The 70,984-nt window shown below is 47.2% G+C and overlaps 2 protein-coding genes across 3 annotated transcripts; one reads left to right on the top strand and one right to left on the bottom strand.

The window, feature by feature from the left end:
* Positions 1-6,175: 6,175 nt before the first annotated feature.
* LOC108930003 (ras-related protein M-Ras-like) lies at positions 6,176-15,687 on the bottom strand. Its single transcript, XM_018744985.2, has 6 exons — positions 15,266-15,687; positions 11,680-11,886; positions 9,834-9,987; positions 9,654-9,753; positions 8,919-8,998; positions 6,176-7,349 (listed from the first exon to the last, which is right to left on the bottom strand). Exons 2-6 carry the CDS (start codon positions 11,870-11,872, stop codon positions 7,247-7,249), a joined length of 630 nt encoding a protein of 209 aa, XP_018600501.1. The 5' UTR covers positions 11,873-11,886; positions 15,266-15,687; the 3' UTR covers positions 6,176-7,246.
* Positions 15,688-30,980: 15,293 nt separating this feature from the next.
* On the top strand, positions 30,981-68,414 carry LOC108930250 (tyrosine-protein phosphatase non-receptor type 4-like). 2 transcript variants are annotated; one of them, XM_029256770.1, is made up of 27 exons: positions 30,981-31,015; positions 45,433-45,587; positions 48,907-49,014; positions 49,680-49,722; positions 49,815-49,893; positions 50,700-50,744; positions 50,842-50,894; positions 52,564-52,684; positions 53,114-53,201; positions 53,605-53,693; positions 54,475-54,538; positions 55,728-55,900; positions 56,727-56,795; positions 58,097-58,231; positions 58,747-58,902; positions 61,821-61,980; positions 62,282-62,365; positions 62,566-62,622; positions 63,075-63,231; positions 63,484-63,650; positions 64,516-64,606; positions 64,692-64,753; positions 64,929-65,075; positions 65,341-65,469; positions 65,784-65,932; positions 66,567-66,702; positions 67,262-68,414. In XM_029256770.1, the coding sequence occupies exons 2-27, from the start codon at positions 45,450-45,452 to the stop codon at positions 67,346-67,348; spliced, it is 2,787 nt and encodes a 928-aa protein (XP_029112603.1). In that variant the 5' UTR covers positions 30,981-31,015; positions 45,433-45,449; the 3' UTR covers positions 67,349-68,414. The 2 variants fall into 2 exon arrangements, with proteins under 2 accessions (XP_029112603.1, XP_029112602.1); XM_029256769.1 differs by having other exon boundaries at positions 58,744-58,902.
* The last annotated feature ends 2,570 nt before the right edge of the window (positions 68,415-70,984 follow it).

Genomic DNA, 70,984 nt, shown 5'->3' with positions numbered 1-70,984 from the left:
TATGCTGCCACGCTCCCCCTGCACCCCCCACCCCACCCCAGAGTGCATTACTGCAAGAAGAGAGAACTGCAGCACAAGTTTCACTGTGTTCAATCAATACAGTGACTCAAACCCACAACCTTCAGTCCTTGTGCTTAATTATTAGGTAGCTGGGAGAAAGATCATTAGACAGACCATTAGGAGACACATCATTACATCGATTGATCACTAGACACCTAGGAGTGCAGGGACACATCTGGAGTTAAGTGGCACATTGTTGCCACCTCGTGGTCGTACTTTAAATTACACTTTTCTCCACTTGTATTTTCGGTGATTTGTGTAGTACACTCAAGCTACCAAAAGGTGGCAGTAAAGAGCACCGGGGAGTGTGGAGCCGCCTTCATTCACTGCCTTCCACTGTGTTTACAGCTCAGCTCAGTAACATGATGACTCTTGCACATGGTGGGATAAATCTGTCAGCAAGTATTTTCAAGTGTCATTTTAAATTGGGGCAGCTGGAAGCGCAGTAGTTACAGCCGCTGCCTTTAGATTCAAAGGTCATAGGTTTGAATCCCACCTCCAGCTGTAGTACCCTTCAGTAAGCCGCTTCCTTAAATTGCTCCTGTAAAATTACCCAGCTGTATAAATGGGTAAATAACTGTAAGTAGCTTAACAGTGTAAGTTGCTTTGCAGAGAAGCGTCAGATAAATGAATAAATCTAAATCTAATCTTAATGTAGCTTCAAGTTAATGGAATGATAAAAATGAGAAATCAAAATAAAGGTTGGGGTCACGGGGGACCAGAGCCTATTCCTGAATCACTGGGTAGAGGCTGAGGGGGTAAACCCTGGGCCGGATGCAAGGGCAGCCACACATATACACACACATATACATATATATGTATATTTATTAAACATTGCACATATGGGGGTGCGGTGGTGCAGCAGGTTTGGCTGGGTCCCGTTGTCTGGTGGGTCTGGGGTTCGAGTCCCGCCTGGGGTGCCTTGCTACGGACTGGCGTCCCGTCCTGGGTGTCTCCCCTCCCTCTCCAGCTTTGCGCCCTGTGTTGCCGGGTTAGGCGCCAGCTTGCCGCAGCCCCGCTTGGGTTAAGTGGTTTTGCACACTGTGTGTGTATTATATATATATCAGTTTAACTGGGTGATTTACATTTATGCAGGTTTTTCACAGTGCATTTTTAAAAGTAACCACCAGGGATCCTCCTAGGATAAGCAGAGTCGTTTTTTGCTTGGGCTGCACCTTTAGCAGGAGTCTTGCATTCAGCCAGCGGTGATAAGCGTTAGGTGTGGCTATACAGTGAGTTACGCGATGCCTTTAATCCATTGATTTGACAAAATTGTCATAATTATGGCTCTCCAGGTGTGACTGGAAAGGCCAAAGTGGACGGCAGGCGCAGCGGAGAGGACACTTGTTCGGAGGAGCAAGGGTTAAGAAACCAGCCTAAACTTGCATGTAGGCTGTGGAAGAAAAATGAATAAAAATAAGAATGTGCGTGGAAAGAAATGGAGAGGCTTGCGTACCTCCTGCTGCGCACCCTTGTGTGTGTCTAATGTCTCTGTGTGTGTAATGGAATGAGCCTGGCTGCAGCCTGGGAGACAAGGCATGATGTCCAAAGTGTCCTGAGAATTGGACACTCTGCTCGGCACAGGCTCAAGAGGACAGGGAACGTGGGGACAAGTCTCTCCAATCAAAGTTAATGCCCCCCCCACCCCCCACCAGTACCTGCTGTAATTGTTCTGAGACCGACCTAGAATTGTTTGGCTGCTTTGCTCCCGCCACCGAAAGTCGGTCCGAAAGCACTGCAGGCGTTGTCCATTCCTGTGTGTCTCCTTCTGTTGGACCCACATTCCAGGGCCGGATCCTTAGCTCTCGACTCGAGCGGCGCTGAAGAAAACTTCACAGCCTCCGTCATCCTTCCTAGTGATTTTTTTATATATATATAAATATATACACATATATAGTTTAACGGGCATGAGCTCATAGTTATAGTGCATGAACACTGACATGTTGCATGAACTTAGTAGATTATGGGCGAAGTGAGTCCGAGATGATTAATTCACGTGTCGTGGGGGGGACGCGCTTGATCCCCCTGCGTGACGCTCGACCGAAGCAGAGGGGCGAGACAAAGAAGTCGCACTGTTAACTACGGGAAGCGCCGAACACAATGGAGAACTGGGGGGGGGGGGGGTGTGACACCCGGCCTCAGGTGACGGTTTGTCAAAGAGGACGTCCAATAAGACCGGATCGCAAGAGTTCACAGCGTACAAATTCGACAGATCCCCTCGGCAACCGGCTGACAGGAGAAAGAAGGGTCACGTCCCTTCTTCCTGTTTGCGGGCCACGTCACGCAACACCTCCCATAATCCATCGCTCTGATGGATCTCATTCTGCGTCGTGGACGATGTCCTCCTGGGGCGGACGGCTCCAGATGCCAGATGGATTGTGGGAAATTTCCATTGTGACTCAGGCTCCATGCAGAGTCACACTCCCCCTTCCCCCCCCCGTAGCTCCCGTTCGCGCAAAATGCTGGAACCCGGATCAGCCGCCGGAGAACAGGACCATGCCGGCAAGATTCACAAAGCAGAATCGTTTCCTTCCCCAAAGTACAGCTGAAAGAAACGCGTGTTCGCTGAACCGTGGAAGCCGTATTAACCGTTTAACGGGTCCCTGCCGGCCGGCCGAGTCACTTCTAACTGCCAGGTTGGCTCCGCCCTTCGGGGGTCTCCGCGTACCGCGGTGGAAGGGTCGTGCGGTTATGCAATGCGGGCAAGCAGCCAGAGGAGCGCCGCGTACGGCTTTTCTCCTTCTTTTGCTGACTTTCCGAGAGCTGAACAGCAGCGGGTCACCGTGACACGGAGAGGGAAGCCGAAAAGCACACGGACGCATTCCGCAGGGCGCCCCATACCGCTTCCTGGGAAGTTCCAAAAAAGTGACCGAATGAGCCAGAATTCAGTAGAACGACGGTGTTGCTCACATGTTAACGTTTCTAGTTTCCTGGGAAAATTACACTCTGCCTGGACCACGGCAAGGAGATATAAGACAAGATATAGGCACATATCATCTTGCCAAACGCACACACGTTGTCTGAAACCGCATGCCCCAAGTGGGGTCGCGGCGAACTGGAGCCTAACTCGGCAACGCAGGGCGCGTGGCTGCGGGGGGAGGGGACGGGGACACACCCGGGACGGGACGCCAGCCCGTCGCAAGGGACCCCAAGCGGGACTCGAACCCCAGACCGACCAGAGAGCAGGACCTGGCCAAACCTGCGGCGCCGCCACGCCCCCCACTTGCCAAACAGTCAACATGTATTCCAAATACTCAAAATCCAAAATCTGTATTGTGATCTAAGTATGTAGAAGGGCACCTCTGACACATTGTCATTTTCTTGCTCTTTCTTGCACCCTTATGTGTGGGCATTTGTAACAAATTTATTCGAGTTTTGGCCCTTTATGCAGGGCTCATCCCAGGACACAAACCTCTCCTCCTCTCCACCGTTCGACACGACTCTAAGGTTCCGTCCGCGTCCGTCTCCCACGGCGACCTGCCGCTGAACCCTCTTCTTGCCGTACGTCACGCAACGCGCCGGGCTGCATTCCGGCCCTCCGGCCCCCGCACGAGTGGGGCGTCAGCGCTGCGCTCCTCCGCCGCTCCATAAGGCTCTTCGAAAGGACGGAGCCACGAGCCAGAAGAGGAAACCAAAAACAACCCTCCCTTGCGCGGGCTCGTTGTCCACTTCAGGTGCCCTACGAGGGTTCGAGCACCCGGGACATGCAGGCCACGGGTTCGACTCCCTGTGCTCCGAAGCCCCTTCTGGCGGGTGACAGTAATGGTGCGAAACCTCGGCGTAGAGCAAGAGTAACCCTGAATAATGGAGTCTCCTGCATGGGTAAATAGCACTTGAACCATGCGATACCGTAGCGGCCGCTCCCCGAGAGCCGGATTCCGATCTCCGAAGTCTAAGTGGAAACATAGAAGGAACCGATCATGTTATTGTTATAGAACAAACACCTTTGTCCGACCGCTTTTCTGCCTCGGCGACTTTCACCCGGGGCACGACGTCAGGCCGACCGCCAATCCCGAAACGGCTGTTGATGTTACGTCTGGCAGCTTTCCCAGCGCGGGGCGTGACACGAGGTCGGGTCGCTCGGTCGCACGATAAGCGTGGGCGTCGGGCGCGGTTAGTCAGGTGGCGGTAGCTGGAGGAGCAATCTGGAGCCCGGGCTGCAGGAGCAGAGGGTGGCCTGCGTTCGCTCAGCCAGACACGCGGTGACGGTAGCGATAAATTCATTAAATAGCGTTCGTTCGTTCGTTCGTTCAATCACTCGTTCATTCATTATTGACACAATGTAACAAAAATTACATTGCGTCCATTTTTTTCATTTTCCATTCAGTTTCACTACATTAAACATTCTTTTGGTGTTTGTTTGTTCTATATATCAGTTTTTCGAGAAATATTTCACATTCTTGAAATGAGCAAATTTTGGCATGGGTTCCAAGCACGGGGGGGGTGCAATGGCGCAGTGGATTGGACCGGGCACTGCTCTCCGGTGGGTCTGGGGTTCAAGCCCCTACATGGGGTGCCTTGTGATGGACTAGCGTCCCATCCTGGGTGTGTTCCCTCCCCCTCCAGCCTTATGCCGTGTGCTGCCGGGTTAGGCTCCGGCTCCGGCTCCCCGCGACCCCATATGGGATAAGCAGTTTCAGACGCTGTGTGTGTGTTCCAAGCACCAAATATTCCAGTACCAAGAAGCTGATGCCTTCTAGAACCTTCCAATGGCTGTAAAGTACCAAAGTGACACTCTAGAAGGACTAGTGGTATTTCTATAATCAAGGAACTTTAATCATAATCGATGCAAAAATCGACACAACTAAGACCTTTTGTTGCGCTATGTCATCAGTGACCACTTGTCCAGTTCAGGGTCACAGGAGTCTGGAGTGAATCCTGGAAGTATAAGGGCCGGGACACCAGACCATCACAGGGCAGTTGTATATATACATTTCATAATAATAATAATAATAATAATAACAACAACGAAGAGATGAATAGCCACAGTGCATGTCTGGGAGGGGAGGTCCTGTCCCTCAGAAGCCCTCGTGAGGGTTATATGTGGGCCTGTAGAACCTTCCAGAAGCATTAGAATGTCCCTGATTCAGTTCCCCTGAATCTTCTGCCGTAAAAACAAATTCATGTGACTTCGCAAAGGTCAAAAGAGACACAAATCCGCCCGCAGACACGAGGAACCCAGGGAGGGAATGCTCTGGAAAATCCTATGAGGCGTGAAGTCAGCACTGGGGGATCCCAGCGATTCGGAGCCCGAGAGCGGAGAGCAGCTGGGACTTACGACGCCCTGACGTATCCCAGGGTGACGCGGGAGCGACCGCTGACTGATGTCACAGCCGGGCGAGCCGCACGCTTCTGCGCGGGGGCGTCTCGGTCCAGCACGATTGCGTTGGATAACATCTCGGCTCGCATGCCTGTTAGGGCTACGGATGATCACCAGCGAAGGAACGAGGGAGGCTTGTCAGCGGGAATGGGGGGGGGGGGTTCAGTTCAGCACAACGCAGTTTCTCCACTTTTTGTTTTTGCGGTTCGTTCTTTGGCCGAAGAGACTTTGCTACGTGCGAAATCCAGTGTCTAGCGGAGGGAGGGTGACACTTACTGACACCTTCCGCCGTGTTTCTCCGCCACATGGCGCTGGCTGCGTATCAAGCTTCATGTCAGTTACAAAACGCCTGCTTATCACACAAAAAGGCTCTTCATGGGGCCTTTAATCACACAGCACTGGGCGGCAAAAGGACACTCGCTTTTCATTCCCCCCCCCCCCCCCGCCGTTTTCATCCATTTCAAAAGCAGGGCGATGGTGGTCTGGACCCTGTCCTGGAAGCGTAACGTGTATGGTGAAGTCCCCCATGTGCGGAAACCAATCGGTCGCAGGGCAATTTCACACACTACGGGTTTTTTTTGAGTCACCAGGACACCTGAAACCATGTTTCTGTGGGAGGAAACCAGAGCACCCAGTGGAATCCCTCACAAACACAGGGAGGACATGTAAACTCCACACAGAGGCTACCTGCTGTGCCACTACGCTGGCTTTGCTACAACATGTGCCCCCATCTTCGGAGGCACCTCAGCCTTTAATCGCTGTCCACGCGTTTCGACAAAACTCTCCACAACCACGTTTCTTCCAAAGCGGCTTTTATTATTTTTCTCCGGAAAGTTCGCGCCAGCGGGTCCGACAGCCGAATCGGCTCCACGACCCGCGGCGGGTTAAACCGTCGGCCAGAACAAACGTCAAAGAACAGCAATAAGTTACTGAGGTTTAAAAGAAACAAAAAAGAAAAAACATCCACAGATGAGCGAGAAAAGTGAAATCTCTCCCTGCAGATATGAACGCTATTACACATTTTTCACGTGACATTTTCAATAACTCCGCTATAAAAGTGAATTCACGTCTACGCTTCGTTCACAGGAGACACTTTTTACACACTTATTCCTCTCGAAAGCCTCAAGCGGAGGCACGAGGGCGAAAGGAGCACCGCAAATATGAGCGGACGGCTCGGCTTCGACGGGAGGCGCTTCGCCGCGGTTGGGCCGCCCTTAAAACGCACATCAATACAAGAAAACGCTCAACTCTATCAAAAGTGCAACGGATCTTCCTTCATCGGAGTCATTTATTGGGCTTCTTCCGCTATTCTTTGTGCTTGATGTAAAAAAGGTTACTGAGCATTCTTCTGGAACACTGAAATATATGGTACGAAAAGGCTGAAGGCTTCCTCTCCACCGCGGTAACTCGTGGTATTTGCTCCGAGTTCGGTCCTGGAAGGCGGCCGGCGACCGGATCCCCCCCCTCCGCACCGGCTGGAAGTCATCCGGGCCCCCGAAGCGGCGCCGACGGCGACCCCTCCGGTCCCGGCTGTCCCGGCACCTTCCGTTCACGAGACGTCCACGCCATGAACGCCGCTCGACGAGCACCGGTGAACACAAAGACACGCCCTCTCTAACCCCGCCCCTCCCCCCAAGGCCACGCCCCCCAACATGGCTTAGAAACGCCAACCTGGAAACATGTTACGGTCGGTTCCTCCGACCTCTGACCCCCGTGAGAGATACCGCCCCAGCGCTGCGGTTTGAGTTCTTTCCACCTCCCAGGTGAGCGGTGGCCGCCGGGATTGAGTCCACGGTCCAGAATTTGTCGCCTTTTTCCCCCGGTAAGGGGCAGGTCCAGCGGAGCCGGTGTCCCCGGAGGACCCCGTCACAGGATGACGCAGTGCAGCCGGTGGGAGCCGGCAGACCTGTCCCCGCGCCACTTGGTCTTCTTCTTCCTCTTCTTCTGGCTCTTCTCTGGGACTTCCTGCCTGCGGAGGGAGGAAATGACTCAGGGAGCAAGGAATGGCGGAGAGGAGGGGGTCCGGGGGGCGTTCCGATAACCCGGTGGTGTCGGAAGCTCTCGGCGACACCGCTTCCAAACAGAGGGAAGACACCTCGAGCAGTAAATAAACACACGCCAGATCCCCGAGGAACGACCACGTTGGGTCAGGAGGGCGTTGACGCGGACTCTCCCGTACGGGATGCTACTTAGAGCAATCCGGCCAGCGGGTGGCACAGCGGCGAAAGCCACGACCGTGCAATCAAAGGACCTGGGACTGAAATCCTACCTCCTGCTGTAGTACCCGTGATCAAGGTACTTATCTGCACCGCCACAGTAAAACTTACTCAGCTCTGTAAACGGGTAAATCGCTAAGCAGCTTAGTGTACAAGCCTCACATTGTAAGTGACCGAATGAAAAACGACACATTTTCGCAGCCCCACGACGACGCGTCTCCTTTACGTCTCGCAGCTCCTCGTGCGTCCCGAGCGCTCCGTGTAAGCACTTCGCGAGAAATTAACAAATGGAAACCGGTCCAAAAGTGCAGGATTCCCACCGGCAAGTTCCGCGAGGCTTTTCCGTCGAGGGTGCGAAATACAAAGCGAAACGTGTTCGGGGGGGTATAAAAAGCTCTTTGTAAGGAGCTCTGGCTCCCAAACAAGTTTCCTTTATAATTGTGTTCTGATCCGGCTTCCCACCTACTGACACTCTCTCACACACACAAAGTGGGCTGAAGCTCTGCTGAGCCCAGGAGGAGGACAGGGAGGGGACGTGTCTGCAGTGGCCAGTAGATGTTCCAGCAGCAGCTAGTAGGGTAGGGTATAGTATAAAGAGGCAGAGAATGTTCTAGAGAATCACGATGTGCTATGAGCATAAATTAATACAATTAAATTCATTCCCCTAGATGCTCGGGGGGGCACGGCGGCACGGCGGGTTTGGCCGGGTCCCGCTCTCCGGTGGGTCTGGGGTTCGAGTCCTGCTTGGGGTGCCTTGTGATGGACTGGCGTCCCGTCCTGGGTGTCTCCCTCCCCTCTAGCCCCGCGGCCTATATTGCTGGGTTAAGTTCTGGCTCGCCGCGACCCCACTCGGGACATGTGGTTTCAGACTGCGTGTGTGTGTGTGTGTGTGTGTGTGTGTGTGTGTGTGTGTGTGTGTGTGTAGATGCTCCGCTTTTAGAGCTGCTGGTTCAAATGCCACCTCTCGCTGTAGTACCCTTGAGCAAGGTACTTACCCTAAATGGCTCCAGTACAATTACCCAGATGTATAAATGGGTAAATAACTGTAACCTTAAGTCGCTTTAGAGAAAAGTGTCAGCTAAATGAATAAGTGTAAATTACTCCAGTAAAATTACCCAGCTCCATAAATCACTGTAAGTGGCTTAACGATGTCGGCCGAAAAGCAGGAAATACACGGAAAAATGGAAATGTCCAATATGGTGGAGAAAATCATATCTTGCCCTTAGACTGACTTTCAGCCTCTAGACTGCAGTACATGCACCTGAGCAGATGGAACCGCGGGTTAACAAGAGTTTACCTCGCTCACCTTCGGGCTGACCTACCTGATCACGCGGACGAGCTCGTGAAACGCTTTGTCCACGTTCATGGGGGGGTCTTTTGCGCTTGTTTCGATGTAAGTAATCTGCAAGACAGTGACTGGCACAATTAACAAAAAAGGAGAAGACCCCGGAGGTCATAAATGCAAACAATAGCATAATATAACCAGCAGGTGGTGCAGTGATTAGAGCAAATCCCTGCGCGGTCAAAGAAGCAGTGTTCACCCGCAACTCCTCCTGCACCACCCTGGAGCAAGGTACTTAAGAGTAAAAATTACACGGCTACGTAAATGGGAAAACCACAAGTATCTCAGTGCGCGAACCGAACTTTCTAAAGCACCTTGGAGAAAAACTTCAGATAAATGTATAAATAATAATATAAAACACGGGATGTATAACATGTTTGAATACAATTACTTTCACATCTGTTACAAAAAACTGCCCTTCTAATCATTCTCTCTGGAGGTGTGGCTCCTTGACCAACATTTCGAACAGTAACACAGCTCATTTTTAATGAGCGCTGGCAGCAACCCTTTACTACGGTATTTCTTTGACAGAGCTGGCCAGAGCCCTGGCTTCCACTTGAGCCGTTTTTCTCGTCATTTCACGGGGGAACTTTGCCGTCATCAGTTACTTATGAGCATTGCCTCTTGCCAGGCAGGGGTAACGTGAGCGAGCAGGCAGTCGAACCCAGGCTGCGGCAGCAGGTGGCCCAATATTGCGCCCACCGGCTATACTCACGCTGTGCTTGGCCGCCATTTCCCTGCCCTGCTCGCTCGTGACCTTCCGCAGGTGCACCAGGTCCACCTTGTTGGCCACCAGGATCATGGGGAAGGACTCCCTGCGAAGAGCAGAGACAGAGATGCTCACACTAATCCCCCGATGCTCAGACTCACCCCCCAACGGGACGAGCGCGCCCACCTGTCCTTCACTCGCAGGATGAGCTGGTGGAAGCGATCCACGTGCTCGAAGCTGGCCTTGTCCGTCACGGAGAAGACGATGAGGAAGCCGTCACCTGTGCGCATGTACTGCTCTCTCATGGCGCTGAATTCCTCCTGGCCCGCTGTGTCCAGGACTGCGGAAGAGTCACACACACACACACATCGATCCATCAGTTTTCAGGAAGCGCTTTTAAATTCATGGAAAAGCAGGCTACGAGAAGCAGGGTACACCCAGGGCAGGACACCAGTCCATCTCAGGGCAATCACACGCTCACTCACTCTCACACACAGAGAAAATTTAAAACTAAAAAAAAAGTGTCATAATGTATTTTTTTTTATTTATCATAGCTGTATCCAGGACTTTTACAGAACCTACCCGGCAAATGATTCAAGGTATGCCTGTTATTACATTTTATTCACTGTATAAATAATAAGTCAAACAAATTGGGCAGATGCAACATTGCATGTTTGCATGATAAATCTGCCCACACTTAGCATTTAATAGGATATCGTTTTATTCAATATCTTTAAGGAAAATTCATCTAATGTTGTTTGAAGTTATTGAAAGATCACAAAATAAAGAACTTAGGGTGAACTCTGCCTTGTGTACTACCTTTCTGGGATAGATTCTAGACCCGATGTCCATTGGACAAGCAATTGGTGAAAATAAAATAAGGTCTTAGGGGGACTTGTTTTTATCCACTACAGCTTTAGCCGAGTTTTATCCTAACAGAACCGAACCCTCGAGTAAATCAAGGGAAGTCTTTATTACTAAGCTTTGATTTATCGTGATATGATGGCAAAAGCAACTTTGGATTTACAAACAAAGCAAATGATGGCACGGTGGGTGGCCTGAGAGGACGTGGGTTCGAGCCCCCCTCAGTCTGGGTGGAGTTTGTATGTTCTTGCCGTGTCTGCATGGGTTTCCTCCGGGTGCTCTGGTTTCCTCCCACACTCCAAAGAGATGCTGTTCAGGTTCACCCAGAGTGCGTGAATGAGAAAGAGAGAGCATGTGTGTTCCACTGATGTATGGATGAGTGACCCAGTGTAAGTAGTGTATGCGGGTGCTCTGGTTTCCTCCCACACTCCAAAGACATGCTGTTTGCGTTCCCTCATAGTATGTGAGTGACAGAGAGTGTGTGTGTGTGTGTGTTCAACTGATGTATGGATGAATGTAAGTAGTGTATCTAGCAGTGTAAGTCACCTTGGTAAATAAGGTGCGTGGGCTGATAACACTACATAGAGTTTGTTGGAAGTTGCTTTGGAGAAAAGCGTCTGCTAAATAAATAGATGTAAATGACAAACCAGGTTGTGTTCATATTTTGCGGACCGGTCTACACACAAAAACCTACACGTTCACACAAAGATGTCGTTTAGCTCAGAGCGACACCCAAGCCCTTCCACCCATTACACTCTCCGCTCTCACCCAGGAAGACATTTTCACCGACAAAGACACGTGTCTCTTGCTATCAGCCTATGTGGCAGTTATTGCGGACTAGTCAAGGCATTTTTCAAAACCTGATATGCTGAGCTGATGGCCAGAATTTTTTTTTTTTTTTTTAAATATTTCAAACTGTAGCCCAAGGTAGCACTTCCTGAACATGAGTCATGGATTTAGGGCGATGATTCACCTCTCTCTATAAAGCGTGACAGTGGGAGCTCAAAGCAGGAAGGGCTGGCTGGTGTTGTGCAGCAGGAGGGGGGGGAACAGCCCGTTTGTTTCTGTTCCGGAGGAGAGTCACCACACCGGACACAGAGGCTGCGATGGAAAACAACTCTGCGGGAGGGGGGGGCCTTTGGTGCTTGTGAAACTTCTACTTTCTCACCATCCAGAATGGCCCACTGGCCATCAATCTCCGTGTGCTTCAGGTACGAGTCCTCGATGGTGGGGTCGTAGTCGGGCACGAAGATCTTCTGGAAGAACTGGATGGTGAGCGCGCTCTTCCCCACGCCGCCATCTCCCACCACCACCAGCTTGTACGTGGGGAGGTTGTCGCTGGGAACTGCGCTGGTTGCCATGGCGATGCCTACACCTGGAACACAGAAGAGCGCATTGGATTAGACGACGGGGGCGGCGGGCGTGACGTCCCCTCGTAGCGAACGCTCAAGGGCCACGTGACAAAGCGGCTGCGGAGAGCGACCGTCCTGCCGCCAGCGTTCGAGCGGATGATCCCTATGTGTCGGAGGGAGGAAGATCGGGAGGTTTTGCAATAGGAGGGATGAAAAGATGTGGCATTCTGAGCCAACCCAGCCCACACCTTTAAGGAACAGCACCGATCCAAGCCAGTCCCGGGTTCCCAACACGACCGCACACAGCTGGCAGTCTAGACAAGGGGATTTCTCTGCTTTGCACTTGTGGTTTCCCCATAAGATCTCGCTCTGCCTCAACCATACAGCTCGTGGTGCATTGTGGTTTTTTTTTTTTTTTTCCTCTCCTCTTCACCCCCCCAAGTGAGGAGAGTCGTGCGTCTCTCCATCCAAACCCACGTTCCGCTTTTAGATGTCCTTTTTCAGTCGAGTTACATCACCCCCTGAGCACCGGTGGGAACACAGTGGTCACGCTCCCGGCGGGAGAGATGGCTCAGAGCATCGAGGGGAACGCGGCGTCGCGGTAAAAGCTGTTAACGAAAACATGTCGTCCCCCTTCCCTTCCCCTGCTGATCCAGACCTGCTGGTTCTGCGTCTATTTCGGGGGCTTTTCTGACTGACAGGCGCTATCCCACTCCTCCCTCCCCCGCAAGCCGTTCAACAGATTAACGGCAATTTGTGGAGAAGAAAAGAAGAGCGGACGTCTCCTGACAGCAAAATTACTAAGCAAGGAGCAAGAAAATTAAACGCAAAAAAAAGCTTTTATAGCAGAATTCTACATCAGAAGCAACCCAGAAAAACAACAAACAATGTTTCCATGACTATAATTCAGAGAACATATTTTTTGTGGGATATCATAAATGCGTTTCCCCCCCTGCCCCAAAAAAAAAAAAAAAAAAAAAAATTCATTCCTTGTGCTCGGAATTTTTTTTGTCACATTCCTTGGTACTGATGAACCATGAAATTCTCTTAAAACCACGAATGCACTGATACAGTACAACCAAGTGCTCGATATTTATAATTAATTTTAACAGATAAATATGGCTCTATTCAGCTTCAATATGTGCCTAGCAGAGAACTAGGGGTAGAATGTTTGACCTTTGACCTTTTGTGCCTAGCCAGGACGGTGTGGGTTACAGTAGGGGACACGGTGGCCCGGGGCCACACCCCAGCTCCTATCGGAAACACTTATCCAACGACAGCTTTGCTTCCTGTGTCCAACAAAGGGCGGAAGGGGAGCGCTTCCTGTCTCGGCACGGTCAGCCTCGCCGTCAGGCCAGCGGCCGGGATCTCCGCGGCACGTTGGCCGGCTTCGCCGCCCTGGGGAGAAAGGATGAAAGCACCCCTCCGCGCGGAGCCCCCCCCCCCGTCGTCATCCCGGACTGACATCCGAGACGTTTCTCGGGTCGGCCGCCCACCGGTAAAAAGCGCGGCGTCCGTTTCAGGAAGAGATTCTGCAGGACAGTCGTCGCGGAAACAAAACGCTTGACACGCGCAGTGATGCGATGGGTCTCGGTTCGAAATTCTGCAGTTTATCAGTGCATCTGCTGGGAGACATGTCCTCCGTCACTCAGATTAGCATCGGAAGAGTCTGCGCTTGGTTTGGCCAGCCATTCGTGGAAACGACTAAGGATCCCCGCCCTGAAAACAAACCGTGGCTCAAGACACGGTCCTCCGTGGGAAGCGTATGACTGACGCTAAGCATTCCAGTTAAAATAAAGTAGCCCGCTGACAAAACGTGTCGACAACCTGGTGAAAGTTGTTCGGACTATAAAAGCGGCATCAAAAGCAGTTTGACCGGGGCATCGCTGGGGCTTCCTGCAGGTAACCAGTCTGACAGGAAACAGGAACATCACTTGGTCCAGGTAGTTAAAGTACTGCTTTGTCTGAAATTACACACTCGCCGATTCCAGTCGACCGGGGGGGTGCGGTGGCGCAGCGGGTTTGGCCAGGTCCCGCTCTCCGGCGAGTCCGGGTTCGAGTCCCGCTCGGGGTGCCTCGCGTCGGACCGGCGCCCCATCCCGGGTGCGTCCCCTCCCCCGCGCAGCCTCGCGCCCTGCCATGCCGGGTTAGGCTCCGGTTCGCTGCGATCCCGCTCGGTACAAGTGGTCGCGGACAGCGTGTGTGCGATTCCAGTCAGGAAAGCAAACTCTGGAAGAAGTGCATTTTTAAAGACAGGCAAGGAGCATCTCTTGTCCACCTTTAAAGTTCAGATCATAACACGTACAACATATTTTCGTAGTATACATCGGTACACCCACGTGTCGGGGCTGATAGCTTACATTTCTTCATTTAGCTGATGCTTTTCTCCCAAGTAACTTAGAGTTAAGTTACCTACAGTTATTCATCCCTAGAGGTAATTTTACTGGAGCAAGGCAGGGTAGGTACCTTGTTCAAGGGTAATACAACTGGAGGTGGGATTAGAACCTGTGATGGGGGGTCTGGAGGGAGCAGCTCTAACCGCTACACTCCCAGCAGTTCCTGGACTGGGGGTCTTTTGAGTGGGGACACTGATGCGGACACTTTAAGGACATTTACGTGCACAAGGACGACTTTGACCACATTCAGCACATGATTTTTCCATTAGGACCAAAACGAGGATGATCAAAGTGTCACGAACCCATTGATTCAAATAAACCGTTTGTTCCCTTTTTTATTTTTAAAACCGAAACTGAGCCTTTTTTTTCTGAAAGCACCTGCAGTCTTAGACCGTAAACAATACGTTTTTTTTTTCCCAGAAGCTGAAAAAAAAGTTGAAAACGTCCAGGTTCACACGGACACGTGTGATGATGCGGAGCCCACAACCTACAGACACTGACTGTCACCGTGATTGTTCTAAACACAAAGCGACACTATCAAACCGCCCGACTGCCCTTGTTCTGAACCCAGAACCTACTGTAACAAACTGGATCACCGTGGTGGTATGGAACGCACAACCTACTGTACCAGACCGCGTTACTGCGGTTGTCTCAAACTCACAACCTGCTCCTGTGCTGTAACACAGACTTAACTGCGACCGCTGAACACACAACCTACACTAATCTAATAAATAATAGTACTGCGACCGTTAAGCCCACAACAACCTACTGTAAGAGCGGCGACGGTCCTGAACCCACAATGTGCTGTAACACAGACAGAGTTACCGTGATGTGGGCTGTCAAACAACGCGGTAACAGACCGTGGGCGTGTAACTACTAGCTGTCGTTGACGTTCGCTGTTCAGAACACACATGATCATCATGATCCCTAGTGTAAGTGTTACGATGATTTTCCCTGAACACACAACCTTCTGTAGCACATGCATTGTTGTCACGGGGGAACTTACACTCAGAGCCAATTTCACCTGGACGGGGAGATCGGAGCCGTGTCCAGGCACGACGATGTCCTCATCACTGACTCGTCCCGCCGCCCGTCCCGTGTCCCCCGCACAGCGCCGTGCCGTGCGTGCCCGCCTGCCTGCCTGCGGTCACTCGCGGGACAGGAAGAAGGAAGACACGACGACGGACGGACGGACGGGCGGACGGACGGACACACCGCGCTCCGACTTACGAAGAGCGGGCAGCGCCGAATTTCGAGGCGTTTCCGATTTACGAAGGAGGGGCAGAGAAAATGACACTCTTCTTCCTACTGGCGAAGAACGGACAGCGCCATCCGCAGTCTCGAAAGCCACACTGCGTCCGATTTATGACGGACGGAGGGACAGAACCATCCGCAGCGAAAGTTGCACCGTAGCAATTCTTTATATCGCAACAGCTGATACTATAAATAGATGTTCCCCGGGGGGGTGCGCCGTTTCCACATTTCCCGAATCCGGGGCTCCTGCTCTTTGTGCGCCCGGAGTGCGCTCATACTGGTGATATAATTACTGTGGTAAATCCGTTTGCTAACGGCGACACAAATCTGCCTGTGGCTGCGGGCGCGAATTCTTTACTTTCTCTGTCTGACCCCCCCCCCGCGTCGTGTACGAATGGATTGTCCCTCCGTAGCGTAGCCTGAGGTCCGCTCTCCTCGCCAACCTGCGCATCGTACACACGCGCACGTTTTCGGACGGCTCTTGCGTTAGCGTATCACTAAGGCTTTTTTTAAACACAACGTTAAATAGAATAAAAAACAGATGAATACAAGAGAGTGCTTATTCTGCTACATAAATTATGTAATTAATAATTTTTTATAAAAGAAGTATGGTTATGGAATATGAAACATTACGGTTATCACTAGTATGTGATCCCTTTCTCCAGCAGATGTCAAGAAATCAACTTTACAATGATTTACCCACTTATAGAGCTACATCAGTTGAGGGCATGTACCTTGATGACAACAGCAGGAGTGGGATTGGAACCTGCGATGTTTCAACACCACCACTGCCCCAGTACTTTACTCTTACAAAAGATGTTTAACAGGTGCAATTGGATAGATATTACACTGGCTAATCATTTAAGTGAAAATAGTATCACTTTCATGAAATACGATTAACAAAGTGGTGTCGGGTGACACTGGAGTGACAGAACTGAAGGGAACTGAGTTCAAATCACATCTAAGAAAGTTTCATTTTCCTGCCGTTCAGCAAAACGCTTAATCTGAATTAATTCTTTAGTATGAAATATGAAGCAGTTTAAATCAGAGGAGTAACAATGTGTCATGTATGGGGGGGGGACAATATTAACAAAAGAACTCCGTGGAGTTAAATACACATATTGGGGGAACAACTAGGGGGTTAAAATCTCCTCGCTGCTGCACCCATCACACCTATGGTGTAAATGGGTAAAAAAAAAAAAACAAACATTATTTGTTCATCATTCTCTTAAAAATTAAAGTAGTCTGTGACAAATGAATAATGGTTTCATGAATGGTCGTCTTGCTTAATTTTTTTCCCCCAAGATCCCACAGTGAGACAATACTTCCACACCCGCGTTCGGGCCTCTAGTCCCGCCAGCCGCTGCTACACCCCATCCCAGCAATGCGCAGGAAGCTGCCAGGACAAGACTCGGGCCAAGCAGCCTTTCTCATGAAACACATTTATTTCAATCCTTTGTGTGTTTGGAAGTGTTTCCGCTACTTCTTACTTCTCATGTAAACAGCGAGTTCCCCGCCTTTCTCCACCTGCTATGAACATCTGGGCTGAAGTTGTTTGCCAGATGAACGGATTAAAAAAAGCAGGAAAGTTGAAAACGCCACTGTTGCAGCGCAGCGCCGAATAGCAAACGCATAAACATGGGGAAACCCAGAGCCGTGCTGCGGCCAGGGGCGCGGCGAGGGCGGCGAGCGCTGGATCACGCTCACATCTGGACAGAGCATGACATCTGTCCTCAGTGAAGACATGCGAAGAAGGCACCCTTCTTTTAAAGTGACCTCTTAATGCGGGTAAAAAAAGCATGCAACTGCTGCAGATGAAACCCTCCCTCTCGTTACACTCGTGTTTTCTCGCCCGAATATCTTACAGAATCTTAATAACCGGACGGACGACTGCAATGTTTCCTCCGCTCTTGCATTGACACTTCAGAGGAAGCACACAGCCTGCGTCAGGAATTAATGTGCTCTAGTTCTTGTGTGTGTGTGTGTGTGCGCGCGCGCGCGTGTGTGCCACTGTCCATATTTCTATTCATATTTTCATGTTAGTCACAGACAATCTCTATCACCTTGTCTAACCCCATCTTGAACCGCCCCCTCGCTCACAAAGACACAAGTACGACCTCTGAGAGATCTTGGCATTTACTGTTTTCCACTCTTAGTGACCTGAATTCAACCATGAAAGGGGGGGGTCATTTTTTGACGGAATATAATCTGAGAGCACAAGATGTTTTCAGTCGGCCTGCACTACAAAGTCGAGCCCAGGAGAACGGATTATAGTGTAGCCATGAACAGACACTGAGCTAATTTTGTTAGAATAAAGAACAAGCATGTATTATTTGAATGACATTCCCTTATTTTCCAGTTGGAAATGTTGCAAACAAATGTCGCAGTGCCTTTGTTATGCTTGGGCGGGTTTTTTTCCCTGGCTAAATTTACACGAGTAACTGCTAATACAACCCGTTAATCAGTTCAGACGAAGCGTAATTCAGCTTTAAAAATATGTAACAAAAGTATTAATATGATTCACTTTTAGTTTTAGGGTAATCTGGGATCATTCCTGCATGTCAGCCAAGTCATCCCCAGCATGACATGTTTGCAGAATCAATGGCAATAATATGCCTCTGAAGCTCAAGAAAAGATTAGACTTAACGCTTGAGGTTCACACTTAAAATTGTTGCTTTTTCCTGAGTTGGGGGGGAGGTGTTGCCTAGCAACAAGCAGGCTTCTCTCAGAGTCCTCCCCATCCTTCTGGAGCTGGAAGGCAGCAGCTCTCGGAAGGAACCAGGGAGCTTTTCCTAGAACATCATGTCACCTTAACAACAGAGTGCACCCAAAATTAGCCTTGACAGAACACGGCGTCTGAATGGTACCGAGAGCACAGGCACGCTTCAAGAACCTTCTCATGGAAGGGCCTTAGAAAGGAAATCTTTTTCTCTCACAATACAAATGCGATGACTCAAAAACGTTGCTTCTTTGAAAGCAAAAGGTTTACTTAAAGCAGTCATTCTTGCCTTAATATGATCAATAGCCAACAAGAGCTCTCGGTTTTCCCTCTGGAAACGGCCACGAATTCGCGACCCCGCATCCTGCCGGTCCACATCCTGCGTTAGATTGCGAGAAGGGACCGAGAGCCACAATGGCACTCGACGCAGAGCGCGTTTCCCAGCTAAAATGCGCCTGTGGGCTCTTGCATCTTTTAAAGCAACAGAGAGCGCAATGTGCTGAAAATGAAGAGCCTCGTTCGCGCTCCTGCCCACGTTTCCCGTGGCAACAGTCACCACAGGCCAAGAACCCAGAAGGTCCAGACCTTCAAGCGTCTGTAGCTGCCATGTCTGTGACCTACATTGTTGACTAAAGGCTGCCCTTATTCCGTTGCGGCGCATTCTTCTGCCTAATGAGAGGCAGCTACCTGAGGGATCTGTCTCTCAGCAAAATTCGAAAGTCCAGACATCTTTCCCACATTTGGTCTGGGGTACAGTACAGTCCCGTACCATACATGTTATATCTTTTTATGTCCATCCTTTGTTAATAATCACTTCTTCAATGCACGGTTCTGGTGGTCCGTGGCCTTCTCCCAGAAGCAGAGGGTGCGAAGCAGGATACACCTTAGACGGGATGCCGGTCCATGATAAGGCAATCGAACACGCGCTCATTTACTCACACACACAAAAGGTCATTTACAGTGACCAGATAACCTGAGGTCTTGGGTTGTGGGAGGAAACCAGAGCACCTGAAAGAGAGCCATGTGAATGCACGGCGATGCAAATAGCGTGCAGGCAGAGCTGTGCTCAAACCCACGTCCGAACCCACAGCCCAGGAGATTTAAGGCACCAGCATTTCCCATTGCACCACTTTGTATTTATATATGCATTGTATAAACTGAGCCCTGCTTTGTAATATGAAGTTTTTTTGTTCAAATTCCACTCCTGCAACCCTCTTTCAAGGTATTTAACCTGAACTCCGTTCAAATAAAATTACCCTGCTGTACAAATGGAAAAATCTGCGTAATCTCTCTTGGACAAAGGTACCAGCTAAAGAATTACATGGTTTAGAGTATTTCCGCACCATCCTAAGAAAGCCTGTTTCATGAATCTGGTGGGTTTTTTCAAAAAGATCAATACGTTTAATTTTCACTGGCTGTATTTACTTACCTTCTTGCAAATGCAGCCCCCTGTCGGTTAGAAGATTTTTAATTTCTTGATATCCTGGTCAGAATACCATCCTCCGAAGAGCAGGCGACGCTCAACACAGTGCGGACACACAAGGGACCATCTGGAGACCAGCAGGAGACCGGCTGAAGACCAAGGTTCCCAAAGAGAATGTGAATCAGGGCTCTGCTCCAGTATGGAACATTGCCTTTAATCGGTTTTCTCTAAAATCTGAAATAAATTGTAATCTTAGAAAAAAATTAATGAAAAACTTGGGTTATAACAAAGAAACAGCTTCATTAGAAAACTGAAAATCTGCTGCCTTATATATTATGTCAGCATCAACATGGCGCATGGCCGCCTCGTGTCTTTGAAACGTTTTCACTTTGCAGGTAATATTTTCAATGAAACGAACTGTCGCTCTACGCAGTAAATGGTTTATATCCATTTTTTCCCTTAATGAGCTTCAGTCTTGAAAACAAGCTTATTTTCCATCCATTTTTAGTCACACACACACACACACATTTTCAGAACCGCTTGTCCCATACGGGGTCACGGGGAACCGGAGCCTACCCGGAAACACAGGGCGTAAGGCCGAAAGGGGAGAGGGACACACCCAGGACAGGACGCCAGTCCGCCACAAGGCACCCCAAGCGGGACTCGAACCCCAGACCCACCGGAGAGCAGGACTGTGGTCCAACCCACTGCGCCACCGCGCCCCCCATTTTTAGTCATTAAAGTATAAATTTGTGTCCTGTGCATCTATAATGTTCATACGCATCATGAATAATTACATTTTAAAAAACTCATTTATAAATTCAGATTTTATCTTCCCTTCTTCATGATCACAATGTGTCTACATCTAAAATAAGAATATTTTTTGTCTATATTTTGTCCATATCTATATTTATATGGGGGGAACGGTGGCACAGTGGGTTTGACCAGGTCTTGCTCTCCGGTGGGTCTGGGGTTCGAATCCCTCTTGGGGTGCCCTGCGACGGACTGGCATCCTATCCTGGGTCTGTCCCCTCCCCCTCTGGCCTCGTGCCTTGCGTTGCCGGGTTAGGCTCCGGTTTGCCGTGACCCCCCTTGGGATGAGAGGTTTCAGACTCTGTGTGTGTAAATATTTGTATGTATTTTTATTAATTTAGAGGTGGGTGTTTCAGGAACGTCGGACTGATTCTTATCCAAGGGTCAGAGTTTCAGCACCGGCCCTGAGTCATTTACCCATGGAAGTATTGACTTCCGCCAAGAATAATGCTTAGTAAGTTCCTAGATGCTCCTCTAGTAAACCGCTGTTCAGCATTTTGTCCCCAGGATGTATGTGGGACATTTTATTCAGCATGATGTTGGTTTGACTTCTCTGGAGCGAAGTCTCCTGCAGTGAGCCCATGGCTGGAGTTGAGTTGATACATTCAGGTCATCGGATCTGTTTCGCTACACACAACTAGTGAAGGACCAAAAATGAGCGGATGGGCAAGACTGTTCTTCACGTGGTCGGGCTGCGTAGACAGAACACACACAACACCCGTGTCCCAGCGCGCCGTCCACATTTTCGGTGTCCGAGCGCAGATGTTCAGGCGATGCTGTCGAACTGGCTGGTGCTAAGACGTGTTGACTCCGCATGGAACTTCTCCCTTCCGTTTGCCCACAATTTATCCTTCTTAGCGGGGCTCTCTGACGTGATTCCCTACCAGTGACGTCATCTCCCATCCGGTGCACGAAGGCTCGGCAATCAGCTTTTTCTTCGGCCCTGCGAACGAACCAGGCCTCCACGCTATAATCCTTGATTACTCATTGACCCCGGGGCAAAATGTCCATTGTAAGATGTCATTAGGACAGGTCCCGCCTGGCTCCCTCTCTCCCATCCACCACCCCCCCCTTCCCTTGACGACTGAGTTCAGCCCTGGGTGGTAAGCCTTATGCAAGGATCTTATCAGCCGCGGATGAAATGACTCTCCTGCACCGACGTCAGGACCGCGCCATCAATGACGTCGATGAGCCCTTACTAAAGAGGAAGAGAGATAAAACAGCCTCAGCGCTGAGTTGCATTTCACCCAGATTATCGTGTCGCCCCATACGCGGCAAGTGTTCAATTTCCCTGTCGTCTTCAACACCCCCCTCCCCCGTTCAGTCACGCACACATCTGAGAAGCAAATGTAAAGATGCTGAGAAATGGGCCATCCCAAGCTGGAGCGGGGAAAGCGACAGATCCTTCGTTTTCAGTGTGTGTTTTTAGTCCTGCAACTGCCAAAGCAGAATCGTACCAATGATACGTATCAGTATCCGCACCGTGGGACAGGTAGCTTGCAGGAGGCATATGAAGAGATGTTTGCGCCTGCCAGCTGAGCACTTTACTTACAAGAATGGGAGTGCCTTCAAACTGCTCACTTGTAACCATGGAAACCTGAAATCGTGTGATACTTTGGGGGGGTATTTTTAATTTTTTTATTAATTAATAGCAGAACTGGGTAACAACAACATATATGCAGAAACAGTATCATGAGGAAACAGAAATACATGCGAGTGCATAATATAGTACAAGTACAATATATTACTATATATATATAGTATATAATATGTATGTATACATTGTATATATATATGTGTGTGCTGTATATACACTGTAATATATATTACAATGTAGTACAATATTGTATTATACTGTATCATCTATGTGGGGGGGCACGGTGGAGCAGTGGGTTGGACCGGGTCCTCCTCTCTGGTTGGTCTGGGGTTCGAGTCCTGCTTAGGGTGCCTTGCGGCGGACTGGCGTCCCGTCCTGGGTGTGCCCCCTCCCCCTCCAGCCTTATGCCCTGTGTTGCCGGGTTAGGCTCTGGTTCCCCGCGACCCCGTATGGGACAAGCGGTTCCAGATGACGTGTGTGTGTGTATCATCTATTTATTTACTGTATTAGGTGTTTAAACTGTTTAATTTTCTATTTTTGTACTTAAGTGTTTGTGTTTTATATTGTTGTCTGAAGAACTCAGGGAGTACCACTATAATTTCGCTGTATTGCACAGCAGTACAATGACAATAAAGACTTCAGCTCAATTCAATTCACCAACGCTGTCAAACAATTGATCGAAAAAGTGATCGGAAATTCTAGAATGATTCAAAATATCATGCAATTCAAACGCTAGCTTTCCTAGCCAAGGAAGGTTAGACACTTGAATGGTCTCGACAGTTTGACACATACAAGGGACCTAGTGTGGACTATGGGGATAAAATACATTTCTTTGCCAAATGTGACGGGGTCGTCTTATTTTGTGTTTTATCAATGCTTCTTATGAATGTATATTATGAAAGAAATTGAGTAATTGTGTAAACCACCAGATCTGTTCATAGAATTTTTAACAAATGTAAATTTACTACATACATGAACTTTAACTTCATGCATTTCTGTTCTGTTGACGGCTGCATTTCGAGTGCTGCTAACATCAGCAAAATGAAACCAAGCCTTTCTATATGTCTTTAAAATAAACTATGAACAATTAGCAACATAAGATTATTTATTTTTGTAGGAGTCCAGAATAATAGTGCAGCGCTGGGTGAATACATTATCTCGCAGACTGAGTGGTTTCATTTACAGCGTCTGCAGGTTTGATAGGAGTTTCATTCACATGGACAAGAGTGTGGTGACTGAGCTCATCTTCATCATCTCTGCTGACTGAGGGAGGACCAGGACATTTCTGTGTTTCTGTGTGTTCAGGCTGGGCACCAGATGGTTGGAACGAATCATTTATGAGCATCGGGTCTGTTTTCTCTAAATTACATTGTCCTGCACCGTGTTCTGTCTGCTGTAATATGACAGCAGTTTTGATCTTGATTTCAGCGCTAAACGCACCCAAAAATGTGGCTAAAAACAGTGCAGTGAACATGCCTGCAGCACACAGCAGTGGGTCCTTTAACAAATTGTGCCAAGGAGCGCCAAATAATTCCCATCACATTTGTACTCAGGTTCATCTATAATAAAAGACATGCTGTCAAAGCAGGGGTGCGGTGGTGCAGTGGTGCGGTGGGTTGGACCGGGTCCTCCTCTCTGATGGGTCTGGGGTTCAAGTCCTGCTTGGGGTGCCTTGTGGCATCCCATCCTGGGTGTGTCTCCTCTTTGTGTTGCCGGGTTAGGCTCTGGCTCCCTGCAACCCTGTATGGGAGACAAGTGGTTCAGATGGTGTGTGTGTGTGTGTGTGTGTGTGTGTGTGTGTGTGTGTGTGTGTGTGTGTGTGAGTGTGAGAGAGAGATGCTGTCAAAGCAGGCTGGCAAAAACAAAAGTCCAAAGACATGCTGTTCAGGTTCCCCCATGGTGTGTGAGTGACAGAGAGAGAGAGTGGGTGTTCCACTGATGTATGGATGAGTGACCCAGTGTAAATAGTGTATCTGGGTGCTCTGGTTTCCTCCCACCATCCAAAGACACCCTGTTCAGGTTCACCCATAGTGTGTGAGTGACACAGAGTGTGTTTGTGTGTGTTCCACTGATGTATGGATGAGGGACCCAGTGTAAGTAGTGTATCTAGCAGTGTAAGTCATTGTGGTGAATAAGGTGTGTGGGCTGATAACACTACATAGACTTTGTTCAGAAGTCACTTTGGAGAAAAGTGTCTGCTAAAGAAAGGTAAATGTAAATAATATTACTTGTCAGGGGGCGCAGTGGTGCGGTGGGTTGGACCGGGTCCTGCTCTCCGGTGGGTCTGGGGTTCGAGTCCCGCTTGGGGTGCCTTGCAACGGACTGGCGTCCCGTCCCGGGTGTGTCCCCTCCCCCTCCGGCCTTACGCCCTGTGTTACCGGGTAGGCTCCGGTTCCCCGTGACCCCGTATGGGACAAGCGGTTCTGAAAATGTGTGTGTATTACTTGTCATTTTCTTCAAAGCAACTAACAGTTTTAAGCTGCTTGCAATAATTTTACCCATTTTTACATCTGGCTAATTTCTACTGGATTAAAGGTACTACGGTAGGAACCGGGATTTGAGTTTGGACCCTCCAAATGCATGACGATGGCTCTAACCACTACGCCACCTAGTGTCCCATATTAGATGCACATGTTTTCAATGACAAAGTTCCACCAAGAGTTTAGAGTAAGACTGCAGTTTATATGGAGATGCTGCAGTGGTTTGACATCAGTACCACTAACAGAACCTCGTGAGCCTTCGGTGAGATGAAGTGAAAGAGCACCAGCCCTCATCAGAGGAGAAGGTACGCGTCAAAGACCCTTTCTGAGCGCTGGATGATGGGCGCAGATAACTGCTTGCGCAGCTTTTTAAGGTTCCCTTCTATTCTGCACAGCTCTTGGATGGCGTGCCTGCAGTTGCTTGGAGACCCGCGTTGGATCCGACCCACAGGTGGTCAAGGGTCTGCGCTCTTCACAGTATGATTTTATTTATGTCGCCTCCGGCGCACACCCTCACAACTTCGGGACGCGGAGCGGAACGTTCTGTTCCGAGCAGAATTGCATAACGCGGCGCCACGGATGCCTCCGTCTCTCAGCTCCGTTTCAGCGGCGCCGCGCCGTTCAGCTGGACGACGGAGCCGGAGGCGCTGCGGTATCTGTGCTTCCGTGTCGTCCCGCAGCTTCAGCCTGTTCTTCGCAGCCCAAAACTTCTGCGTCCCACACAGGGCCGATGCTGGTCAGAGGCTGCGCTGAAAATACGGCGCGAACGAAGAAGAGCAGATTGAAGGTGTCCCAGCAGGCCTTCATCCCGTTCTCCTAAACATGGCACAATGAGCACTAAGCGCTTCATAATTGTGATTGTATCATTAACACACATTAAGAGGGATGATGTAGCACTTCCACTTTTTTCTTGTTTTGTTCTAATTATTGTTATGAGCAATGCTACTCGTTGACTCTGTGAGTTTTGCATTGTAGGCATCTAATATTTTTGCATTTTAAATTTTATAAGATTGTTTTTAAATCTAATGTATTCTGTTGGACAGATATCTGACGAGTTGAAATGAGTTGAACTGAGCTGAGCAGATAGTTATACACACTTCATGTACACCCTGTAACGCCCTTTTAAATCCCTCTCATAAACACTTCTCTATACAGTTTTTTACCCCCCTGAGACTCAGCAAGAAAAAAAAAAAGGTTTTTGGATGTACTTTATATACATATTTATCAGACACTTTTCTCCGAAGTGACTTCCAATGAACTCTGTGTAGTGTTACCAGCCCACACACCTGATTCACCGCAGTGACTTACACTGCTAGATACACTACTTACACTGGGTTGCTCATCCATACATCAGTGGAACGCACGCACTCTCTCTCTCACTCACACACTATGGGTGAACCTGAACAGCATGTCTTTGGAGTATGGGAGGAAACCAGAGCACCCACAAGAAACCCACGCAGACACGGGGAGAACATGCAAACTCCACACAGACTGAGTGGGGATCAAACCCACATCCTCTCGCACCACTCAGGTGCTGTGAGACAGCAGTGTTGCTCACTGTGCTGAAAAATTAAAATATTTTCAGAAATCGGTGACATTTTGAATTAACAGAATTATTAATACCCTCCTTTTGTCTTTCTCCAGCGTTTTCCCACTAATGTTACGGGTTCAGTTCACTCCCACCAGAAGCGATACTCTGACCCCTTGTGGATCATGAGGTAATTATATGATAGAAACCCAGACTGTGATATCAACATAAATGCAGTGGCACAGCGGGTAGCACTAGTGCCTCACACTTGCTGGGCTGTGGGTTTGGACGTGTTTTCGTATCCGGCTTAGTCTGTATAGCGTTTGCACGTTTTCTTCATGCTGGTGTGGATTTCCCTCAAATGCTCTGGTTTCATCCCACAGTCTCAAGATGTGTTTCAGGTCAGCTGGTGACGCTAAAGTGTGTGTGCGTGGATGAGTGTGTGAGACTGCCTTGCAAAGGAACGGTGTCCCGTCCAGGGTGTATCCTGTATCCACCGTGACCCTGCACTGGAGAAGCGGTTATTGACAATGGATGGATCCTGACATAAAAACACCAGTCACAAGTCAGAGGTATTTATTTCCTGAAAGCCCAGCACCACATGTCAAGACAACATATTACATCTAAGCTCTTTTATAATGTCATCACAACGATCGGTCCCAAAATATCTTTTGTTGCCATCTACAGCTGCTATGACTTTTTCTTACACTAAATACACACACATTTTCAGAACTGCTTGTCCCATACGGGGTCGCGGGGAACCGGAGCCTACCCGGCAACACAGGGCGTAAAGCCGGAGGGGGAGGGGACACACCCAGGACGGGACGCCAGTCCGCCGCAAGGCACCCCAAGCGGGACTCGAACCCCAGACCCACTGGAGAGCAGGACCCAGTCCAACCCACTGCGCCACCGCGCCCCCACACTAAATACATTATTTGCAATATAATCTTTCCCTTGTCAAAGGTACCCTTGTTCTGAGTTCGTAGTACCGTAGTACCTGGTCACAGTGTCCTGGCGCACTGGGCCAGCTGGTAGTGGAAGGGTCAGAACAGCTGGTTGTAGGTTTGATTCCTCACCTCCTGCTATAGTACCCTTGAGCAAGGAACTTACCCTAAATTGCTCCAGTAAAATTACGCCACTGTACAAATGGGTAAATAACTGTAAGGAGCTTAACACTGTAAGAAAATAATCTGATACGTGAATAACTGTAAATGTACCCAGCAAAGCCACGCAGGTGCTGTACAGACTCATTCCTCCATTCAAGACGCACACAGCAGCCTGAGGCAGGAGATGCTCGCGTTGTTTGTGCTGACGAGTGGAGGCGTGTTCTTCGCTAACATGTTCCACTGCATCTTAAGCAGAACAGCTATGAAAAGCTTTCCTTTGTCTGCACATCCTGAGGAAGCGGAGGTACCATTCCGAGGTGTGCTTGAGGCACTCGGGTGGACGGCGGGTCCTTTCAGAATTACCGCACATCCGTAGCTTTCATACAGCACAGCATTAGTCGAATTGTGGGGTCCGAACCAGAACTTCAGGCACAACTCCTGACTATTTCTAGATGCACTAAAAGCTTGGAAATGGAGTGAGCAACTGGATCTGGCCTGGAGGGAACGTGGCTGTTCCCCCAACCTCCCCTGGGATACTGAGCGGAGATGGAGTTTCTTTCAATTCCAGTTGAATTAAGCAGATACTGTATACGTGTAGGGGGTTCAGCCTGTGCCTGCTCTCTGGTAGGTCTGGGGTTTGAGTCCTGCCTGGGGTGCCCTGCGGCGGACTGGCGTCCCATCCTGGGTGTGTCCCCTCCGGCCTTGAGCCCTGTGTTGCCAGGTTAGGCTCTGGCTTGCCGCGACCCCGCTTGGGATAAGCCGTTTCAGACAATGTGTGTGTGTGTTTGTGTGCAAGTAAAGACTTGACTGTTGCCTGTTCAAGCAACTTTAAACAGCCTGAATTATTCATATAAAATGCCCACCTTTATAAAGATGTAAGGCATTTTTGGGCAGAGGTATCAGCAAACCAGCATACCGATGATGTTATTTGATCACTGCGTCCACATTATTCTGGCATCACACAAAAACAGACCGTGGACCAAAACATCTTCACAGGAATCCGGTTCTTTCTGCGGTGAAGAAAATGTTATGTTAGTTCAACGGTATATGGATCAATACATTCAGGAGATGCCAAATGATATATTTGTAACAAAGTGAGAGATTGTCACACAGCATCAAGAACGTTTCACATGCCATCTGCCAAAGCTTTATAGTTGATACCAAGTGCAAAAAGGACAACACACACACACACACACACAGTATATCTGTTTTGAAAGGAGACAGAAAGAGAAGATTATTATTATTATTATACGAACCCCGCAGTGTATCGTTTATACAGTCTGTTAACACTGTTTGTAAGACTGGCGTTACTGGTAACATTCTGTTTAGCCACACATACAGTACGTGCTTTTTTACATTGACGTTTATTCATTTTGCAGATGCTTTTCTCCAAAGCGATGCTCATCTCACAGAACAATACAATGAGTGCATCACATAAACAGGAGTACATAAAGTATGAACTTTTTCACTTATCCACTGTTCACATGGAGACACAATACAAATCTTGACATTTTAGTTTTCCTAAAGTTAGAATTTCTGTCCTGTTTTCCTGATAGTACTCGTCACGACAGTCTAATTTCAACGTTGTTATTGTGAAAGTGCTGTGTTACACTGATCATTTTCAAATTTTCAAACAGAAGCTCATATTTCATCTTTCAGCGACATGGTCAGGATGATGGGGAGCATGTAGTGCAGGGGTTACAGCTGCTTGCTGTGGATTCAAAGGTCAGAGGTTCAAATATCTCTTGGTAGTGTAAATGAGTAATATTGTAAGTTGCTTTGGAGAAAAGTGTCAGCAAAATGAATAAATGTAAATCACTGGTGTTAGAAGGAGGGGGTGTGGTGGCATGGTGGGCTTGGCTGGTGCCTGCGGTGTGAGGAGTCTGGGGTTTGGGTGGCACAGCGTGTAGCGCTGCTGTCTCACAGTACCTTGGTGATGGGAGAGGACATGGGTTTGATCCCTGCTCAGTCTGTGTGGAGTTTGCATGTTCTCCCTGTGTCTGTGTGAGTTTCCTCTGGGTGCTCTGGTTTCTTCCCACACTCTGAAGACATGCTATTCAGGTTCACCCATAGTGTGTTCCACTGATGCATGGATGAGTGACCCAGTGTAAGTCACCATGGTCAATAAGGTGTATGGGCTCATAACACTACATAGAGTTCATTGGAAGTTGCAGTGGAGAAAAGTGTCTGTAAAATAAATAAATGTAAATGTTTGAGCTGTGCTTGGGGTGCCTAGCAACGGACTGGTGTCCCATCCTGGGTGTATCCCCTTTCCCTTTGACCTTGTGTCCTGTGTTGCCAGGTTAGGCTCTGACTCGCCCGACCTTGCTTGGGACAGGTTATTGATAACAATGGAAGGTGTTAGAAGTGGGATACATTCCCAAAAGGGCAATAGGCTCAATGGACATGTTAGGTGTATACACTTGTGGTAAATAGTAGTAGTGTATTTAGGGGCCTCTTCTTTCGTGTGGAATTCAATGAGTAATGAACCTGTATACATTTAACAGAAAAACATTTACCCAGGTGTGTGTCCCCTCCTCCTCCAGCCTTACGCCCTGAGTTGCCGGGTTAGGCTCCGGTTCTCCGCGACCCCGTATGGGACAAGCGGTTCAGAAAATGTGTGTGTGTGTGTCTGTGTGTGTGTTCTGAAACCAGTTTTTGCACTAAATTGTCACTCGTCCACAAGGGGTCGCTGTCCGTACACAAGATTTCTCACATTGGCAAAGTCAATACAGGAGTTTCAGTTTCAGAACAGCTTCTCTCCAGACCTTAGTCACAAGAAATATAAGATTTTACCTATGGCTATTTTTTAATTAGTAATTTAATATAATACTCTAGTGCTTTGTTTTCTGTGAACCAAGATGTTGCCATACTAATTGTTAAGGAGCAGAGAAGAGTGTTAGCGGTGTCATGATGTGGGGGGGAGGGGGGCACTCTGACTGACGAGAGCTGGTGGCCGTCCGAGCTCTTAGACGCAAAACGGCTGGACTTCACACTGTCTCCGCCCCCACCTGACTGCATGTGTGGGCACTTCTCATAAGAGCGAGGAATAACTTTGCCAAATAATCCTGGGATCACTCTGTTTCTGTGTGTTTGTGTGTGTCTGCGTGTGTGCGCCGATAAGAACTCCTGCCTTTCTTTGATATCGACCCGCACCTCCGACGCCACGCCCCCCGACCGCTGGCCCTGCCCACGTTGCGTTGTGCTGCGTTGCGCCGCGCCGCGCAGCGCTGCGCTCCTTGCGCCATAATACGCCGCGCCGCTCTGAGCTTCCAATCGCAGCTGTAGTCGCAGTCGCTGTTGCGCGCGCCACCACCACAGCAGCGAGGACAGCGCGGGGACGCGGCGGAGGGGCTCGCCAGCACTGTTCCGCGACCGCGACGAGCGCGTCACCGCCACGCAGGACCGGACTCCCACTCGGCTTGCTGACCTGCGCTGCGGGAGGACTGGTGGTGGACTGACGCCGCGCGGGATCGCGGACAGGGGTCTCGCCGTAGGCGTAGCTGCGTGTTCTGCTGCACACCGCACCGTCACCCCCACCCCACTCCTCCAACCCGTGCGGGGAGTCGCGAGCGGAGTCGGTCGCGCGCCTGGAGGCCCCGCGGACCGCCGTGTGCGCAGGCTGAGGCTCGAGACACCGCCGCCGCTGCCACTGCTGATGATGACAACGACGACGATGAAGATGAAGATGGCGTTGAGGGTTCGGTGGACCTGCAGCGGATGAACTGAATCGCAACGGGATTATTTTTTAATCCCCCTTTTGTTTTACCTTTCTTAACCCCCCCCCCCCCCTCAAAAAAAAAAAAAAAAAAAAAGGGATCCGCCTCGGTTTGTAGGTAAGGCACGCGCTCTGAGGTAAATAATTCTCTGGCACGTTTACCCTGTTCGCTGTGTGTTTAGTCGAGTTTAACCACACACACACCACACGGTGTCAAAAAAAGCACCACGCTACAAACACCGCGTAACTAGTGTCACGGACACGAACAGAGATAACACTGTTGCAGCGGAAACACTCGCGTACCTCCGGCACCCCGACGCGACACAGGTACAGTGAGTAGTGTTACAGCCTGCCACACACACAGCCACACTCTGTTACACACACTGACTGGTGTTGCGCACACACACTTCCAGCAGCTTGCTGGCTGTCCAAAAACTCAACTGTGAGGCCGCACAGGTTTACGAACGTGATGAGGACCTGGCTGTGTGTTTGCTTTATATTTCGTAATCATGTGTTGTTTTTTTAGTATTGCATGATTGTCAGAGTAACCACTGACTTGTCTCCCTGCGCATTTTCATTTTGTGCAGTTAGTGCAAACACACACGGATAGTCAGTGCAGCACTCAACCAGCGTGCGTTTGCACACACACGCGCGCACACACAGTGTATGTAACCCAGTCCCAGGGCTTCATTGATTGTTCCACTTAATTTCACTTATTCGCAACTCACTGGCTTCTGTCTTCCTCCTCGTTTTGCTAAATAAGTGAGTGCGCAGGGCTTAGGGTCTCATAGAAATGTACTGGCCTTTCCCTCTTCCACCATGCCATGGTAAGTAATTTAGGGCGGCCCTCAGTCTAAATAGGTTATCTTTGAAAAGTGTGCCGGACGATTGAAACCCTCCAGGTTGGTTTGGCACCACCTTCAATCTCCTGTTTGTGGCATGCAGCATCATTGCCCTATGACTATGTGTGTCATTTTTCTAGCAGTAGCTACATTGGGGAGGGGGTGTTAAAATACTCTTAAGGCTTTATTTTTTTAATATGAACAGTAAGACTAGTAGTAGCTGAGTAATTTGTTGAAATGTGCATCTACTTTGCTCTCATTAGGTTTTATTGCTTTGTTATTCGGGTGACAGATGAATCATTCGCAACTAGAAATCTCGGCGGGTCATTTATTTGCTTATTGAGGTCACTCCAGTGCAGAAAGATGAATACAGTGTAGTGTAAGTGATGTCTCCTAAACTTGTAAATTAATGCCACCTCTTCTTTCCTCAGCGTTCCATGTCACTCTTTTTCTTTTTAACTGAGTCTTCCAGTTCGAGGCAGTTTTTCTGTTTTCTAAGACAGAGTGATTGGTGATGCTGGACTTGTCTCTCTCACAGATACCTGACCCCCACCATTGATTTGAAGACTTGGCTCTTGGCAAACATGTCTGGATGGTGGACTTTATAGCCAGACTAGCAGGACAGGGTCCCTGAGGGATGAGTGAGAAAGAGCGAGAAATACTGATTTGAGGGAAGTGCTGGGATACTGCTGTTGGGCCTGCTGGGTAAGGGTTTGGAAGGAGGGGTCAGCAGGCTGAGCATCTGTGCTTTTGGAGGGAAGCCTCGATCCAGGGTCCCATTGCACCTGAGCCATGTCCCAGTGGCAGGAGCAGGTGTGGGAACGTGTGGTAGGCAGGGGGTGGGCCGCGCCTCTCCAAGTCATGCTGCGAAGGGGCTTTGCGGTGGGGGTCTGTGGGGCATGTCCCTTTCCAAGGGACGACGTGGCACTGAAACAGGAGAGGTTAACGAGGTGCTCCTGGTTGGGACTCATTTCGAGAACCCAGGCTGGCACGTTCGACCATTTACGAGACCGCATGTTCCCTGCTGGCGCTAGGAAGGAGGCCAGCGCCTTGCATTCTAGCGGATCTAGTGGGCCGCTGCCAAAAATCCACTGGGGTGGGAGGGGTGGTTTGTCTCCGTCACCCAGGTCCTACTGCATTAGGGTAAGAGACTAAATGTTGCAACTTCTCCTCCTGGCCATTTGTATGATGCTTTTATGCAAACGCCACCGTTCTAGTTGTCACGTGAGCCCTTTCCAGCACCGCTAGTAATTTGCGAGAGATTATGTGGTGGGACTCTGTCAACACCAACACATTTAGAACAAACGCTCATGAGGCAGGATGGATGTCACTTACGTTTTATTAAATAATTATCCCTCCCAAACAGCACAACACAGCTGCATTTATAGCTTATTAGTCACACTCAGATGATTCAGAATTAAAAAAATGTTTGCTAACCTTGAAATGCTCTCCTGCATCTGACTTATCACATACAAGACAGGTGTGGTAGGGTGTAGTTTTGATAAGACCCCATTTGAGCCTGGGGTGGGGTGTTTGTGTGTGGCACAAAATTTAGTTTCCCGAAGGTGGTGCAGTGGGTAGTGCTGGTGGCTCACAGCTCCTGTGCTGTGGGTTTGAATTTGGCTTCGAGTGAGGCTCACTCGGTGTGGAGTTTGTATGTTCTCACCATATCGGCGGTGGTTTCTTCCAGATGTCTCCTGCTTCTACACTTCCAGATTGTTCCGTGTGTGTGAGATTGCCTCATGATGCGCTGGCATCCTGTCCAGGTGCATCCTACCTATGCCTTCCGGAATGACCACTACAAAGCTGCATTGGACATGCATTTATCTATAATGGATGCTTCTGAAGACCTTCTAGGGTTCAGGATCTCTGAGGGATGCAGTGAGTTCATGAAAGTTGTCTTGCTGATAATCTGAATGTAACCCTATGGTGAGGCCAAGACTGGAGAGAACAGGTAATTTTCTTCATTAAGACAGTTGTTCCTTTCCTCAGCACGCACATTTAGTTTTTGTACAACGGTCAAAAATAGTCAACCTCCTTTTTCTCACTAATGTTTAATTTAGGGCTTTTCACTGTACCAGAGAGACAATGAGTTTTAAGTATTTATGAGTAAAGTTAATGTAACTAAAGCAAAGTAACTTCCCCATGTTAGGTCAGTAGTGAGAAATTTTCAAGAATCAAAATGAGTGTAATTTTTTTAATGTAACCGAAATGATGGAATAATGGTGTAAAACTGCATACTATGGTTGATAATTAATTTAAATGACCTCTTTGTGAAGTAAAATGCATTAAAATAAATTTTGTGGTATATTGGGAGGGAGAATATTGCTGATTATTCAGTACTTGTGGAGGGGTGTTTTTTATGTATGGTCCTGTTATTCATTCCACACTTGTGATGTGGGTGATGGTGATACAAAGTAAGTGGGAAGACCCAAGATCTTATTTGTGCTGCATTTTTCCGCTGACAGGGTGTCGGCTGGGCGCCTGTGGTGGGTGGAGCCTCATTACCTAACGGCCTCTTTCCGTGTTGTGGTTCTGGGTTCAGTTACTTAACCCTGTAGGCTGGAACAGTGTTGATTTTGGTGTTGATTTTCTTTGATGTACTATATGAAGGCTGTCATATGTCAGTGTTTTCACCTGTCTCTTCTGATTTTCCAGTGCCGGCTACTTTGAACTCCGCAGTAAATTGTTTAGAGGAGAGAATTGATGTTAAATTACATGGCTCATACTGGTCCTCAGAAGACATTGGGTTAATCTCCTGTTAGACTCTAGGTAATTGTTGTGTTTCTGCCTTTTTGTTGTTTAGACCTGAATCTTTTCATTAACACTAATACTCCATGTGTTTCACATAGACTTTAATATTATATTCAAAAGGATATAGAGCCCATTTGAGTCATAAGAATTTCCAGATATGCAAAAAGTCTGAGTCCTTACAGGCAGAACCAAATTCCCACCAACTGGTGTATGACTTCCGGCGGAAGTAATGATTATGTTATAGAATAATAAGGAACTTTGTGTTGGACTGACATGTTCAGGTGTGAAATGGGGAATGGTGATCCAACTAGTCAGTGGCTGCATCCTGTAAATGAGTAATTCATCAACCACATCATTGGTATTCGCATCAATCTCAACCTTCTTTAACACACTTTTCAACGGAGGCTTCCTTCTCAAGGGAGAAGGGTCTGGAAAATTCCCTAGCTGATCTTATATATTACAGTTTACTCTTAATACATGATTTTGCATAGATTTTGTTGCTATTCTTAGTGCAAGGAGTTGGTTGTAGTTATGGCTCCCTACACATCTGTCTGCAATTTGTTGTGCAATTCCATACATAAAAAGAAAATGCATTTTATGTAAACATTAAGTCTGACATCTGTTGCATGTCCGCTGTATTTGTGAATCACAGAAATTAATGTGTCATCGCTTGAGACTGACAGTCACAGGGCAAAATTCCTGGGCTGCCTTGGTGTTTGTCTCCCTGGTATTGGTGTTTGCAGTGGGATCTTCACATTAGCTCAATATTTTAGCTAGCAGGTTTGCAATAAAATTGTTATATGACTGTGGGCATTTCATTGGGGTTGGGGAATGTGTAGCTTAGGTTTTGGCACAAATGTCACTGGTCATTGGTTCAAATTGTAAATGGGGAAACGCAAAGAAAAACAGAATTTGCGCTCTGTTATGAGTGTACTTTGTGGGGTGTATAAGCATTTAGTTTAACGCTCTTTTAGAATGAATTACTACTAAGTAGGACTTGCTGCGTTCCCCCCCCCCCCCTTTTTTTTCCCTTCTTGAAGCATTGCCACTGGTTCCTGCCATTTCTTAACATCTTATAGTTCTAAAATATCCAGGCTAGCTTTGGTGAGGAGATTGGCAAAGTCGAAGATGGCTTACTCAGTCGGGTTTTCTGACAGTTTAACCAATTTAGAGCAGTGCGGTAGAAGGATCTTGTTCTGTTACACACACAGTTCTCAGGAGTGAGGATGTCGCTTCTCAGAACTGCACCCCCTCATGATGTCATACATTTCCCTCACAGTGGGTGGGGGTTTTGGGGATGTTGGGGGGGGGGGGGGGGGTGCTGGAATAACCATTTTTCAGCACGCACATTATCCAGTAGTCCAGCAGTTGAAAACAAGGTAAAAAATCAAACAAATGAAGGAAGAGACTGAATCCAGACCCCCAAGTTTACATCATTGGAAGCCCAGGTTTTGTGACAGCTGAGGTAGCTATATGGTTACATCTTTTTCTGTGTCCAGTGAGTGGAATGAGAGAGAGGATGAGGGAGATAGCGAGCATGCAAGCAAGGGAGGGAGTGGACTCGAAAGGGGGGGAAGGAGGGTTGATGCTGGATTGTATGAATGAACCTGTCGCTGCTTTGCAGAGGGGATATCAGCGAGCAGAGAGCTCAGCTCTGTTCAGGCACCGTGATCTGTGGGGGGTGGGGTGGGGTGGGGTGGGGGGGGGGGTGGTTCATGTGCAAAAAAAAAAAATGTGAATGAAGCTGATGCCGACTGCTCTGGAGCTTTAAGAATGAGAAGAACAAGAGAGTGAAGAATAATGGCAGTCAAGGAGTCCGTCAGTGGTAATGCACTGCGCTGCTTCTCTTGCCTTTTGTGTGAATGCTGGTGGGAGTGTTTGGTGCTATAAAACAGGCTAATTCAGAAACACTGCCTCCAAAGCCTTTCCTGTTTATTCCATGTACAGTTTCAGTTTGACGCGTTGACTTGTTTCGAGATGCGCATGGGATGGAGGAGGAGTACGTGGTTGTTAGAATCGCTGTCACAACAGTTGGCTTAGCAACAGCTTTAATGCGAGAGGGGAATGGCTAAGCGCTGGTTGGTGTGGGGGGTGGGGTTAAGTCACCCATCGTCTAGCAGTACCCGGCTTGCTTTAAGCTGTGACTACATCCATGGCTGAACAGTGAGCTTGTTCTTTTCGCGTGGCTTGTGTGGAGCGGTGCGATTTGGTCCAGTCCTCAGGAAGCCATCACCACCACCAGCACAACCCCCCGCCCTCCATTCCGCACCCCCGTGATGTGGACAGCATCAAGAATCATCAGATTGTGGGTTGCTGTGAAACAGCTGCACTGCGCGTGTCACTTCCTCTTAGGTTCCATTAGAAGACTCAGCCCCAGCGTTGTCGCTACAGTTTGTAAGGGGACAGGAGTTGTGTTGCCGTGGTTTCCAAGAGGAATGGCTAAGCGTATTATGAGATTTGCATGAGTCTGGGGTGATGACAATACTGGCACCGTAATGTCAGGTTACATGGTGAGACAAAAGGACAATGTGTGAGATAAAGACGCATGTATTACATGGCCGACGATGGCCATCTGTTTGTGCGAGTGTCTAGCGGACTCCAAATTTACAGCGGTAACTGTAACAGGTTATTTGCACGATGATGTCATTGTGAGGATTTTGCGTTGGTGCTGACAGAATGGACCTCGGAACAAGCGCAACAGCTGTACCTGGTGGATGTGCATTTTTGTGTCGTTGATGTATTGATTTCCTCCGCATGCAGAGCAGACTGCTTCCAGATGTTTCAGGGAGGTTTGTCTGTTGGTCAAATCATCATCCCTTTGAAAGTAAATCATTACTGAAGATGATTGCTGGCCTCTTTCGAGGTTGAACTTAGTTTTTGTGCCCGAATTATCTACATGGAAACGGCACAATTGGATTAAATGCCCAGATCTTGAGTCTCGGTGGGGGGGAAGGCCCGGAAACAGGGTAAAGGACACGATTCTTGGACTAGATATGCTTTCCAGCTGCTGCCTCTCCTGCCTTTTTCAGGGTTTTACTTGCACTTGGCTGGTGCTGATGTGTATCTAGCTTTAGGCTTAGTGGAATTTGTTGTTAGTGTTGTCCCTATAATAGTATTAACACTTCTTGGCCTGCTCCCTTGTTCCTCTTCTGGACTTGTCACTTGGCGCCCCATTGGCCCTCTAATGGCCCAGTCCCTTGGCCTTTTCTGAGGCTGAGTCTCAGTTTTCCATTTGAATCAAGCTGCGTTCTTCCCTGCGTTTCTGGCATGCAGCAATCGCTCTGAATTTGTCAGGACATCTATACTTACGCCTGCTCTGACTTGCCCCCAGCTATCTCCTGCCCCCAATGGGCAGTTGTTTTTAAGGCAAAAGTGCTTCACTCCTTCTGGTGTCTTAACGCCCTTTAACCAGAGCCAGGAACCACACGCTCAGCTGTATGAAAGTACAGTTTTAAATAATGTAACTGTCTGCTTTTCCTTGAAGGCCAAGGAAGGCACGCTCCTGAACTCAGGGCTCCAGCATCCACAGCCAGACAGACAGAAGGTAGCGTGAATAATCTAAATTTAATGTGAAACACTGACAAATTTTCTCCTTTTGTATTTTAATTGGCCATGTATGCAGACTTTTCAGAGAATTATTTCTGCCTTTTAATTTAAAAGGGGCTCATGTCAAAGTCTGAAACTGCCTTTAAAATTCTTCACTGTCAATTTTATTTTGTGCCCTCCCAACCCCGTTGTGTTACGTGTGGCTGTAAGAGCAATTTTGCCGTTCTCTCCAGCTGTTGTGTTTCTGGCGGCCCTGCCAGATGTAGCCAGGAGCTGCGAAAATGAGAGTGGGAGCAGGCGCACACACGCATACCTGCGCGCTGAGCATGCTCACCTGAGATGGATGCATGGCCGGGTTCTGCCCCCACTACACCCTGGGACTCTCGTTTGCAGCTGCGAGTGCTGTTCTTTTCTTGTGGCCAGCGTGGTGGCTAAGTAAGAGACTTGAATCTCTGTGGCTGTACCCTTTACAAATACGCCTGACCCCGAATTGCCTCCGCAAAAATAGCCAGCTGTGTAAATGGGGGAAGTGTAAAACTGCAAACTGTGTCATGGGCCCTGGATAGAAGCAGCTGCTAAGCAACTAAACAGTGTAATAAGTAACATGACTATGAGCAGAGGAACAAGTGATGTCTGCTGGTGTCGAATGCCAGTCCTCAAGGGCCACAAGCTCAACGTCCGCTTTTAATTGCTTTGTTGAAGGAATTATTTGGTGTAAATGAGGCACCAATTAAGATGTAGTCTTGAGTCCTCCTGGGCTTTCTCCCTTGTCACCTCTGGGTGGCTGGATCGGTGTCAGGGCTATGTTGTCCAGGACAACTTGCTTTTGCTGGACTGAACTACTGCTGCTTTGGGGAGAGGGACCCGTTTTGTCCTTTGTCTTACTCCCACCTAGCGATGTGACTGCATGGCATTATTCCAGTTGTTCCCGAGACAGATTAATCTCCGTGATCACCTCAGTGGGAACTGGCAGCAGCTCCTGGGGTCAGAGGTCAAGCAGCATCACAAGTTCAGCCTCCTGGGAACTGGGCCTGGCTGCCCGTCCCATCTGGGAATACCGTTTGGGTTACCCCATGCCCCACCCTATTACTCGCCCTTTGAGGGGTCGAGAGGGGTTGTAATTTACATCCGCTGTGAGTTGCTTGAAGCCGCCCCCTCATTAAAGACATTTTCTCCAGTCCAAGGGGTAATAAACAGTTTCCCTTGTTCACTTATCACTTCATCTCACCCCTCTGTGACAGCCAACGCCTCGGCAACATCAAATCGCATTGCCTGTAGTCGCTAGCCTTAGGTCATAGTAGCATAACTTCCCTTTTGTCAGCCTTTTCCATCCCTCTCTTCCTCACCGTTTCACCAGTGATCCCGAAATTTGTCATCGTTTAATTGTATTGTGTGTGACTGGGTTTGTAGGCGCGAGTGTGTGGGCCTGAACATAGGGGTGTGATTTATTCATAAGTACCTTTCAGCTTTAACGCAGCCTTTATCTTACTCCCGCATACGTACCCTGGAACGGAAGGCCAGTTTCGAACTGAGCCCCACATTCGGGTCCAGCGCATGCAAAATGTACAGTCATACTGTCATTCCTGTGACAGTGGAGGAAATACCCCTGTGAGTCAAACCACGGAGCTGTGATGACCGCCTTATTGCCCTGTCACATGATCCTGCTTTTGCGCTTGTGTGTGACTGTCTTCTGGAGCTGAACAAATCTGTCTGTAATTATGTAAGCCTTCCTGTCTTTAAGATGAATTGCTAATGCCCTGTTGTTTTGGGGCCCTGTTCTGTTACAACTGCTGAGCTCGGGAAGCTCGAGTACTGTGTGTACGGCCTTCGTATGAGCTGCGCGCTGCCCCAGAGGGGTTGTGTCCTCAGGCAGCTGTGTAGGGTCAGTGTGATGCATGTTGTAGTATGGTGCCTTTTAGTCTTTTGAAGTGGGGTGGGTTGTGTGTGTGTGTGTGTGTGTGTGTGTGTGTGTGTGTGTGTGTGTTTTTTTTTTTTTTTTTTTTTTTTTTTTTCTCCCCCCCCCTCTTCTTCTTCCTCCCCCTGTCTTTGTGACTCTCCCATGGGGCAGCGTCCCCTTACCTACGCCTTCCTTTGCCCTGGGAGGGCCAAAGAAACCCATCCTCACTTGGTCAGTGCCTTTGGAAACCCTCTATGCTCTGTTCTGTTCCACAATTTAGGTTATAGCTGTCTCCTTGCGCTAAAAGGTCCAAGGACCTAGGTTCGAATGCTGCTGTATTGCCCTTGATCAAAGCACTGAACTGCTCTCATAAAAATTACCCAGCTGTGCAAATGGGTAAATCATTGTAATTAGATTAGTGCACAAACCTAACAGTGTTAAGTCACCTTGTGGAAAATTATCAGATGAATAAATAATAAAGCCACTATCTTGCGCTCATTTTAGGAAATGTGTGGCCTTTACCATATGACAGTTGGTCCTCCCTCTCTGTGAAAACACAACAAGTAAGTTTTTGGTATTTGGGGGGATGACAAACTTTTTAAATGTGTAGCGCAGCAGTGAACACAGGTAGCCGGTCTGTGCAGTTTCTCTTCAGCACTGGAAACTTTCGCTGCGCAGTGTGCGCAGCACACAGCTGCGGTGTGTTTTCTGCCGCTCGGCACTGCCGAACGTAGTAAAAATAACACGTTCCCTCCTGGTCCCTGAGCTGACTAACAGGTCTGGAATGGAAGGCAGATCTGGGGGGGGGGGTGTTATTTTGGATTGTTTAGTGTTCATTTCCATTTTAAGCGGAGGATTACAAGGAATTACTGGGTTTTGCAGCGTAGAACCACTAGTTACAGGATGAGGTCTCTATGATTTTAAATTTGGGTTATTCTTTCTTTGGGTCAGAGTGCGATTAGCGCTGATCACGGGCAAATTGTGGCTAATGCGTTGCGAGCGTGTACCTGGACATGTGGAGATTAGCGCTGTATGACAGCATGGCAGAGGATTACACCCCAGTCCAAACCTCTGCGGCCACTCTCGGCGAAATATCATTACTGCATTACTTACATTATTTAGTAGATTAGCAAGAGCTTTTATCCAAAAGGCTTTACAGAGCTTGTGGCTCTACCAGTCTTTGCAGTTGACTATTTTAGGGATGCAGTTTTACCTTTCTGCTGGAAGTTTTTTGGTTTGTTGAAGGTTGTTAGTTATGGTCATCTGCATGCTTGGAGATTAAGCAAATTTGTGGTCAATCATATTGAAGTACATATGTCTTTGTTACAGTAGCACAGCTGTTGCATCAGCTATTGAAAATAATCCACTTTTTTCAGCTTGTCTGATCACAAGTTGTAAGAGAGTGTACCACCTGGATGGGATGCCAGTCCATTGCAAAGCGGTCTCTCTCTCACACATGCAAACAAAGGGCAGTCACCTATTCACCTGAAACTACTTGGAATTGTGGGAGGAAACCAGAGCACCCCGATGAGTCCTGTGTGAAGGTGGGGAGAACATGCAAATTCATTCACTGCTGGTGCTGTCAGGCACCCTCACCACTCTCCCTGTGTTGCCCTTCTGGTGAAACATTGAAAAAATTCCAAGATGACATTGACCTTGGGTCCTTTTCCTAAGAACTCTGTCATTTCACCAGGTTATGTCTTCCTTTTGCTTGTTTTATTTTTCTTCCATGCCCAGCTTCACTGTTCACTGTACTTACAAGTTTCCAGCATGCGCTTTGCCGTGAGCAAGCAAGCAAGCAGTTGCCCAATAAGAAGGCACCAGTAAGGAAGTTTTTGTATTTATTCAGCAGACACCTCTGACGCTCATGTTGAATCTGCTGCCCAAACCACAGGTAGAATGAATTGAACCGGTGGCTTTGACCAGAGCTAAGATCTGTTTTCTCTTCAGTCTGTGTGTGGAAAGAGGATGTTTGTTTTTGTACCCCCCCCCATTCAAAAGCTTATATAACCAGCCTTCGTACCTGACAGATACAGTCAAGCTGCTTCTCCACTGCCTTTGCAGTGTTGCTATGGACTCCGGGTGCTCTGCTCTCCTTGGCCACCCCATACGTTTAAGAGCATCTGCCAATCCTGGGAGATGGAATGTGTTATGTTGCATTTCAAGTTCAGATTATAATCTCCCTTTGGCATCTCACCAGGGCCATGTTTTAGGATGATTCAGAGCGCATCTACAGTCCTGACTAAGCCTAAGTGTTCTCTGACCTCTCCTGTGCATTTGAGCTTGCTGGAAAAGGGGCTGAGCTGTTGAGTGGGGGAGGGGACAGAAGTAGGAGAGGGGTCACGTGCCTGGATGAGAGGGACACCCTTTGCCAGGCTGAGTTTTACGACGACCCACTGAGCTATTTGCACAGCTGCAGTTCCTGCACATCATGGCAGGGTGTGGTCTGGAAAGGCTACTGGGGAGGGGGGGCAGGGCATGGGGTCATGACCTCCTCCGGTGGAATAGGACTGCAAAATCAATTTAGTGCTTCCAAATGCGTTTGTCAGACTGAACAGAATGCTTTGCTGAATAAGTGCACCATCACTCTCCAGCATTCGGGTGGATTGGCTGGTGTTGGAACAGCTGCATGTCTAATTGTGTGCAGGCGATGACCTTCAGCACGGTCAGGAAGCTGTGGATCAGGCTGTGAATTGGCAGAAATTAGAGTTGAAAAGCAGCCCTGAAGAGAAAAATTAAGTGTGAGTACATTTGACCTTGGAACTGGAGGAAATATCACTGTAAAGGTCAAGGGGAGTCAAGGTCTGTGTTGTGTAACAGTGGTTTGAGTTTCTCCTGTTCATTCTACAGGTTTATACCTTCCCCATTGAAACGGCTGCTTATTTTCCTTCATTTGCATTTATTCACTTAGCTGACATTTTTTTTCCCAAACCATCTTACAAAGTTAAGGTACTTAGTTATTTACCCATTTATACAGCTGGATAATTTCACTGGCGCAATTTAGGGTAAGTACCTTGCTCAAGGGTACTACAGCCAGAGGTACGCATTGGACCCAAAGGTCGCAGGTTCAAAGGCAGTAGCTCTAACAACTACGCTACTGGCTGTTCCTCAAGGAGCTTTGCGGTAAAGTGTTCTTCCAAAGGAAACGGAAGCTGTATTGCTGTCCACACATTTTCGCTAACAAGTTCAGGTCTTCGTCCCATTCTGAGTTAGCCAGCTGAAAGTGAAGGTGGGGAGCTGTACATGTGCACGCCCCCACCCCAGTCGTGGCCCCTGTGCCGGGGGGGAGTCACTGGGTTGTCATGGCAACCCTTACAGCGCACACTCACCGATCAGAGCGCTATTGGTGCACACCCTTTTATTGCCAGTATAATGGCTGGTGTTCAGCATTGGAGAAGGTCAAAGTTCACCTACAGCTCTGGTCTCTCCAGCCTGCTTATCCACCCACAACTCTTGTGTTCTCATTTTCTGTTGGAGCAATAATGAGAAACACTGAGGTGTGTGGGTGTGGGTGGGTTTTTTTTTTTTTTGGGGGGGGGGGTGGGGAGACAGGAAAGATGTACTTTACATAAAGGATCAGAGACTTTTATTGGCCATTGTAAAATCTGCTTTGATACCCTGGATTGCACATCACTTTGGCGGAAGATGCCTGCCAAATGAATAAATGTAACTGTGTTGCTCCATGGAAAATACCCCGGTCAGTGTACATGTCAAGTGTGCATGGTCTGGAAAGGCCCCCCCCCCCTACTTGTAAGACATGTGATGATACCAGCAAGGTGGTCAGCTGGTGACTGTCTTGTGTGACAGCTGATTGAGATCTCAACGAGATTCACTGCCTGCCAGTACGCGTCACTTGTCATTTTTTGTGTATTTTTGATGCACCAGAGCAGCCATTGTCCTATTGTGAACTTGTCCATAAGTGACCAGCTGCTCCTCCTGTTCCCTGTTTTGGCGTGCATCAGGGAGCAGTACTGGGAACCCCATGTGTCGGTTACAATGTGCTTGCCAGCCAAGATGGGTTCCTGGGCATGGGGTTCATATAAGGGCACCGGGGGATGGGGGGTGTCTACTCAGTGTGGTGCTCATCTAAGGCATGCAGAGCTTTGGGAAACTGCTGGGGAGGGATATCAGCAACCATTTGCAACCATTCATTGGCAATGTGTCACCTTTGCTATTTGCTGTGTCTGCCGTCTCTGGTCTTCGAAGAGACCGTTTGGCCTGGTTTGTCACATTGCTGTGAAGAGGGTGTGATGTTGGTCAGAGCCGAAGCATCAGCAAACTCCAGTCTGGGTGTAGACTGACCTGTTTTCTGTTCCTCCAGAACTTTATAGTCATGCTCGTGTGTAAAAATGCACACTGCAGTGCTTGAAATGGGTTTTTTCCTTTTTCTTTTTAACCTTTTAAATTTGACCGCTTTCACAGGATAAAATATTAATATCTGCAGGACAGAGAGAAATGTGTCCAGCACCCGGTCTCATTTGAAAGCCTGTAGCCTCCCACCAGTAATTCCCAGCTGACAAATCAGTTGTAAACCTTTTGAATGGATTTTCCTGAAACTTCCACTGGAGAATGGGTTTCATAACAGTGCTTATCACAAGGCGAGCTTTAGAATTTAAATGTCCTGCTGCTTTTCCCAAGCCTGATTTAAAAGAAAATCGCAACAGATATTAAGTCCACAGACACCAGCGAGGGCTTAATTAAAGACACTTGGGGCCTTATAAGTAAAGTGTTTACAGTAAATATTTGAATTATTTTTGGTAAGGGTTCTGTATGTAACACAAACCAACTCTGCCTGAGTCAGATGTCGGCTCCAGCTGATGTTCCTGTTCTGTAGTCGCATGCTGCCATGAGGAAGAGACGGTTCACGGTTGAAATGTGGTTGATGGGCATCATATAAGACCGGTTGCTGTGGTTCCATGGTCTTTGAGCTGGAATCAAGTTCTGTTGGATGATGGAGGACCTAGGTGGGGTTGTAATGTGTACAGTGTAGTGTGCATGCATGTGTGTGTTTTGCACAGCTTTCTTGGCTTTTACGTGAATGTTAAAAGTCAATATACCGTAAGGGGAGACAAAATTCGACTGCCATGTAAAAGTACCTTAGTACATCAATTCATGTGCTTCAGAGGTGTGTGAATGTTCGCAGGGTGTGTGAACTGGTGAGAATTTTTGTTCCTTTTTTTCAGAAGCATCAAGAAAGTTGTAATTACTGCAGCAATTGCAGATTGCGTTTTGGCTTTTGATGTTGGCTCCTCGTGTTTTTAAGCATGAAAGGTGGTGGTGGTGTGCCAGCGATCTCAACGCTGGGCTTCACTTGGGGAAGTTGGGCATAAAGGCTCCTGTTTGGAGTTACAGTGCTGTTGACGTCAGCTGGAACTGGCACCGTTTCTGGAATACAGCGAAAAGCTTCCTGAAAAACCAGGTTGCAGATTGCTGAGTGGTGTGTATTTCCCTTAACCTTTTTCCCTTAACCTCTCCCTTTTTCTCTCACTCTTGCAGACCCCGTGTGGACAGTAATGACCGAACGTTTCCGGTTGCCTGCTGGGAGATCCTACAATGTCCGAGTGTCAGACCTGGCACGAGACCGGCAGCACGCAGAGGTGGTCTGTAACATACTTCTCCTGGATAGCTCTGTCCAAGCCTTCAAAGTCAATGTGAGCACTGCCGTAACCCACCATTGGGATGCTGGGGGGCGGTGGGCAGGCCGGGGTCCTCACTTTGTATTGTCAAATACTCCTGAACTTTAATGAGAGATTATTCAGAATTTCAGTTTCAAATTTATTTTTGTGGTGGGGGAGCCATGACCATAATTGATAGTGGCAGAACATAAGAAAAGGAGCGGTTTAACAGTAGCTCAGACCAGGGTTTTGTTTCAGATGTCAGAGTGTGTTGCTCATGTCTTGGAGGCTTGCTGTGAGGACACATTATTCACAGTTCCATGCCTGGCATTCCAGCTTAAACGTGTCCCCCCTGGGCTAGAGGAAAGACTCAAGCAGATATTGGTATTGGACGTCACGCAACTCATGTTCCAAGAACTTGGAAGGAACCTGTCGGGACCGGTCAGGAGCTCATTTGTGGTTCCAGTGGAGCGGAAGGATGAGGCACCGGGGATGCAGTACAAGTGTCTAAAGTGATCATTTCAGGACGGGCTTTGTCACAGGGCTTTGGTGTTGGCCTGAGGTCAAAGTTCAAGGCATGTAGATTCCTTTAATGCAGCGGTTTGCTAATGTTGGCCTGTGTTGGAGACCACATGGTTGACATTTCACACTGTTTCAGTGGCAGTAAGCTGTGTGCTGCCTCGAGGCTGTACCCTTCGCTTTGATTCTTCAGATGGCTTGACTTTTTTTTTTCTCTCTCTGCTCCCCCTTTCTTTCAATCCATCAGGTGCAATATCTAAATTAGAGACAAGAGTGTGTCAAAGTGAGAAATTTTAAAGAAGGATAGCCAGTGAAACATGGATTGCCTTTTGTTGCTAGTGATGCATATTAGTATGTGAAGGATAGCTGAGCAAAGATGCAAATGCTAAGTACCTCACATTTATTACCCATAGTTCCTGGAGAGCTACTTTCATATTAAGTCCAACGGCTCTAATGTGTTGGTTTCCTGAGTCCTCGAGCCATGTGCTGTCGTGCCCCACATACTGCTGTGATACCACTGCAACAAATGGAGAACGGCACCCAGAGATGTGTGTGGAGGGAGGTGTTGGAGGACCTGGGGGAAGGAAGGAGATGCTGGTGAGAAGAGTTGGGGGGGATGGGGGAAGGGATAGAAATGTGTGCAAACTGAACAAGGCAGAAGGAGAAATGTTGTGAAGTATGGCATTGAAGTAAAGCTGTGATCTGTGGGGAAGCAGTAGAGATTGCGTTGGGGAGTGGTTCAGTCCCAGAGACGTACTGACACAGCTCTGGAATTTGATGGCACGCCACCTCGGCCTTTTCGCCATCGACTCCACTTGGCCATTGGAAGTATGCGCTCCTTAACACATGGAGCCATGCAGCTTCAAAGACTCGCCACCGGTGTGGCTCCACCAGGGTTTACTGGGGCCCAGTGGGTTATCGGCGGGAAGTTAAACTGGGCCAGCAGTGTTTGGATCGCTGTTTAGGGCAGAGGCCTTTGGGCCAACATCCTTAGGGGGGTTGTGATGGAGGCAGTGCTTGCTGTAATGTAGAGCAGAGCACTTCACCTAATTTTGCAGTAAAAACTTCCACGATTCAAAGGCAGGACCGAAATGGGTCCTGCGGTGGCAGAGCGAACGTCACTTTTGGCTGCTCTTTGTTCTTGTGACGTTGCTGCAGTGCCTGCCTGTGGGCTGTGCTTCATACTCATGGTTACTTTTCTGTGTGGTAATACCTTTTCCCAGAGAAGCTGTCTCATGTTGTTAGATACCTCACACCTTCCTTATTCTAACAATACCCCAGTGGTGCAAATGATGCCCTTTCCTGCTACCAGTCAGCCGCCTCTGGCTCTCAGTACGATCCTTACACCCTCTGAAGTCATTCCTTCCAAGGTTTGTCACATCTTCTTATCGCTGTTATACGCCTTCTGCTGCATTGCACTGTGGGAGACGAGTACCCTGACAGCAGCCAGCTGCACAGCTGTTCCCTCAGGCTGAGGCCTGTCTTATTTACCGAGAAAGCTTCATATATGGAGTTATGCCATTTTTACTTATTTATACATACACAAAGTGTTCAGTTTTTATTCATGTAGGTTGCATAATTTATTTCCTCTAGCCACTGACACAGCCATTGAAGTAAGGCAGGTCACTTGAATTTTGATACAAATCAGAGGCGATGTTTGTTTCGGCCAAGCAAGCCATTCGTCTCCTTTGCCACACCATTCCGGAAATCAGAGCACAGCCACTGCAGCTACGCACGGCCTGTTGGATCAGGATGTTCTGTACAACACGCTGACTCAGATACGCACCCCTTTCGACTGGAGGCGCCACCTGCATCATGGGGGTGCCGGGATCTCGGGGCCCCTAATTTGGACCTCTGGTTAACCTCCCTCTGTCCTGCATTGTCGCACACATCCTCCTTGACTGCCCATGAATAATACCCATCCCTCCTGTGTGTTTGCACATCACCCCTGTCTTTCTGGGAACAGCTGCAGGACTAGACTGGATCGGAGCATCAGTTAGTGCACCACCTGCAGAGCACAGCTTCCAGGACAGGACACACTCCCATATTGGCAGCAATTGGCCACAGCTGGGTTCCAACAAGTGGGCCAGCAGGAAATGCTGCCTTGAAGGGTGGAGGATCAAATCAGCTTCTACCTGCAAGTGAGGAGACCAGGGTTTTGAGGACTGTTTCAGTTCCACAAGTTATCCTTCTTGATTATTTGGTTCTTCCAGTATTGGGGAATATCCAAAGGTTTGATGTATCCTTTAACGGACAGTTTGTTGTAAAGAAAAGTTAAGGTGTCAGTGAGTGTTTTCAGGCCATATTTTAATCCAGCTCAAAGTGGCATTGCTCTTAAGTCCTGGAATGTAATGCCTTGTGCAGAGGAATTCAATAGTTCAGTAGTGTTGGAAAGCTCTGGAAGGCACAGATATACCTTCACTCTGCTGAAGACACCCTGATCATGTTAGACTCCCTTCACTAAGCAACACTGTCCACCGAGAGTCAACACCCAGTAGTCTTCCCTAGGGGTATGATTGTGACAGGCCATTTACACAGTACCACGAATGAATGGGAAAGGACTGTTCTTGAGGAACTAAGTCGCTTGGAGAGACTGGTCTTCATCGGAAGAGCTCATCCACAGTGCAGCTCAGAGATCTTTTCAGAGATGTAAAACCACTTAAGTAATTAAACCCTTTCCTCTGGTGGAGGACAGAGATGGGCAGAAGGCGTGATAGCCAATGAAGGGCGGTTGGCAGATCAAGCTCTTTCTGGTGACTTGTCTCTTTTTTTTTTTTTTTTTTTTTTTTTTTTTTTTTTTTTTTTTTTTTTTTTTTTTGGTTGGTTGGTTCTGCAGAAGCACGACCAGGGACAGGTGCTACTGGATTTAGTCTTCAAACACCTGGAGCTGACCGAAAGGGACTATTTTGGGCTGCAGCTGGCTGACGAATCCTCAGACAGTCCGGTGAGTTGGGACGCATGTCCGCTCTGCTGTGTCCGAAGCCTTGTGGGAAAACCGCTCGGAAGTGGGTATAACTGAGGGTGGGAGTTGAACTGTGAGGCGCCAGAGTACTGCGGGGGTTCACAGGAGTACGATTGGTACGGCTTAAGCGAGGTGGGAATAGCACCCAAGGGATGTGGGAATACCACTCTGGGGCGTGAGCATACCGCTTGGTACCCCTCAAAGTGGGAATACTGCTGAGGGTACCGTGAAAAAGTCTGATAAGGTGGCTGACCATCCTGTCACGTTACCTGCAATAAAGTCTTTGGCTTTCCTGTGCAGTTCCATGTTTGCTGTAAAAGCTGTTTATTCTTTTCTATGTGATTTAATGGGGGGGGGAAATGTCACATCGAAATGTCCACTGGAATGTAATACAGTTGTGGGTTTAGGCAAGTGACTGAATTGCTCAGCGACTTAAGTTAAATTATTCAGAGGTTTTCGCTGATAAATTTAGAGCCAATCGACACAGATTCTCATTTTGCAAAATGGGCTTTTTAGTTAGTTTTACCACAGTGCACGTCCAGTTTATGTGCTTCGCTCTTGGCAGCAGCATTGTGCTGAACTGTTCAGGAGCAATAGATTAATTCTCTGTGGACTTTCACTCTCTGCTTTTCTTCAATATTTTCCAGAGGTGGCTGGATCCAAACAAACCCATTAGGAAACAATTAAAAAGTAAGTGGCTTAAATTAAATGTACAAAGCCATTTGGGCTCTTAGTTATCGTTTTCAACGACATGTTTAATCTGTCCACTGTTTCATTTTCAGGAAGCTCCCCGCACAATTTCAACTTCAGAGTCAAATTTTTTGTGAGCGATCCAAACAAACTGCAGGAAGAGTATACAAGGTACAGACCAGCGATTTTTCACTGCAGGCATGTCTGCGGTTAGGTTTTAATCCCAGACGACATGTCGTCAGATGCGCTTGGAGGCACACAGCAAAGAGCTGCTGCTTAAGTAGTGGATGACTAAATTCCTGGTGTTTTTGGGTGTGAGCTGGCTTTCAAATGTCTTGCTGGGTTTAAACTGTGAGTCTCTTTCCCCCCCCCCCGTTCATGTTCATTGCCTGCAACCATGAGAACTAGAGTCCAGTAGCTTGTTTTACGGTAAAATAATTTTGATAAGGCAACCAATGTTTAATTAAAACATTCAGACGTCAGCACAGAACATGGGGTAGCTGGTTGCATAGTGGTTACGCTTTCTTTTGGCCTCAAAGGTCGTAGGTTTAAATCCCACCTACAGCTGTAGTGCTGTTGAGCAAGACACTTGTTGTAAATTAAGTAAAATTCCCCAGCTACATGAATGGTAAATAATTATATAAAATATAGTTTGTGTGTGTATGTGATATATATTACACACACACTCTACATATATATAATTATGTACGTATGGTAATATATACACACAGGTACACGTATATGAAATATCAGGCATGCTTTGTGTGTCTGTATGTTGCTGACCTTCATACTGGAAGGATCAGTATTGTCTCTAAATTGTTTTTCATATTTTGAATGGTTGTTCATGTGAGACAGGAAGCGTTTGTGCTTTGGCGGGGGGGGGGCATCTAGCCTTTCTGCATCTGTGGGAACCCAAAGCTGCTCAGACACACTTGTCTTGTTCTCATGAGCTCAGTTGACCGCTTCCTCCTCTTTAGGTACCAGTATTTTCTGCAGCTGAAGCAGGACATTCTCAGTGGAAGGTGAGTGAGTGCTGCCCCCTTGGTGGCTCAGCAATGGTGTTTGTCTCCTTCCTGTGTACTCACTCAACTCTCGGTGACACTTGTTTATCCCCTCCAGACTCCCTTGTCCAAACAACACTGCTGCACTGCTGGCATCCTTTGCTGTTCAGTGTAAGTTCTCTCATTACTGTTAAATTTTATGCAATAAACCTCTTTTCTAAATGAATCAGTCTATATGAAATTTCCACCTTTCTGCTCTGGTTCATCTTGTGTTCGTTTGCTTGTCGAGTGTTGTGTAATTTCTGTGCTGCTTTACCATTTGGTCAAGGTGCTTACCCTGAATTGATATGGTTACAACTCTCCGGCTGTGTAAAAAGGCAAATAATTGCACCATCTGAACACTGTAAATCTCCTTGGACAAACGTGTCAGCCAAATAAAGAGTAATAATCTTCATGTTTGGAGTTGATGAAATGTGATCACATCCAAGCCTCCGTCAGCTTAAGGGCTCAGATGCTGTGATAATAAAGTTAACTCGCTGCTAATTAAATGGTGGGGGGGTTTTTTTGGGTTTTCAATTGATTTGTGTCAACGAGCTGGGAGTTGTAACAGCCTTCAGCCAAACCTGGAAGTATTGTATACTACTGGTGTCCTGCCATATTTGTTTAAATTTCCAGGTCCCAGCAGGGTGTTAGCCAGCCTTTTGCTCCAGATTGACCCCAGTGTTATTGTGGGAGGGAGATGGGGTTGGGGGATTGTGGGATTTTAGTTGGGAGGGGTTAGGGTTACTGAGAATTTTCAATAACTGCAAAAAGACAGGGTGAAGAGCACTGCTTGTGCCTTTAATAGAGCACATTGGCTTTCAAGGGGTTTTAAATGTGCAGTTTGAGGACGTATATAGGTCAGGAGAGAATTGTCTGTGACCTTTTCGCTTTAATAACGCCCACCATTTATAAGATTCCCCCCCCGACTTTACATTGCAAAGATTAATCTCCCTTCTATTTTCACTGCTGGTGCTTTGATTTCCAACTTCTCCCCAGTGGACATCTGATTCTGCAGAATATTTAGTGGAATCCCTTACTGCAATTCAGAAAAGACAAGCAAAGCCATAGGACTTTCCCAGTGCCAGTTTTCCAACTCATGCCACAGTATGATGCTCTGCAGCTGGACACATCCCCCCCCTCCATGCTCTTCCCTTTAACTGCTGTATTTGGTTGCACATCAGACATTGGAATCAATCAGCTGTCTGTGTTTGTCAATAGCTTTGCGGAGCCGCAGTAAAGAACTGTATTTTATTAATTGACTCCTTTTACCAAATGTCACCACAAACGGAAGGTTGAAAGGTACTTAACTCCACTGTAACTGCTTCCTCTTTTCATGCTTCTCCCGTTTTAATTACAACACCGCATCTGCTTGGCCTCTGAATGGAGAAGTCTGGTGTCTCCCATTTGTCGGCTTGTTGGGAGGAAGCACAGATGTCTCTCCCGCTCTCAGCATTGCATCATGTGACTTGTCCGGTGGATGCTGTAGTCTGGAACTGTTTGCATCAGCCTGCTATTTTGTAAAATGCAGGTTTACCCATCTCCAGGGTAAAACAGCAGCCTGCCCACAACAACCCCCCCTACCCCATCCTGAATTTGAATCTGCAGTCTTCACAGCTCCCTGACCAGTATTGCAGCTGCTGTCTATGTTCCCCGAGCAGCATGAACAACAAGGGTTTGGCTTGAGAATGGGCTGACCCGCAAGCAACTCGAGCTGAGGCTAGGGGTCTGGGTCTGGGGCTGGGGGAGGGGGACAGCCATTGTCCATTGTGTCCCACACACCGCCTGCTTTGTCCTGTAGCTGAGCTGGGGGACTACAGCCACGCAGACCACCTGCCAGGCTACCTCTCTGAGTACTGCTTCATCCCCAACCCTCCCCAGGACTTTGAGAAGGAGGTGGCCAAACATCACCAGCAGCACACGTAAGGCCTCGCCCCCTTCTGTGGCACACAGTCAGTAGAATGGCATTCAGTGATGTGTCAGATCAGTTTCATGGGAAAGCTCGCCTGTCCGAGTGTTCTAATGAACTTCTGTTACCTGGAAAAAGTTTGCACCGATACAAACGTGGGTAGACAAAATGAGCATGCTGGGGCTCATTTAAGGCAATGAGCAAACACACACACACACACACACAGAGAGAGAATCAAATGCATGTGTATTGCATTGCAGACAGCTGATTGGCTGTTACAAGCTTCGCTCGCACCGGCATCCCCTCCATGGAACAAGGCCCATTGTGTAATGAGTGTGCCACTGCTCAGGTCATTGCCAAGGGCCTCTGTTTCCTCTCAGTTTTGTGAATGAGCAGCACACTCTGCCTCGAGTTAACCCCACCACTATCTTTCCCCACATAGGGGACTCTCCCCAGCCCAGGCGGAGCTCGGCTACCTGAACGCAGCTCGTACCTTGGAGCTGTATGGGGTGGAGCTTCACTATGCCAAGGTACGTGAGCGTCGTTAATTCGAACGTAACGCTGGATCTCAGCCCTCTGCCAGAATCAAGGAACTGTCATATCACACCAGTGTCGCCCTTCTCAGTTGGCTGGTGATCTCCCAAAACCCCACCTCTGCAAGGCAGTTACCAGCCTTCATTGTTGGGGACCATTTTATCCTTCCTCATTAGATCTACGCTGGGTCTGCAAAGCCAGATCTTTCTTACTTTTTTACAGAAGTTTATAATGATGTTTTCTGACTGAACTCTTGCTTTCCCTGACATCTAGGATTTCAAAGTGTTCATTCACAGTGTCACACCCTACAGAGTGCGCCTGTGATTTCCCCCCCAGAGTCATGGTGATTTAACTCCTAATCCCCCAATTTCCCTTCCATTGTCCTCCTCTTTGTTTCAGGATCAAAGCAACACTGAGATTTTAATTGGGGTGATGTCAGCAGGGATTGTCATTTACAGGAACAGGGTACGAATCAACTGCTTTCCATGGTGAGTGCGCTCCCACTTCCGGCTATGCTCAGATTAAGCGTTTAGAGTCAGAAAATCTTACCAGGAGTCATGGGGAGCTTTTGAGGGCAAAGAGGGTGGTAGGCCCCTTGGAGCCTGCAGACTGGCGTGGCTCCATGGCAGAGTATAAGCAGCTGACTGGCCTGGGGTCCAAGGGAGATATTACTGTTGTCTTCATTAACCCGCAAAGCTGGTTGGACGCACACAATATCTGACAGTGCAAAATCTGACCACAGGGGGCACTAAGTGGTGAAATTAAATATTTGCAGAATTGAGTGGGCTGCACCCAAATCTGCCCTTCCCACCCCATCCAGTTCCCAGAAAATTTGTCCAGGATTTTTAAATCCCATGGACTAAATTTAGTCTACTTACTGTGAAAAGATTTAGAGTTGTGTACACCATACCCTTGTATTGTGTTCTCTGATGTGGTTTGTTCATTTTATTAGGGTATTTTTTTCTTCTTCCTTTCAGCTAGGTACATTTTAATGCACTTTTATTTCTTCCAGCAAGTAATTTTGTGGATTGAGAGGCCCTAATAAAGGTTTTGTTGCAATGGGCATTAGTCACTTTTAGGAACTCAGGTTATATTTAGAAAATGTCTGAGTCATACTTCCAAGGAGAAGAGCAGAGAATTGGGTCAGAGAACAGTTAGGCATCGTTAATTGCTCTGATTCAACTTTATTACGTAACCAGGATGCTCAGTTACACCGCATCACTTTTTTTTTTTTTTTTTTTCCCCCTCCTCCTCTTTTTCTTATCCCAGGTTGAAGATTGTAAAGATATCATTCAAATGCAAGCAGTTCTTCGTTCAGCTACGGAAAGAACCGGTGAGAACCAGCCAAGATACATGTCTGCTTTCGAAGTAGGAGTCGGTGTGCTACTGTTAATTCTGCAACAGAAATGTGATTTGATTTTCTAGTCTGGGGGGTTTGAGGGCACACAGGGTGTCTTTGATAATTGGCAGTTGTGTTGGTTATGTAGTATAGCCAAAAAGGAGGGTGGTTTTTTTTTTTTTTTTTTTTTTTTTTTTCCATGCTGTAATTTGTACAACACCTCCAAGGCATGTGTAACATTTCATGAGGACCGCTCAGCTTTTCTGGATGGACATTTAACATGCTGTCCATTGCCAGCGCTGTCACTGTTTGTTAAAATTTACAGGCTTTATGTGTGCATTGAGCTGGTGTTGAATAACAATAATGCGCTTAACAACGTGCTCTGTTCATTATTAGTGGCCCGCATTAGTGATTCCACGGCTGACAGCGAGTCGAGACCATCTTGACATTTGTTTACTGGAAATACCACATATTGTTGTTGCATGTAATGACTGCCCTTCTGTCGTGAGTCCCGGAGAGCTCGTTACTTGTAATTAACCAGAGGAAACGGAGGGTGCGATTCGTGTGTGCTGGCAGACCTGCTGTAGGAATCAACTTCGAAAAATTCCGACGAGGCTCAAACTCACTGCGGATTTATAAGCAGGGTCAAACTCTCCAGCAAGAGACAGGAAAACATTTTGCATTAATAATGCACGGGTGCCTTTTTGAAGCCGCTCGCACTCAAAGTGAGATTCGATGGCGTCGTGATTCATAATTGATAGCTGAATGGCACAGTTTTGTGTGACCGTCAGCCTCTGAGAAAGTCCCGCTAACGTAGCCAAGGCATCGTGGAAAGAAGGTGTTGCTGCTCCGTCTTAGTTTTAAAAAGAATTTTTCTTCTACAGTAGTGTCAGATTAATACTAAAACCTACCAAAACAATGTTCTGGTTAAGGATGTAGAGTTGTGACCAAGCAGGGGGACACACCGCTGTTGTAACTTTCTGAAAGGTAGTTGAGGAAGAATATTGTACTTTATACGTAGGCCAAAATGTAAAACTAAGGGAATATACACTACAATTAAAGTGTTTTCTGGACCACTAGAAAACCTGGAAAAGTAATTCAACAGATCTGATGTAGGGAGTCTTTACATACTGAACTTCTACTGATCACAATTCCAATCTTTATTCTTTTCCACCAACTCCAGAATGAGACCCGTGAGTCGCTGCTGGGCTTCAACATGGCCAGCTACCGGACGTGCAAGAACCTGTGGAAGGCCTGCGTGGAGCATCACACCTTCTTCCGTCTGGACCAACCCATGCCCCCGCAGAAGAATTTCTTTGCACACTATTTCACTTTGGGCTCCAAGTTCCGCTACTGGTGGGAAATCCTTCTGTCTCAGGTGGATCTTGTTAGGGAGTGGCACGAGAAAATAGTACAGAAGCAGCTTCTTTTTTGGACTTAAGTTGAATGAAGTAATGAGTGCACAGTCTGAGGCAGCTGCTTTTGTGAAAGGGAGCTCAGAAAAGGTTTTCCCAGCTCTTTCTGCAGCAAGGCCAACGTGACAAATGACAGGTACAGATTACATGCATGGTGAGAGCTGGTCTGCTTAGCTAGGTGAATCATCATCCTCTGTTGTGCAATGCAGGAACAGTGTAATTTCTTACTACAGGGACAGTCCAGCTCCACAATATAACTGGATGTGAAGGATGTAATGAGGACAGTAATGAGGCAGAGTTGGAGTGAAACAGAACACAATTTGGGTGGAGGGGAGTGCAGAAATAACACTGTTTTGAGCTGGCCATCACTTGGGAACAGAGCCGGGATTGCCCAATCCTACCACTAGAGGGGTGCTGAGTGATGTATTTATAGTTATGGTGTAAAACACAATTTTAGCTTTTCATATATATGTGTGTGTGTGTGTGTGTGTGTGTGTGTGTGTCTATATAATTAGAATTTAAACCAACTCCTGAATGTAAAGTGAGTATGGTAGGGATATATGCTTGAGATATACTGGTTTACCTGGTACAAGGATGTTTTTTAATTTTTAAATGTTGCGCTAATGGAGTTGAAGTCTGTGGCTTTCTAAACATCTCTAAAATGCTGCTGAGATGCTGTTCGTTTGTATCTGTGAAGTGTTGCTAAAAATGGATGTTGAAGCAGTCTACAGTCTTGCCATGTTCTTGAAGCAGTCTGTTTCCTGCAGTGGGAGAACAGAGGTTCAGTCCGTGCAGTATGGCAAGGAGAAGTGCATCAAGGACAGGGTGTTTGCCAGGTAATGTGCTGTGTGAGTGTGTGTGTATGTGTGTGTGATAAACTGCTGCTCCAGATGACCCTGACCATTGCCAGCATGTGTGAGGTAGAATTGCTGGCATTCTGGAATTTCTCTTGGCTCTGTAATCAAATTACAGTGATTTCTTTACTACAAGAGGGGAGGGGGGCTATCCAAGCATGTAGGCCATTGTTCTCCTGCTGTGTGCTGAAGCTGAGAGGGATCAGTTGCATTGCAACCATCTCTTTAACAACCTTGACCCATCTACTGCCGGGGTGTTGTTGATATGGGTAGAGAGCATGATGGTGGCAGAGGTGGGATCTCTAGGCCCTGCCCTGGTTTGACAAGATAGCTTTAATCCTCCATGCATTTTGTGATGAGACATAGTTATAGGTGACATGAATGTCACATCTCATCAGGCAAGCATGTATTTGTTTTCAGTTTGTCTTTGGAATTGGTACAAGATTTCAGTGTTTAAAATTTAATTCCCCAAGTCTTGTTTTTTCCACTGTACTCCATCTGATTGTGAGGGCTGTCTGTGCTGGTGTCTTCCTGTGTGCGTGAGTATATGAGTGTGTCCTTTCTATCAAGTTTTGTTTGACAGAATCTTCCAGTGCATTTACTGCTGGGTAACACACTCAGTGATCCATTGAATAACCAGTGCAACACAGATGCCTTAGTGCATCAAGCTAAATGTATGCCTGGTGAGGGCACATCTTCTCAAGCTGTGTTTGATGTTCTGCTGGGAGAAGTTACCCTTGATGGTGCTATTTCTAACTTCTGTTTCACTTTATTGTTTTAATAATTTATGAGACTTACTCCCGCATCCTTGATTCGTAGAAGTGTGGTGCTTTGCAAGAGCTGTGGTGGTGAAGTTTGACGTTTTGGCTGGGTACTGAGCTGGTATTCAAATGGCTGGCAGAGAGTCGAACAGGACTGCTTTTCTCTGGGCACTGTTAAGATGCCATTGGCTCCCTGAACTGGGACTGCTGGTTGGGTGCTACAGTTTTTCCTCAGTGATAGGCTCAACAGCACTTGGAAGCAACATGGTAGCAACTGAATAGGTAGCTTATCTTGGACCCCACTTGACCTTTTTTCAGCTCTGCATTCAGAGGCTCTTTGTTCTGTCAAAATTACTGTTTTGTGCACATAGCAGAAGCATCAGTGGTTGAGAAGAATGAAATGTAGTGGAAAGGGTTTTTTTTTTTCCATGTAGATCTCAAGAAGATTTTGGTGATTAACCCTCTGTTTCCAACAAGGAATGTGCAATGAAGACTGCATGAATGATGATGCCTTCCAAACAGATCCCCCAGTAAACCCTTGGCCAGAAAGCTGATAAGTGGGATGGACTGGGAAACGGTGAGCAGAAATTCCATGTCGGACGAGAGGCTGGAGACCCAGAGCCTGCCTACACGATCCCCTCCCGGGACCCCAAGCCAGTGAGTAACATATGCATTCTCTCAGATGCACGTACTGTATGCTAGAAACGTCCAGTGAAAGACCTGCGCGCACACACTACAAAAGGCTGATGTGATGCATATTTCACCAGGGCAGCTACACCAAATCTGCTGTAGTTTTTGTGTGTGGGGTGAGGGGAGAATATAAGTAACTCAGGGAAGCATGGTTGGGAAGCCCACTGAGGAGATCAGTGAGGGCCCCCTTCCCCCCCATATGGAACAGACAGATGTGTTACCACGGCTAAGGGCCATGAGCTTCGGGAGGGAGGTGGAGTCACGTCGTGCAGTAGATCAGGACAAAATGAGCAGAGACAGCAGTAGCAGCAGTCAGGTCAACAGCACAGAACAGGCCTGCGGTGGGCTGCAGGGTGTCGGCCATGTGTTCAAAGCCAGCCTGAACAACAGGGCTGCATACCTTCTTTTTACATACTATGCAGCATCACCATTAATCCCTCTCTTATTTGCCCCCCTGTCCTACCCCACCCACCTTGCAGCAGGAACTCCATGTTTGCACAGGATGGGGCCCGACAGCGACCGTCTTCCGTCGGACACCTGGTGGACCATGTGATCCACACCTCTCCCAGTCAGGTCTTTGCCAACCACAAGTCAGCCTCCTCCACCCAAGCCAACAGCATCAGCCTGGACTCTTCCCCGTAAGTGTTCCTGTGCCACCCACCTTTCTGTGACATTATAGCTAAATATCATACTAAAAATGTATGCAGAAACCTTTCTAAAATGTTTTTAAAACATCTATGCTTTTGATACCCTGGTTTTCATTCACAGAAGTCTGGTAAGTCATTGTTGGTTCATGTGACTTTATAATAAAACATAGTTCTTGGTTCTCAACCTGAAGTTATATCATTGGTTGGTAGTAGTGTATGACACACCGATACCCTGAATGAGGCCAAACCAGTGTTGGTCAAATTTTGTTTCAACTATTGACAAAGACTAAATAAGAGGAGGACTTTGACTGTGATACAGAACTGGGAGAACACCCCCCAAAATGAGAGCTTCAAAGACAGTTAATGATTTTAATTGGAACTCTTCAAACAGACCCATAAACGTTTATGGGACTCACTAGACAGTAATAGTGAAAACATTTTGGTCTAGACGTCTTGTGCTGCCTCGTAGATTGGAGCTGCTGTGTACTTGAGCCAAATTTTTCACTCCCTCCAGTGCTTTCTTATTGTGTCCATGTTGAGCTGGACTAATGAGTTGAACATTTACTGAGGTCTGTGAGAGACACTTGTGTTTGTGGAAACTGTGTTTTTCACACAGGCTGTGGGGACTGCCCACTTGCTGGTTCTCCCCACACCTTCCAGCCCAGAATCTCCTGGTCATACCCAAGTCCCATATCCAAAGTGATGCGGGCGCCAGAATCCGCAGCAGTCTTACCACAATAAACCCCTCTCTCCACAGCTGACTCGAAAGACAAGAGACTCTTTCCAGTGGAATCTAATCTGGAAACTCCCCCATATGAGTTCAGTTGTGTTTACGTTTTTGTTTGTCCCCTGCCTTATTTGCTTTGTTTAATGTGTTTTCTTTAATATGGTTCTGAGCCTCTTGCTGGTGTTATCTAAACGGCCGGGGGCTGCATCGGCAGGCCCTGCACAATGGGATGCTTTCAAAGCCCTCAGTGATAATTCGGGCCCAGCTTAGATGGCTTCTGTGAGGAGCTGAACTGCAAACACGCGGGCCGACGCTAACGGTTCTTATGCTAATGTGGTACAGTGGGCAGGGAGTTTCTCCTCGCATCCCACCGACATGCGGGGTCTTCAGTGAATATCTCGTCTGAAGTCAGCCATTTGATTTGTGCTTCGGTGTTGTGAACAAAGTCTTGTCCTCCTTGCAGGTTGTACTGCTTGTTAAACAGCAGCGTGTATGTCTGCATATGTGTCTGTTAATGATAGCTACAATCAGAGTTTGTGGCCAGTGTGAGTGTGTGCAGCTGTGCATTTAGTTTTCATTCAGTCTGAGTTTGAACACCACTGTGTATTTGTCTTTTAATTATGACATTGTTTCCAGTTCGTGTCTTTGCACGCAGCTGTGAGTTCACATATGGTTGTTTTCATTTGTGTGCATTTCTATACAGCTGTGCATTTCTTACTTTCCTCTTCCTGCCTCGTGCAGTTGACATCGGGTCACAGATGTGTTCCTGGAGGTTTCCTGGTCCCAGCTGCTCCTTTTCTCAGCAGTGCTTCCTGTATTAATTACCTTTTACGTTTAATTTTTCTCATTGTCTTTTTGTTGTCTGAGTGGTGTGCTGTGGTCAGCTGTAGGTGCGCAGCTCTTGCCTCAAAATCTCATACAGCAGAACCCTTTCACACTGCTATGTCTCATGAAATCATTCCCACTAGGGCTGTAACGGTCACTTTTCAGTAGTCAACTACTCTTGTGATTGTCCTGAAGATTAATCAAGTAATTGGATAGGAAGAAATACTTCTGCGTTTTATTAAACAGCAGTACAAAATGAAGAGGAGAGGAAATTATGGGAAATCTCTTAAAATGAAAAATTTTTCGTTTCATATATATATCTGTTTAAATGGTATTTTATTGGGATCAAAGTATAATCTGAAGTGTATACAAAACCTGTTTAGCCATCAAGGGTCATATTAATTATACTTTGGATCACCCAATGCAGGAAAAACCCAGAATTTTTTTTTTTTTTTTTTTAACAAAAAATCCCTGATTGAGTTTCAAAGAATATATATTGCTGAAATCCAGTAACCAGAAATATAATTTCAAATATTCATAAGTAAATATAAATCAACATTTTTAGCATTTTATCATTCCAAGTTATTCTTAGAATAGAAAATAGCACAAATTATAATTTGTACTGCTGAAATTTAAGTATAGTTTAGGCTTAAGGTACACATTACAGTAACAATTAAGTAAATTTTTTTGGAATTTTTAGGAGGCTAAAGCCAATGCCCAAGAAAGTTAGACTAACAGAAGAGAGCAGACGCATTCACACAAGTTGCAGTGGCAGTTGGCAGACCAATGAAAGGTGCATTAACTGCAACCAGGTGGCCTGGATTGTAGAGCAGAGACTGGCAGTGCACACCTCTCAGTAACAACAAAAAAAAAATCCTCCATCTCTCAAGCCTTAGTCATATCACATTGACAATGTCAACTCTTGGTGCGACGGGAATTGCTATCCGTGCACTCTACAAATCCATATGTATAAAGAAGTGTGTGTGTGTGTGTGTGTGTGTAAAATGACTCTTGGAAGTAGAAAATTTGAATCAAGGATTTTAATTAATTGAGGAATAGTTTAAGCCCTAATTTCCACACTTAAGAGCATCCACTGCTTGCAGAGACCAAAGATCACTTTCCTGTGTCTAAATGCCACTGTCATTTCTGGAAGGCAATCCGGGCTGCTGTTTTTAGGAACCAAGTTAATTTTAGTTGAAACGTGATAAGTGAACATATGCTTTAATTGTGAGCCACAACTTCTTAAGATGTTGACAGAGGTGGACTAAAGCCTGACCCCATCCGTGGTCCAGCCTGCCTGTTACCTCAAGCTATTGCCTTTGTGTTAACTAGTTTGCCCCACGTTTGCCTTCTTTAGGTCACCAGAAGCTCCTGCAGATGGACAGCCCCCAGCCCTTCCGCCCAAGCAATCAAGGAAGAGCTTCTATGCCAGCCTCACCCAGGCGCAATCTCAGCAGGAGCTTGACAACCACGTCAATGAGTTGTACGACATCCCTGTGGCAACGGAGAAGGCTGTGGTAAGGGCCCCTTTCAGCTGCCTTTTTTGTGCATCGTCCATCGTGAGTTATGGAGCATGCATATGGGATATTGTTTCTTATAAATCCCTGCAGCCAGTGGAGTGGTTCTGGCCTGGGAAAGAACTTTTCCCACACAGTCTTGGAGTTGCTAGTCTGGCTTCTTGGTTGTTGTCTTCGCCACAGCAAATGTGAAAAAGGCTGTGGTTTTGTGTGCCATATGGAAGTGCACAACTTGTCACCTTAAGCCACTGGTGACAAGGTGGTGCTGATGCTCTGTTGGTAACCTCACTCCCGTTACCAGGTAAACGGAGTTGTTCCTCACGATAATCTTGTCCTGATCAAGATGAGACCGGATGAAAATGGGCGATTTGGGTTCAACGTGAAGGTACGGTTCTGCTCTCATCACTAATGCGTTCAGAATTGTCATTCTGCATTGCTTCTCCATATGTAAACACCCACACTTATCATTATGTAACGTGGTACAATCTGCTTGTTTATTATAAATGTTATCAATGCGTAAAATACAACATGTGCATGCATGTGTTATTTCTAGATAAAAAATGTCATTCCCCCCCCTTTCTTCAGGGTGGCTTGGATCAGAAGATGCCGGTGATTGTGTCGCGAGTGGCTCCAGGAACCTCTGTACGGTTCAACTTGAAGGGAGGGGTGGTGTACAAACCATCCCCTGCTAGCCATATACCACTATTGCTAATCAGCTGGGGGAACAATTTTATTTATTGTCCATTTATAAGAATCCTGTTGAGGCCAGCTGTTATTTTAAAACTCTCAAAAAAGGTGTGTGTGTGTGTGAGAGATTCTGTCCAGAGAGAAACTGATTTTATGTATCTAGGACATAGTGATACTTGGTGTAAAACACAGTTCTTGGGTTGATGAGTGCAGTCAAGAGTAGGTGGTGTATTGTTATGTCAAAAAGCAGTGCCTGAGTCTTAACAGGTGGCTTCCATGTAAATTAGTTTACAAGGCACCCTGTGGTCTAACACAGTTTAAGTCACTGAAAACCCTCTGCCCTTTTACACCCCCACCACCACGTGTCTCCCTGACTCCGCTCTGCTCTTGCAACCTCCCCCTTGCAGGCTGATCTATGTGTGCCCCGTCTGAACGAGGGCGACCAGGTGGTGCTGATCAATGGGCGGGACATCTCGGAGCACACGCATGACCAGGTGGTCATGTTCATCAAGGCCAGCTGCGAGAGCCACTCCGGGGAACTCGTCCTGCTGGTACGACCCAACGGTGAGTTCCAACCAACCGACTGGTCGCTCACACTGCAGCCGAGGTGCTGCTGTTCATCACAGTGACCCTTTGGGCTGTTTCTTTCGCTTCAGTCAAGATTCATAATTGCTGCCGTACCTAAACAGCTGTGGTCACAAAGGCCCCTCGGCCGTGGCTATGAGAGCTCATTGGGCTGTTGATTGGGTCTCGGCAGTGGAGGGATGAGTAGAATGCTGCCCATTTCCCTTAATCTCTCATCGGGGTCCCATGCAGCAATATACGACGTGGTGGACGAGCAACTGGAGGCGGAGCCAGACTTCCAGTACATCCCAGAGAAGTCGGTGCTGGACCCAACCCAGCTGGATGGGGATGCCTGGAAGGAGTCCATGCAACAGCTGAAGGAGGGCTTGAGCAGCGGAGCCGTGCTGGCCCAGTTCGATGTGAGTGTCCTTCTGCGTCCCCGTCATTGCTTTTCATTTCCCACTGTAGTACCCCAGCGGTTCTAGTGGTTACCGGTACTAACACCCCCCTTCTCCCATCCCTTCCATCATGGCTGCCACACAAGATGTTACTTCTGGTTTTCTCTCCACTGGGTCTGTGACTTTCAGTACCGGCTTCAGCACGAAGCCCTACAGCATCTCTTAACATCTGTGTTTTTCACTCCTCATGTTTGCCATTTAAAAAAAGCGGAACCGGTAAGCAGAAATGCGAGTTGACCCAAGGTGGCCATCAGCGTAATGCCATATCATAGTGAACTCCTATTACTTCCTGTCATTCTTCATGTAGCTCTAGCAGCTTCCTGTTTGGCTCCCCTGATAGCTCATTAAAGAGGGAGGACACTGAGCTTTGTGGTGCAAGGGCAGAAATGCTGACGAGGACTCTTCCAACTGCATGTGCGCAGTGGACGTCATGCAGCAGGGCTCCTGTATTTCTTCCTTTATTGCTGATTGGGGAGTTAACTTGTTCTAGAGGATTTAAAAAAATCTCTTGCAAACCTAGATGCCTTGGAGCCCTAAACGTGAGGGTCAATGGAATTAAATGTCTTAAATTTTGAAACTTTGAGAAAATGTAAATCCAAGGCAAACTGCTTGTCATGTAATGAAGACATGGGCCGGTACAAACCAGCTGTGTATCTAGAGTTCGAATGTGCCCATGTGTTTTACAGGGTTTAGTATAAACCCTACACTTTTTGTTTCCTCTTCCTCCTCTTGGGGGGGGGGGGACTGGTAAAGTTTCACTACATTATTTGTTTTTAAATGCTTTCATTGTTCTTCCCCAGTAATAATGTTTTGCCTTCATTTGCAGCAACTGTACAGGAAAAAGCCTGGAATGACCATGTCTTGTGCCAAATTACCTCAGAACATTTCCAAAAATCGATACAGAGACATCTCACCTTGTGAGTAGAGCTACTCGTCCTGCAAATATCCTTAGATAGTCTCAGAAGTTTGATACATAAACGTTCTTTGTCTCCATCTTTCCAGACGATGCAACACGGGTTATTCTGAAAGGCGTGGATGACTACATCAATGCAAATTATATCAATGTGAGTGAGCCAGTTTTGGCCTCTTCATTAAACATTCAATGTCTGAGAGTTGCCCCAAGTAGCTCGCAGGCAAAGCTTGTGTGTCACGCGATTGCTTGAAGCTACCCTTTGACCATGATTACCAGATTGAGCCGTGACTGATCCCTGCACTTCGGTCTTTTCGCTACCCCCCCAGATGGAGATCCCAGCCTCTAGGACCATCAACCGCTACATCGCCTGCCAGGGGCCTCTGCCTAATACGTGCACAGACTTCTGGCAGATGACCTGGGAGCAGGGGTCTTCCATGGTGGTCATGCTCACTACACAGGTGGAGCGAGGACGGGTGTGTCCCTGAGTTTCTACCCCCCTTTTTAACCATAGCCCCCTCTGTGGGGTGGGGGGGGGGGTGTCAGGATTTTTGGGTTACCACTCTAAAAGTTCTGGGCAGCAAAGTCTTCCTTTGGTGTAGGACTTAATAAACAAGGCTTTTGTCATGCCTTGTCATAAAGAGGCATGCACATGATACAGGTAAAGAGCATGATAGTCCCCCCCCCCCCCCTTCTTTTTCTTCAACAAAACAGCTGATGTTGCCTGTTCTCTCACTGCAGGTGAAGTGTCATCAGTACTGGCCTGACAACTTGGCCAGCACCGCATATGGCAACTTTCAGATCGAGTGTCTGACAGAAGAAAAGAAGTCTGCGTTCTTGGTGAGGAACTTGATGCTCACCAACTTGGAGGTGAGGGGAAACACACCACCTGTTCAGCATGCCTTTTTTTGAATCGTGGAGAAATTGCTGGAAACTTCTGTGGCTTCTATGTGTTACTATGGTGAAATATGTGTGGGCTTTTTGCTGCCTAGTTGTGCAAGTACTTAAGGAGTTGCTATGGCAACTCAGTCGATTTGGAGCATAGGTTCTGGTTGCGTTGCCATGGAGAAGGTCCTGTTGAATGTGTACTGCGGAGAAGCGGAGTGTGCCTGTTGACTCTGTGTTATCCTAATTGACTCTGTTGGTTTGCTGTTTCCATGGCTACCTGCTTTGCCTCCATACAGAGCAACGAGAGCCGGCAGGTGACCCAGATCCAGTACATGGCCTGGCCGGATCACGGTGTGCCTGACGATTCTACAGACTTCCTGGAATTTGTGAGGCTGGTGCGGAACAAAAGGGCAGGCAAAGATGAGCCGGTGGTGGTCCACTGCAGGTACGCGGCAGAGAAGTGGGCATGGCCCTGACGCTACTTTCCTGCAGGATGTTGGCACCCAACACAAGTCACTTCCTTGAATTTGAATGCCTATGCTGTTGCTTATAAGCTACACCATAGTTACGTTTTACATTATGCTGTTGTTTCCTTTTATTTCCAAATGGTAACATGCATTTAATGTCTTTTGTTAATGTGTGTCTTATAAATGCAGTACACTCTAGGTTGCAGTGTAACCACCATGAATCCGAAACCACTATTAGGAAGACAGATGGAATACTAATCTATTTGAGCATTTGTATTTCCCTACATTAGTTTACGTGGGTATTTAAACACACCGGAGCAGGGGTTCTGTAAATCCAGTACATTCCTACAGGAGGCGGTTCATAACGGTGTTGGTAACGATCAGCATCCGACTACTATGAACAGTACAGGAGAGCAGTTTAATGGTGTTGAAACAGCAAATATGGGAAACCTTGATTTACCCTGTTGAAAGCTTGTCTGTAGTGTGCTGAAATATTCACTTGTGTGTTTGCCTTTCCTTTGAAATGTCTGTGGGTTCACACAGTCACACCTCAGTACCCAAATCACAGCAGAATCGTGTGTGTGTGTGTGTGTGTGTGTGTGTGTGTTGCAGTGCAGGGATCGGCCGGACCGGAGTTCTCATCACCATGGAAACAGCAATGTGTTTGATAGAGTGCAATCAGCCCGTATACCCGCTGGATATTGTGAGGACAATGAGAGACCAGAGGGCAATGATGATTCAGACCCCTGTGAGTATACACCCCCTCCGAATTTCCTTTCCGTTCACCACGCTGGCCTGGTCTGCCACTTTCATTTGGGCCATAAGGCGGCGTCCTAATGAGGAAAAGGTGCCGATGGCTGAAACTGAGCGGTAGAGAAGACACAAAGTAATCGGAGGATATGGCAGATCTAAAATCTTGTAAGCCTTTATACAGTAGCATTCCAATATTAAAGTGTATATACCTTCCCAGCAGGATGTCATGTTTTCATTTTATTTGTTCACCTGACACTTTTCTCCAATGCAAATTGCATTGTTAGTTTTGTGCACTATTTGCAATGCTTTACCTATTTATACAGCTGGGTAATTTTTTTTTTTTTTTTTTTTTAACTGTATCAGTTCAGGTCAGTACCTTGGTCAAGGGTACTTAAAGCATGAATTGCATTTGAACACATGGCTTTTTTTATTGTGATCGACAGTCCTAACCAATGTACATCCTGCTGTTGTATGTCACATGTGCCCGGCTACATGTATCGGTCATGACTGGTCACGTGTTGCCATACCTCACTGCTTTATTGCTGTGCTTTCAGAGCCAGTACAGATTCGTATGCGAGGCGATCCTGAAGGTGTACGAGGAAGGACTAGCCAAGGGCACCGACTCTACCCAAGACGAGTGAAGCGGCTGGGCAACTCGACAAACTCGGTGCCCCGCCTCACTCTGAAGGGCCGAAGCCTGGACAGCAGACCCGGCCGGCTGAGACTCCGTGACGGCTTTTCTTGTGCTACCAGAGGCTGGCCTGGGTTGGTTCGAGGAGAACCCAGCTGGAAAAGGAGTACGCCTGGGCGCTGGGTCCTTGCAGGACCCTTAGCACTGTTGCACTTTATGCTTTCAAAAAAAGTACTACAAGTAATTCTAAAAGGACAAAAATGAAAAGGAAAAAATCCCAATCATGAGAAATATGAAGAGGTACATTGTGACAGGAGTATTCAGGGTGTATGTGTATAGATATGTACATAGTCATATGTACATTCTGTATATATGTACACACACAAAGGAGTGCCAAACAGTGAAGGACTGGAGTTCAAAGAAGCATTTCTTCATTTTGTGTAGTTTTTGCTGTTTCTTCCCATGCCTGACGTGTGTAATAAATCCACAAGTAAGAATGATGAGAATAATATTAGCTATTTTTAAAAAGTATTTAAGTTTTAGTTAAGTATAAAGCCCTGTTTGCAGAAGTAAAATATATATATTTCTTTGATTTAGAACAATTTGCCAACTAGAAATTTAGTAATTTAGCTTCATGAGTTTGTGATTATTTCCTTTTCCCCTTTCTGGTAAAAAGGAATTTATCTGATCCTGTCTACTGTCCCTGCGATGGAAAGACTGCAGCTTCTGTGGAGCACTTTCAGTGACATAGCTCTTATGTGCACCTTTTTTTTTTTTTTTTAATATAAATTAAAATAACCACGCTGTAGGTAATGCTTCTTGTCATTGACAGTTCTGCTGATTTCAACAAAAAGGAGCTTGCAAACCAGCTACACCTGTGAGTGTGAGACCTTTGCACGAGTTCCCGTAGCGTGTGACAGGTGTGTGTCCAAGGAATGACACCGGAACGTGAGGAGGCCTAACTTATGAACTGAACTCTTAAGTTATTTTCCCTTGTTTGTTGCTTATTGTTGTATTTTAAACAAATGTACAGAACAAAAGTGGCAGAATCCAAAGTGGTGGTTTTTTTTTTTTTTTGTAAAAAATTTAAGGCCATGTTGATGAATTTAGGGAGCAGGTCACCATGGTACATATTGTAGATCAAGTGATATTCACACCAGGTTATTTGCAGCAACACCATACCACAGGGAAATGACTAGAAGGTAGCACACAGGTCCTAGATATATAATACAGTGTGTTTTGTGGGAATGCAAGATTAGCAGGGTGTTCTCACACAGTGTGTGTGTGTGTGTTATGTTTGAGTTATGGGGTAATCTGTAATGGGCTAACAAACAAGTGGGCAGTTCCTGGCTTTCCTGACCCTGCAGAGCAGGTTGAGCCTGATTTCACAGATTGTGTTTTGCAAAGTGTGGTTCCTATGAACATCTTATGCGATGTAACAAATTTTGCCATCAAAAATAAGTCCCTCCTCTGAGCAGGGAACACTGAGACACAGCTGCAGCCTTCCACAAGCCGCAGTGGTTCTAGTACTCGTTGATATGGCCTTTAAATTCTGGACTGCACCGCATATGGGTGCAGCTTTGAGAAAATTGGCCCTCTTTTCTTGAACCACTGACACCATGTCGAGTCTTTTACCGTCTTCAGTTTGAATCTGTTCATTCTGCAGCCTTCAGGAAAACTCTCCATACCCAAGTCAGCCTACTTCTTCCTGGTTTCCTGTCACCTTCCCATAGGATGTAGGGGTTAACTCTAGGGCAGCCGTGCTTTGTTTCCAAGCAGCAGCAGCACTGAATTATGGATGGCATTTTATGTACCACCTCAAATGAGTCTTATGCAGGCTTGGGGGACATGAATTTGCTTGACAAGGTCAATACCTCACCCCTGTCCCTAGGATCTCATGAAGACACTTCAGTACTCATTGCTTCATTCATGGGACCGTCTGCTGCCTTTCAGTCATCTGACCCCATGCTCCAGTACAAACCATCAGAGCACACATTTGTAAGAAGTTAAAGCCCACTGCTACTGACCATCTCAACCAAATTTCCTTCCCCCGGGTACTGCAGAGTGTACATCAACTATTTAAAAATTGATAGTTAGGAGAACTGGGTTTTGAGGACCAACAGATGTTTTTACTCTTAAATGTGTAGCAGCAAGCTTTGATTTAATAAGGCAAGGATTGTGATGTGTGATGGCATAAGCTATAGGTTTGTTTTAGGACATGGGGTGAGAAGGGTGGAGTGCTTTTTTTAAATAAAGGTGGGTGACTTTTTGCTTCCTAGAAATGGACAGCACTTTGCAGCTTACTCTATGGCCTTTGGTGCTACCTAACAGGTTGTCAGGGGGAGGAAATGATGCTAAAATTTTATTTATTTTTTTTTTAGAGAATTTGAATTTGCATAGTGCCACTTATTTTTGTGTAAATAAGACCATGTAAATGTTGTACATTAAAAATGTTTAAAATAAAAAGGAAAACATTTTGTGTGACTTCAAAAATTATTTTTCTGGAGCCTTTTTCCCCCCTCAACCCACCTGATTTTTCTCACAATCCTGAGTGGTCTTCAGTGTGATGTGCCACAAAGACACAAGACTGGAGGAAGGTGTTCTTCAGGTAGTTGGCCTGTTGACTTACCATAAATCCATTATCACTAACTCCTTGTCCATATCAGGGTCCTGGTGGTCTAGAGTCTCTCCTGGAAACAGAGCACAGTACAGGGTACATATTGGGCAGCAGGCCAGTTTGTCACAAGGCAATAAAATAAGCAGAGTTATAAAATGAGTCTGGATTAAAGAATTGTCTTAGTAACAAGAAGGGCTGCGCAAACAAGCGTACGGAAAGCCAACGATTTCCCGGCGGGGTTTGCTGAGGCCGGCGCTCCGGTGTGAACATTGAGTTCATTATTGAAGGACCTCCTTTGGGCTCATCATTTGATCCATTGGACCATATTGAAAAGCTGTAATTGGAGGGGGGGTGGGCACAAATGAACCATAGGAGAATTGCATCATCCAAGGCTTCTGGGAAATTGGGGCAAACAAAAATTATATTTCAACCCTTTGGCTCTGGATTTTGTTTGTTGGGCTGAATTAGAGATTTTTCCATCCATCTATCCATTCATCCATTTTCAATTGCAACTCATGCTATTAGGGATGCGATGATTAGATATTTTACCAGTGTTTATTAATGCCCATTTTACTCCCCAGGTTGATAAAAATATATGGTGGGCTGGTGAAACAACGTAAGAATCAAGATTTTACTTCCTAAGAAATGAATTTTGAACAGTTTTAAATATCCTGTCAGTGGATATTTTACTTTTTGCCAGCTTCAGTTTATATAAAAATATACATTTGTGGAATAAGGGTTTGTTCACACTGTTTCGCTAACTTCTTACAGCACTGCACAATTATCTCTGTTGAGAAAATTAACATTGTATTTCAAATGTTTGCCTAATTTATGATGCTCCTTCATTCAAAAAGCCATGCAGACTGCTTTGAATATGTTTACAGTGCCATTTATGAATTATTAATGGCTGTCTGCTGAAAACTGACTGCATTTGTTACAGTAGCTGCCTACATCATATATTCAGGGATACAGACAGAATACCATGTTTTTCCTTGCCTTTATAAGGTATTAAGTATATTTTCTAATAAT

This window comes from Scleropages formosus, chromosome 12 (genome assembly GCF_900964775.1).
Source record: "Scleropages formosus chromosome 12, fSclFor1.1, whole genome shotgun sequence".
NCBI classification, from domain to species: Eukaryota; Metazoa; Chordata; class Actinopteri; order Osteoglossiformes; family Osteoglossidae; genus Scleropages; species Scleropages formosus.
This window is presented reverse-complemented; position numbering and strand designations above follow the sequence as displayed.

Coding starts and splice junctions, on each gene's coding strand:
- LOC108930003 (XM_018744985.2), bottom strand. CDS start 11,872: ATGGCAACCAGCGCAGTTCCCAGCGACAACCTCCCCACGTACAAGCTG. Junction 9,988..11,679: donor CCAGTGGGCCATTCTGGATG/GTGAGAAAGTAG, acceptor ACTCTTCCGCAG/TCCTGGACACAGCGGGCCAG. Junction 7,350..8,918: donor GAGCTCGTCCGCGTGATCAG/GTAGGTCAGCCC, acceptor CTCCCTCCGCAG/GCAGGAAGTCCCAGAGAAGA.
- LOC108930250 (XM_029256769.1), top strand. CDS start 45,450: ATGACCGAACGTTTCCGGTTGCCTGCTGGGAGATCCTACAATGTCCGA. Junction 52,685..53,113: donor AAACATCACCAGCAGCACAC/GTAAGGCCTCGC, acceptor TTCCCCACATAG/GGGACTCTCCCCAGCCCAGG. Junction 65,470..65,783: donor TGATGCTCACCAACTTGGAG/GTGAGGGGAAAC, acceptor GCCTCCATACAG/AGCAACGAGAGCCGGCAGGT.